Consider the following 72,089-nt stretch of genomic DNA (forward strand, 5'->3'; position numbering starts at 1 on the left):
GTTGTGAGGGTATTTGTTAAAAGAATATGTGAAACAACACTTTCTGCACTCGTGTTCAAATACTTTGTTTTATTTGATATAGTATAACCATCTGTGTTAAGCATCTGAAATAATGCCATAGATTTTGATCAATAATACACCTGAAGGCAAACAAAGGAAGCATGATGTAAAACGCAACCCTGGTATTCCAACTGATAATATGCTACTTAAGACAATGTATTACCACTGTGCCACAAAGTTTATGAAAACAGTGGAGAAATACATGGCTACCTGATAATCAAAACACTGCTATTAAATAAATACATGTTATTGCTGACCAGCAGATATCAATAATGTGCATTGTAAACAGATAATGATGCTTCATGTAATCACTACTTGAAGCGCCGAAGAGGATGGCTGACGTTTTACATGATCCTGACCAACTGTGCTATTTTGTTTGTTTTGTTGCTTTAAAAAAAATGTATTTTGTACCTAACGTTGCTGCTACCGTCTTTTATGACTGAAAATAACTTCTGGACATCAGAACAGTGATTATTTACGATGAACTGGAAGAAGCCTTTTCCTTTAATGAGCGACGAGAAAGATATACTGCTTTCCTGGGAACAGGTCCAAATCCCCATAATGCGTGATGTCTAGTGTTAAAGAAGTCTTGAGGTATTGCTCGCCTGAGGTAGAGTAGCTGTAGACCACACTACCTACCAAGAAATTTCTCATCTATATTATTCGTAGCCGTCTATTTACCACCACAGACCGATGCTGGTACTAAGACAGCACTCAACCAACTCTATAAGGCCATGAGCACACAAGAACTGGCGCTCCTAGTTGCCGGGGACTTTAATGCAGGCAAACTTAAATCAGGTTTACCAATTTTTTACCTGCATGTCACATGTGCAGGAAAACAAATCCGGACCACCTTAGCTCCACACACAGAGATGCATACAAAGCTCTCCCCCGACCTCAATTTGACAAATCTGACCATAATTATGTCCTCCTGATTCCTGCTTACAAGCACAAACAAAAGCAGGAAATAACAGTGACTTGCTCAATACGGTAGTGGTCAAATGATGCGGATGCTACACTACGAGACTGTTTTGCTAGCACAGACTGGAATATGCTCCATATGCATCGAGTTAAAGGCTAGAGCTGCCGCTTTCAAGGAGTGGGACACTAATCCAAACGCTTATAAGTAATCCCGCTATGCCCTCAGACGAACCATCAAACAAGCAAAGCGTCAATTTACGATTAAGTTTGAATTGTACCACTCCGGCTCTGACACTCGTCGAATGCGGCAGGGCTTGAAAACTATTACGGGCTACAAAGGGAAACCAAGACGCGAGCTGCCCAGTGATTCGAGCCTACCAGACAAGCTAAATGCTTTTATGCTCGCTTCGAGGCAAGCAACACTGCAGCATGCACGAGAGCACCAGCTGTTCTGGATGACTGTGTGTGAACGCGCTCGGTAGCCGATGTGAGCAAGAGCTTTAAACAGGTCAACATTCACGAAGCCGCGGTGCCAGACGGATTACCAGGGCGTGTACTCAAAGCATGCGTGGACCAACTGGCAAGTGTCTTCACTGACATTTTCAACCTCTCCCTGACCGAGACTGTAATACCTACATGTTTCAAGCAGACCACCATTGTCCCTATGCGCAAGGAAGCGAAGGTAACCTGCTTAAATGATTACCCACCTGTATCACTCAAGTCGGTAGACATGAAGTGCTTTGAAAGTCATGGCTCACATCAACAGCATCCTCTCGGATACCTTAGTACAACCCCAATTTGCATACCGCCCCAACAGATCCACAGATAAAGCAATCTCAATCGCACTCCACACTGCCCTTTCCCACCTGGACAAAAATAACAACTACTGGGTATGTGAGAATGCTGTTCATTGACCACAGCTCAGCATTCAACACCATTGTTCCCACACAGCTCATCACTAAGCTAAGGACCCTGGGACTAAACACCTCCCTCTGCAACTGGATCCTGGACTTCCTGACAGGCCGCCCCCAGGTGGTAAGAGTAAGCAACAACACATCCGCCACACTGATCCTCAACACTGGGGCCCCTCAGGGGTGCATGCTCAGTCCCCTCCTGTACTCCTTGTTCACTCATCACTGCTCTTCCAAGCACAACCCCAACACCATCATTAAGTTTGCGGATGACACAATAGTGGTAGGCCTGATCACTGACAACGATGAGACATCCTATCGGGATGAGGTCAGAAACCTGACCATGTGGTGCAAGGACAATAACCTCTCCCTCAATGTGATCAAGACAAATGAGATTATTGTGGTCTACAGGAAAAGGAGGACCAAGCACGAGCCCATTCTCATTGACGGGGCTGTAGTGGAGCAGGTTGGGCGTCCATGGTGTCCACATCATCAAAAAACGAACATGGTCCAAGCACACCAAGACAGTTGTGAAGAGGGCACGACTATTCCCCCTCCAGGACCTCTATACTCAGAGGAAGACTCCAGCCACCCTAGTCATAGACTGTTCTCTCTGCTACTGCACGGCAAGCGGTACTGTAGCGCCAAGTCTAGGTCCAAGAGGCTTCTAAACAGCATCGATCCCCCATTCCATAAGACTCAGCTGAACAGCTAATCAAACTGCTTCCCAGACTATTTGCACCCCCCACGCTGCTACTGCTCTCTGTTATTATGCATGTACATAATTATCTCAATTACCATTTGACACCGGTGCCCCCGCACATTGACACATTGTACCGGTACCCCCTGTATATATACCCCCTGCTGTTCTTTAATGATTTATTTTTCTTATTTACATTTTTTTCAGTATTTTCTTAAAACTGCATTGTTGGTTAAGGGCTTGAATGTACGCATTTCCCTGTAGTACCTGTTGTCATTTGGCGCATGTGACAATTTGATTTGAACTGCTCGGCATCTAACTGTAAGGCGCTACAGAGGGTAGTGCGTATGACCCAGTACATCACTGGGGCCAAGCTTTCTGCCAACCAGGACCTATTTAATAGGCGTGTCAGAGGAAAGCCCATAAAACTGTCAAAGACTCCAGTCACCCAAGTCATAGACTATTTACATTGACCCCGCCCCATTTGTTTTGTACACTGCTGCTACTCACTGTTTATTATCTATGCATAGTCACTTCACCTCTACCGACATGTGCAAATTACCTCAACTAACCTGTACCCCCACACACTGACTCGGTACCGGTGCCCCCTGTATATAGGCTCATTATTGTTATGTTATTATGTTACTTTTAAAAAATTCTGTGTTTATTTGCTAAAAAAAATCTTAACTCTTCTTGAACTGCACTGTTGGTTAAGGGCTTGAAAGTAAGCATTTCACGGTAAGGTCTACACTTGTTGTATTTGGCGCATGTGACATGCAAGTTTGATTTTATTTGACCGCCAATATAATTTCCCAGTGTAGCTTGCCCTTCGAGTGAATTGTAAAGCTATCCCACATGACTGTATTTGTTAGTGACAGAGATGTGGTTGATGGAATCGTTCATTTTTAGACCTTTGGACTTCACCGAATGAGTTGCTACTATAGGAAAATATTTTCATTAAAATTAGACTGTTTATGACCATATATTGTAAGGACTTACTTTGAAGGCCAAGTTTCCCCCTAATACAGTGGTGTTTGGAACCTCCTGGTTTACAAGCCACGTCAGGCCTGCAAGTCACATTATGGTGGCTTGCAAAGTCATGTGTCCAATTAGAATTCAGCCAGAGCATCCAACAGTTGGAATTTTAAATCATTAATATACATTCAGAATCACTGTCAGGGCAAGGAGAATTGGTGAAGAAGACATTTTGTTGGAAATGTTTTACTCTCCACAAAGTAAAACTAACATAATAACACGTTGACACTTAATACTGGTTATTAACACCAACACTGGATGTATTTTACACCTCTGAGTGTTAATTTCACTCTTAGAGAGTTCTCATGAATCTACACTAGAAATGTTACACTGACAACTCATCACTAGGTAACACTGGACAATTTGATGTGTTGACAGCTTTCAGGGAAAACAAAAGTTCACATTTAATTTTCTTTACCTCTCTTGAAACTGACCTTGGTCTTTCACAGGAGATATAGAATTCATGTAATATTTAGTTTTTGCTATCTTGTAGAGGTCAAGAAACAGGGCTATTTCTTCTCCATTTGCTCTTTTCACATTTCCTTACACATGCACACACACACATGCGAACACACATGTACACACACGCGCACCCTCCAAACACAGTCATGTCAATATCTTCTGGGTTTATAGGTTCCCTTTCAAATCTTTCCTCTGTGGGTTGGAGCATGTGCACAGCTTCAAATAAATGGACTGCCTGCTCGGAAACAATGAGATTTTCTTCAGCTCTGACAAAGATCAATCTTGGCTGCAAGCAAGGGAGGCATACTCAGCCTGGCAGTAGGGTGCAATGCACTCTGATTCTATCTCAACCGTAGACCTTTAGAGAACCACCTCTTTCGCTCTCGCTCTGTCTGTTTCTCTCCTTTTCTTTCTTCTCATCTTTATCCATCTGTCTCTGATTCTACCACTCACACTCTGCGTAGGGTTTGTATGCATGGACAGTTGAATGAAGGATCCCTATGGAGCACTGGGAGTTGAGGATTATGTAAAACCATTTGGAAGAATTTATTACCAAAGTGATTTTTTTCTAAATGTGCACAATCCCTACGACACTGAAGATAAATACCGTCTTTATTTCAATAGATGAAACAAAATGATACTAGAACAACACAGTGGAAATATTTTAATATGCTCCATACAGGACTACAATATGAACCAAAATCAAAGTTTATTGTCATAAAGCTTACTTATATCCTGCAAGTTGCAAGTTCATCTCTCAACATGGCAACAACAGTAATATTGAAGTAAGTAGAGTTTTCAGTATAATAACATATAATATAAAAAGAAGGCACTGAGAATTTTTTTACAAATACAGGAGGGGGATATGGAGAGCAAAGTGTTTGCATTCAAAACATTTTTGTTTGACCCTTATTTTACCAGGTAAGTTGACTAAGAACACATGATCATTTACAGCAGCATCCTGGGGAATAGTTACAGGGGAGAGGAGTGGGGATGAATGAGCCAATTGTTAGCTGGGGATGATTAGGTGGTCATAATGGTACAGTATGAAGACCAGATTGGGAATTTAGTCTGGACACCGGGGTTAACACTCCTACTCTTACAGTAAGTGCCATGGGATATTTAGTGACCACAGAGAGTTAGGACATCTGTTTAACATCCCATCCAAAAGACAGCACCCTACACAGGGCAATGTCACCAATCACGGCCCTGGGGATATTTTTTTAGACCAGAGGAAAGTGTGCCTCCTACTGGCCCTCCAACACCACTTCCAGCAGCATCTGGTTTCCCATTCAGGGACTGACCAGGACCAACCCTGCTTAGCTTCAGACGCATGCCAACAGTGGGATGCAGGGTGGTATGCTATATGAACCGTACCTTCCAGCTGCTTTACCCAGAGGTGTATTTTCAGGAGGACAGGTGAGCATAGTAGAGCTGTGACAGTCCCTAAATGTGAGATGTCAGTGGTAACCATGAGGAGAATGTCCTCTCTCTGCAGTCCCACCCACAGACCCAGGCACAGCCGCAACCCTTGGGGAAAAAGTGCTGGATGCTCAGATTACAAATTACTGTCAGAGCAAATTGCCATCAGTCGGTGTTATCAAGTCGCCAGCAATTTCTTTTCCTCCTCGTCAGAAAGTATCGAAAGTGACGTCCAGTCAGACGCAAAGTTCACAGGTCCACATTTACCACATCAAACGCCGAAAAGGCTTTTATGAAAACTATATCAAAGAACTCAGTCAGAGGCCTCTAAAGTTTAAACATCAGGGGAGAGATAAAATTGACACCATTTCTCAGTGAAAGTAAAGAAGTCCCAGTTTATTCTGAAAGCCAGGGACGAGCAGCAGCTGCTCTGCTCTTGTTCATCCATTCTATTTTACTAGGTTTTCATGGCGTTTTGAGAATCAAGTCCCTCAGTTCAATATCAATAAATGAATATACTTCTTACAGACTTAATATTTCAGTGTTCCCATGAGACTTCCTTACAGTAGGCTACAGTTTGAACACAGCAGATTACCACAAAAAAACTACTGAAGGATATTTCGTTTAAAAAAAGCTCATGCACAGAAAATTGGTAGAGTTGAAAATGCGATGAAAATTAATTTTATTCGGTACATGGGAATTTACCTGCAAATACTATTAAGTACACTACGTCATCGCACACATCCTTTTATGCGTAACAAGGCAATCTTCTGCCAATTCTGTCAATCACAAATAATACAGTCATGGGTGGAAACTCTACAATTCACTTGAAAAGAAAAGGTATCATGGGAAATATGTCAATTCAGCTTTACATAATTTATTGTTAAAAACAACACCCCAGAATCACTTGCCATAGCAGTGTTTTTGCATAACACTAATAGGAGTTAACTCTATATTAATACTAGTGTTGAATATAAATAACACTGTGAGTGTTAATTAGCCCATAGTGATACATTTTTACACTACAAAGTGTTAAATTAAGACTAAAAATGTAAGCCTATAATCAGAGTACATTTTACACTCTAGAGTGGGATCATATGTTATCTGAGATAGTGTTAAAATTACCTATTTTTAAGTGTTTATTTAACAAGGAAAATTGACTCTGTATACGACTTTGGACGGCAGGTATCCTAGTGCTTAGAGTGTTTGGCCAGTAACCAGAAGGTTGTTAAATCAAATCCCTGAGCTGACAAGGTAAAAGTCTGTTGTTCTGCTCCTGAACAAGGCAGTAAACCCACTGTTCCTATGCTGTCATTGTAAATAATAATTTGTTCTTAACTGACTTGCCTAGTTAAATAAAGTTAAAATAAACAATAAAACACAAGACTTCCCTCAAAGTATCCTAGTTTCCAACCACTGTGCCTCCTGTCTGTGTGGGTGTGGCTGCTATGGCACATGCTTAATTGCATCTCTGCCCATTGGCAGTGTTTAACGACAACGTGTGACGACAGATTGGGCTGGGAGAGCAGAGTGGTGGGCAGAGTGCGTTGCACAGAGAGAGAGAGAGAGATGTGTGCTTGGGTGTGACTGTGATCGCCGGGGCAGTAGAGGAATGAAACATGGAGTTTGCATCCCTAATTACACCCCTTTCCCTTTATAGTGCATTACTTTTGACCAGGGCCCATACAGCTCTGGTCAAAAGTATACTCTACGAAAAATGATGTTCCTCAAGGGTTCTTTGGGAAGGGTGATGGTTCTATATAGAACCCTAATGATGTGAATAACCCTTTGAGTGCATCAATGGTTCTTTACAGTTGACAAAAGGGTTCTTTGCTCTTTTAGTGATGATTCACATGTAGTGGCAGCGGCTCTTTAAATATTTTGGGACGTGGATTGTGCACAGCTTTTTTTGTGCAGCCATGGATGAGAGTGCCATTCCAGTTGATCTAATCTGTTGTTTTATGTTGTAACATGTTATCAATGACTATGGCTAGTAATGGCATCTTGTGAAAGACTAGCATATGGCCTTGTGTCAACTGAGAACTGTTGTTTTAGTCAGTGGTTCTCAATTCTCTCCCTTAGGGACCTCAATTAACGCATTAATAACACCTATGGAATTTTATGGCTAACCAGATTAAAAAACCCTGTGTGGTTCTTCAAAATGATCTACAAAGAATTGTTGAGATTGAGAAAGGTTCTTTATAGAACCATTCTCCATACGGGTTCTATAAAGAACCATAAAAAATAGTTCTATATTTTTTTTTTACGGTTGTTAATAGTTTAATTTATTAGGATCCCCATTGGCTACTGCACATGCAGCAGCTGCCCTTCCTGGGGTCCACATAAAACATACAAATGCATGCCAAAGTACAGAAGAGAAATAGATAAGAGCAACAAGATATTACATTCAACTCTAAATAAAAGATAAAATAAGAGTTATAGGAGATACACAGAGAGACAACCAAAACAAAAATATATTATTATTCATATTCTTATACACAGTAACTTAAATTAGATATTTAGAAAGGGGAGAGGGGCTTTGATAAAAAAAATGCTTTTGTATCTGTTTTTTAAAGCTAAACTTGCTTTTTGCCCGAGTAACCTAAGAAAGGGTTCTTTATAGCACCATACAGGTTCCATTTAGAACTGTATGAGCATGGTTCTTTATAGAACCTTAAAAAAGGTTCTAAATACTGTAGCACCGAAAAGGGATCCTCTATGGTTACAAGCCAAAGAACCCTTACTTGGCACTATGTGGAACCATTTGTTTTAGTGTGTAGTGCACTATATTGGGAATAGGGTGCCATTTGGGGCTCAATCAGTGCCAATGAGATGAGATGGCCCCTACACTTAACGAGCACCAAGGATCCACAACACTACTTTTAAACGTACCAGCTCAGACCGAAGGGCCAAGTTAGCAGTCTTTAACTGCATTCTGTAGTAGTCTGTTAAATGTGGTATAGCTATACTCTATATTGCTCGGTTGGCTAGAGTATGGTGCTGGAAACACCAATGTTGTGAGTTAAGTATTTGTGTTAACAATTGTAAATGAAATGAAAATACATTACCCTGCATGACATCACATTTTTTAACATTACTTGAGGCCTATTGAAAGTGAGGTCTTTCAACTTGCTTTCATCTTTTGACTTGCTGCTGGTACTTGCTGTATTCCTTTTCTAAAAGCAGGAAAGACTTTTGAAATATTCGAAAAAAAGAAGAAACTTGCACAATACTCTTGCTGGTATCACTGCTCTTGATACTAGCAAAAGCAGTTTGCGGGTTTCTTTTTTTCTCTCATCTTATTCAACTGTTACCATGCACCTGCGACAAAGCTCTAAGCTCTAAACACGTCATTTCCGGTCACAACTTGCAGGCTTGTTTTCGAGTTGCTGTGCGTTTTGTTGCCAACCTATTTTGCTACCTGACAACTTTACGGTTTTCACTTTTTAATTACCGTTCATATATTTATTTATTTTTTCCTCAACTTTTTCACTCCGGACGCTTTATCTGGACACGATTCATCAGGACCTCCAACAGTCGAAGCTAAGTAGTAACATTAACATGATGCCTTCTAATTGTAGTCGCTGTACTCGCCTTACGGCGAGGATAGCTGTGCTACAAGCCCAGCTTCAGACGCAATCGTTAGGCAAGGGTAATTTCAGTGTAGGAAAGGATGAAACCGCGTCTGTGCCACCAGTAAGTACAGATAGTAGTATAAATCCCCTGGCACAGTCCCCGCAGCCGGACAACTTTCTCAAGGAAAGGAAATGCTGTAGGAAAGCTCAACCGGTGTCGCTCATTCAGCCGACAGAAACTTTCAACCGGTTTTCCCCATTAAGCAGCGGGTCGGAGTCAGAGGCCGCCGAAGCTTCCCACCATTAACTCTGACAAATTGAAAACTCTAGTCATTGGCGACTCCATTACCCGCAGTATTAGACTTAAAACGAATCATCCAGCGATCATACACTTGTTTACCAGGGGGCAGGGCTACCGACGTTAAGGCTAATCTGAAGATGGTGCTGGCTAAAGCTAAAACTGGCGAGTGTAGAGAGGATAGAGATATTGTTATCCACGTCGGCACCAACGATGTTAGGATGAAACAGTCAGAGATCACCAAGCGCAACATAGCTTCTGTGTGCGTATCAGCTAGAAAGATGTGTCGGCATCGAGTAATTGTCTCTGGCCCCCTCCCAGTTAGGGGGAGTGATGAGCTCTACAGCAGAGTCTCACAACTCAATCGCTGGTTGAAAACTGTTTTCTGCCCCTCCCAAAAGATAGAATTTGTAGATAATTGGCCCTCTTTCTGGGACTCACCCACAAACAGGACCAAGCCTGGCCTGCTGAGGAGTGACGGACTCCATCCTAGCTGGAGGGGTGGTCTCATCTTATCAACCAACATAGACAGGGCTCTAACTCCTCTAGCTCCACAATGAAATAGGGTGCAGGCCAGGCAGCAGGCTGTTAGCCAGCCTGCCAGCATAGTGGAGTCTGCCACTAGCACAGTCAGTGTAGTCAGCTCAGCTATCACCATTGAGACCGTGTCTGTGCCTCGACCTAGGTTGGGCAAAACTAAACATGGCGGTGTTCACCTTAGCAATCTCACTAGGATAAAGACCACCTCCATTCCAGTCATTACTGAAAGAGATCATGATACCTCACATCTCAAAATAGGGCTACTTAATGTTAGATCCCTTACTACTTAATGTTAGATCCCTTATAGTCAATGAACTAATCACTGATCATAATCTTGATGTGATTGGCCTGACTGAAACATGGCTTAAGCCTGATGAATTTACTGTTTTAAAGGAGGCCTCCCCTCCTGGCTACACTAGTGACCATATCCCCCGTGCATCCCGCAAAGGCGGAGGTGTTGCTAACATTTACGATAGCAAATTTGAATTTACAAAAAAAAAAATGACGTTTTCGTCTTTTGAGCTTCTAGTCATGAAATCTATGCAGCCTACTCAATCACTTTTTATAGCTACTATTTACAGGCCTCCTGGGCCATATACAGCGTTTCTCACGGAGTTCCCTGAATTCCTATCGGACCTTGTAGTCATAGCAGATAATATTCTAATCTTTGGTGACTTTAATATTCACATGGAAAAGTCCACAGACCCACTCCAAAAGGCTTTCGGAGCCATCATCGACTCAGTGGGTTTTGTCCAACATGTCTCTGGACCCACTCACTGTCACAGTCATACGCTGGACCTAGTTTTGTCCCATGGAATAAATGTTGTGGATCTTAATGTTTTTCCTCATAATCCTGGACTATCGGACCACCATTTTATTACGTTTGCAATTGCAACAAATAATCTGCTCAGACCCCAACCAAGGACCATCAAAAGTTGTGCTATAAATTCACAGACAACACAAAGATTCCTTGATGCCCTTCCAGACTCCCTCTGCCTACCCAAGGACTCAGCCTTGTCTCAGGATGGTAAGTTGGTGGTTGAAGATATCCCTCTAGTGGTGTGGGGGCTGTGCTTTGGCAAAGTGGGTGGGGTTATATCCTTCCTGTTTGGCCCTGTCCGGGGGTGTCCTCGGATGGGGCCACAGTGTCTCCTGTCCCCTCCTGTCTCAGCCTCCAGTATTTATGCTGCAGTAGTTTGTGTCGGGGGGCTAGGGTCAGTTTGTTATATCTGGAGTACTTCTCCTGTCCTATTCGGTGTCCTGTGTGAATCTAAGTGTGCGTTCTCTAATTCTCTCCTTCTTTCTTTCTCTCTCTCGGAGGACCTGAGCCCTAGGACCATGCCCCAGGACTACCTGACATGATGACTCCTTGCTGTCCCCGGTCCACCTGACTGTGCTGCTGCTCCAGTTTCAACTGTTCTGCCTTACTATTATTCGACCATGCTGGTCATTTATGAACATTTGAATATCTTGGCCATGTTCTGTTATAATCTCCACCCGGCACAGCCAGAAGAGGACTGGCCACCCCACATAGCCTGGTTCCACTCTAGGTTTCTTCCTAGGTTTTGGCCTTTCTAGGGAGTTTTTCCTAGCCACCGTGCTTCTACACCTGCATTGCTTGCTGTTTGGGGTTTTAGGCTGGGTTTCTGTACAGCACTTTGAGATATCAGCTGATGTACGAAGGGCTATATAAATAAATTTGATTAGATTTGATTGGATTAATGTGCAAGTGCCTTTTGACTGATATACATATATACATCTCACAAACTAGAGATTAGATATTTTTGTCCTTCCTGGTCTGAATGGATAGCATCTGAAAAGAAAAGTCGGTCAGTATAAATCTGGAGGGAATATTTATAAAAAATGCAGAGAAATAATAGTCCAGAAATGATAGGGGAGCGGCTACTTGCTCCTTTATGGAGTTGATACGACAGCCATTTCCCACTTTAATTCAAAGTAAATGGACAATGCATTTCATAGATAATTAAAGTTGAGAAAAAATATTCCCTTAACTAATCTAAATTACTTTCTAGAAAAACAGTTGGACATGTTGTATTTGGCCACTATACTACTTCATGAATTATTTATTATTTTCAGCAGTGATGAATATATAGAACTGTGGGCACATTGATAGTGCCTCTATACACTGCCATGACTGGTTAAGTGTAAAAATTACTAGCTGATACTAAGTGCTGTATAATGACAAGGAAATTATCTGTTTATGAACTTGGGCTGTTACTATTACTATGTTACTATTACTATGCTTCCTCTTAGGTACTTTACTTTAAAGGATTGTATAGAAGTGTTGAGTGTAGAAAGAAAGGAGGGAGGGGACTAAGAAGTGATTACCATGCGTCACTTTCAAGTTGAAAGCAGTTCAGGATTTAGCTTCTGACTCATCAAAACAAACCAAACCCATGACTACGGATATAACTCAAAGCCATCTAAATCTCAGAGAATATTCACCTGTTTACTCTCAGTTGCTGCGGTAGTATGAACCCAGTTCAAAGCTATAAGATATTACTGTCAGACAGAACCAACACAATGTTTGACAAAGCTGGAAGAGGATTGCGCCCTGGTGAACCAGGTTTACATCAAACTGGTCTGTGATTATTTTATACTAATACAATTGCTCAGAGAAAGAGATTTTGCTTAATAAAAAAATAATAAAAAAATGAAAAGAAGATTGGGGTCAAAATTATTGGATCCCCTGTTTTCAATACTCCAGTACCCCCCCTGGAGACTGGAGAACACATTGGGAAAGATCTTAAACCAGTGATATTTATCTGGTCGGTTGCGACCCAAATCGCGGAAGGTTTTGAGTGGGTTGCTGGTGTCTGAGTAAAGAAATACTCATGTCTGAAATACTCCAATCTGAACATAATTCTTTAACCAGGTATAAAGTGTGTAGAAATTATAATGAATTTAGTTTAAAAAATAACATAAAAATCTCTGAACAACTTATCTTGAATCACAGTATTTTTTAATATAGAGGTATTAGCAAGGTTATTTTGGTTGATTTTCTGGTATCAAACCAGTGAGTTTATTAACATTTTTCAACAAGAATATGGGCAACATTTTATTATTGACAATAGAAAAGGTGGGAATGTTCTTCCCTTTGTTATATACAAGTTTGGACAAAACTACTCATTCCAGGATTTTCTTTATTTGACTATTTTCTACATTGTAGAATAATAGTGAAGACATCAAAACTATGAAATAACACATATGGAATCATGTCGTAACCAAAGTGTTAAACAAATCAAAACATATTTAATATTTTAGATTCTTCAAAGTAGTCACCATTTGCGGGGCGGCACATAGTCTAGTGGTTAGAGTATTGGGCAAGTAACCAAAAGGATGCTAGATCAAAAGGAAAGGAAGACCCAGAGTTACCTCTGCTGCAGAAGATAAGTTCATTAGAGTTACCAGCCTCAGAAATTGCAGCCCAAGTAAATGCTTCACTCCACATCAACTGTTCAGAAGAGATTGTGTGAATCAGGTCTTCATTGTTGCACATAAACCACTACTAATGGACAATAATAACAAGAGACTAGCTTGGGCTAGTTTGGGCCAAATCTGAGATGTTTAGTTCCAACCGCCGTGTCTTTGTAAGCCGAAGAGTAGGTGAACGGATGATCTCTGCATGTGTGGTTCCTGAAGCATGGAGGAGAAGGTGTGATGGTGTGGGGGTGCTTTGCTGGTTGCACTGTCTGTGATTTATTTTGAATTCCAGGCACACTTAACCAGCATGGCTACCACTGCATTATGCAGCGATATGCCATCCCATCTAGTTTGCGCTTAGTGGGACTATTATTTGTTTTTCAGCAGGACAATGACCCAACACACCTCCAGGCTGTGTAAGGGCTATTTGACCAATAAAGAGAGTGATGGAGTGCTGCAGCATAAACCCTGGCCTGCACAATCACCTGACCTCAACCCAATTCAGTTGGTTTGGGATGAGTTGGACCGCAGAGTGAAGAAAAAGCAACCAACAAGTGCTCGGCATATGTGGGAACTCCCTTAAGATTGTTTGCAAAGCATTCCAGGTGAAGCTAGTTGAGAGAATACCAAAAGTGTGCAAAGCTGTCATCAAGGCAAAGGGTGACTACTTTGAAGAATCTAAACTATATTTAGATTTTCTAAACACTTCTTTGGTTACTACATGATTCCATGTATGTTATGTCATAGTTTTGATCGCTTCACTATTGTTCTACAGTGTAGAAAAAAGTAAAAATTAAGAAAAACCCTTTGAATGAGTAGGTGTGTCCAAACCCTTGACTGGTACTTCATTCCTGCATAGTTTTCCAGATTGTACTTGCGCGATTATTTTTGTGATGGGAATATTGGGTTGCGACTGATCCAATCCGGTTCAATTGGGTTCCGAAGCAAAACCAGTTGACCCACTAACTTAGACCATTCCTCCAAACACACTCTTTCCAGATCCTTGATATTCTCCTACTGTGCTTATGGACTGACCTCTTCAATTCAAATCGCAGGTTTTCAATGAGGTTCAGGTCTGTAGAGTGAGATGGTCAAGTTCTTAATTTCTCAGTGGATTTAGATGTATGCTTGGGGTTATTGTCTTGCTGTAATATCCACTTGTGGCCAAGTTTCAGCCTCATGGCAGAGACTACCATATTTTTGGCTAAAATGTTCTAATACTTGGTTCAAAAACAAACATAGACTGCCCACCCCAACTCACACCCTGACCATACTAAATAATGACAAAACAAAGGAAGTAAAGGTCAGAACGTGACAGTACCTCCCCCCAAGGTGCGGACTCCGGCCGCAAAACCTTAACCTATAGGGGAGGGTCTGGGTGGGCGTCTGTCCGCGGTGGCGGCTCTGGCGCGGGACGCGGACCCCACTTCTCCATTGTCTTAGTCCGCCTTATTGTCCGCCTCCGTGGCTTTCTAACCATGGCCACCCTTCTCAATGACCCCACTGGACAGAGGGGCAGCTCGGGACAGAGGGGCAGCTCGGGACAGAGGGGCAGCTCGGGACAGAGGGGCAGCTCGGGACAGAGGGGCAGCTCGGGACAGAGGGGCGGAAGCTCGGGACAGAGGGGCGGAAGCTCGGGACAGAGGGGCGGAAGCTCTGGACAGAGGGGCAGAAGCTCTGGACAGAGGGGCAGAAGCTCTGGACAGAGGGGCAGAAGCTCTGGACAGAGGGGCAGAAGCTCTGGACAGAGGGGCAGAAGCTCCGGACAGAGGGGCAGCAGCTCCGGACAGAGGGGCAGCAGCTCGGGACAGAGGGGAGGTGGCTCTGGCGCCTCTGGGCTGAGGGGCTCCGGCGCCTCTGGGCTGAGGGGCTCCGGTGCCTCTGCAGCAGCGCCGGACAGGCGGGAGACTCCGGCAGCAGCGCCGGACAGGCGGGAGACTCCGGCAGCACTGGACAGGCGAGGCGCACTGTAGGCCTGATGCGTGGTGCTGGCACTGGTGGTACTGGGCCGAGGACACGCACAGGAAGCCTGGTGCGGGGAGCTGCCACCGGAGGGCTGGTGTGTGGAGGTGGCACTGGATGGACCGGACCGTGAAGCGTACTGGAGATCTTGAGAGCAGGGCTGGCACCAACCGCCCTGGCTGGATCTTCACCCTAGCCTGGCAGATGTGGGAAGCTGGGATGTAGCGCACCGGGCTTAGCACGCGTACTGGGGACACCGTGCGAACCACGGCATAACACCTTGCCTGACCAGCACCACGCCCACCATGGTTAGCACTGCTAGGAGCACTGTAGTGCTGAGATGGCACAGGACGTGCAAGGCTAGGGAGAAGCACAGGAGGCCTGGTGCGTGAGGCTGGCACAGACTTCACCAGACCCTTAGCACGCACGTCAGGATGAGTATGGTGAGCTGACCCAGGTGCCATTAAATCCCTGACACACTCCATCGGGCGAATGTCATGCCTCATGCACCAAACCAGCAACTCCCTCATATCCCTCTCCTCCAATTTCCCCATGAACTCCTTCACAGTCTCTGCTTCGCTCACCTCCAACACCAGCTCTGGTTCTGAGCTCCTCCTTGGCTCCTCACGATAAATTGGGGGAGTTGGCTCAGGTCTGACTCCTGACCCTGCCACGCTCCCCCTGTGCCCTCCCCCAATACATTTTTGGGTCTGACTCTCGGGCTTCCGTCCGCGCCACCGTGCTTGCTTCGCCAACCTCATTCTCCTGTAACCTTCCGCGCACTGCTCCATCGAATCCCAGGCGGGCTCCGGCACTCTCCCTGGGTCGACCGCCCACCTGTCTATTTCCTCCCAAGTAGTATAGTCCATATTCTCCAAGTAGTGCAGCCTCTCGCACTGCTGCTGCTGCTGCTCCTGCTCGTTACCACGCCGCTTGGTCCTGTTGTGGTGGGTGATTCTGTAAGGGTTTTCTTCTGGTGAAAGAGAGGCGGACCAAAATGCAGCGTGGTGGTTATTCATGTTTTTAATAAAGACGACTGACTATACATGAACAGACTAAACAAAACAAGAAAAGTGAAAACCTAAACAGTCCTATCTGGTGCAAACACAGAGACAGGAACAATCACCCACCAACACACAGTGAAACCCAGGCTACCTAAGTATGATTCTCAATCAGAGACAACTAATGACACCTGCCTCTGATTGAGAACCATACTAGGCCGAAACATAGAAATACCCAAATCATAGAAAAACAAACATAGACTGCCCACCCCAACTCACGCCCTGACCATACTAAATGATGACAAAACAAAGGAAATAAAGGTCAGAACGTGACACAGATGGAAATATAACGTTTTGAAAAAACAATACATGTGCAGAAAATAACTCAACCCTACTGTAAAATATAGTGGTGGATGTTTTAAATTATGGGGCTATTTTGCTTCCACTGGTCCTGGGGCTCTTGTTAAGGTCAACGCCATCATGAACTTTACCAAGTAAGAAGAAATTTTATCCAAAAACCTGGTTGCCTCTGCCAGGACGATGAAACTTGTCCACAAGTGAATCTTCAAGCAAGCACGCATCAACATCCATGAAGAAATGGTTAATTGACCACAAAATCAACCTTTTGTAATTGGCCATCTCAGTCTCCGGACTTCAACCCCATTGAAAACATGTGGTTTGAATTCAAGAGGCAGTCCATAAGCACAGTCAAAGGACATCAATGCTCTGGAAAGAGTCCGTATGGGGGAATGGTCTAAGATGCCTCAAAATCTCACAATTTTAGAAAAAGACTTGGTGTCATTATCCTTGCAAGGGGAGCGTGCTGGAGTATTGAAAACAAGGGATCCAATCTTTTTTGAATACTTTTTTATGACTTGTTAAACAATTTCTATTTCTCTGAGAATTTGTATTAGTATTAAATGTATATATTCGTTTACATTTTTTTTGAGCATACAATATAGATCAGTATTTGTATTATTTATTTTATACAGTCTTTTCTGCTCATTTTCATCAAGAGATCTGACACGTTCTGACCTTAGTTCCTTTGTTATGTCTTTGTTTTTAGTTTGGTCAGGGCGTGAGTTGGGGTGGGTAGTCTATGTTCTTTTTTCTATGTTGTGTTTATGTGTTTGGCCTGGTAGGGTTCTCAATCAGAGGCAGGTGTCGTTCGTTGTCTCTGATTGAGAATCATACGTAGGTAGCCTTTCTCCCAACTATATTTTGTGGGTGATTATTTTCTGTTTAGTGTTTTTTGTCACCTCACAGAACTGTTTCGGTTTAGTTTCACTCTCTTTGTTATTTTGTTTAGTGGTCCGAGTTTAAATTTATATGAATATGAACACTTACCACGCTAGTAGTGCATAGGGAACACCGTGCCATTTGGGATGCACTTTTTGTGAATTCTTGCTGTTATGTCAGTCTCTGTCTCGACCTTTTTGCCATCCTCATTTATATGTAATACCTTGACTGCCCTAAATCTACCAGAGTGATGTAAATGTCATGGGTCTGGCTGGCCAACCATAAAATTCCCACAGATAAAATACCAGAACTCTGGGATAGGTATGGTGGGGGCTGGCCTGTATTTTTTCCATTTATTTTTGCCCTATGAAAGTTTAATTAAAAGATATAATCTTTATTCTAAGCCCCCTAACACTACTGCTTCTCTAAGTCAGGAGGTTATCTCTAGTTGGTTCTGCTTCCCACTATAGGAGAACATCGCAGTGAGCATGCATGGGTCCCAGCCCCAGTCAGAACCTATAATGTTTATTATCACATCCGCTACCATGCCCCACTGCCACTGAACCCTATTGAGAAAGTCCCTTTTCAAATGTGTTTGTTTATCACACATCATGTTACAGATATGTTTAAATGATAAAGGAAGCATCCAAGTGTTGTTTTCATGTGGCAGGACATGAGGACGCTTTGAACCAGCATCGTACACACGTCATGCTTGCTTTGAAAATGTGTGTGCCTTAGAAACGTTGGTAAGTTTACCCATTACATTGTTGGGAGCATATATAGAGAGTTTGCAAAGTTCTTTCTTCTTTTTTATGCTGTCATGTACCTTTCCACAGAATCAGCACCATGGACCGCGTCTATCAATGACAGTACAGGACTGACCATACATTAACATCTTATCCTTGTCCTTATTCTGGACAGATCCTCTTGGAAACTGTCCTGAAATTCTAAAGCAAAACTCCTCAGATAACTAACTCCATCTATATCCAAACAGACAACACTTCCTGGAACTCAACTACACATTTGATTTGTTTGTCGTTGCCTTGGTAATTACACCGAATGACCAATCAAATGGCTAAATTGTGTATAATCGATCATAACCCAATCCCTCAGTCTGAGTAAGCTCTGGTCTGCGGACCTCTGTGTGCCTCATTTATGCAGACTCATAATCATATCTCAGACCAGAGGGGTTGTAATGGAGAATAGGGGAGGACAGTCATTTGCATGAGAAACGGTTCGATTGGTGCATGGCACTGTGCCACACTCCCTTGTTCCATCAGAGGCGCAAAGTTAAGGGGAAGGACATGAGGACGTGTGTCCAGTAATTGCTATTAGGATCAATGGCCTGTGATCAACCTGAGCCTCATTGATCACATGTTGATTTATGGCTTTGGAAGTCCATGCCATTTGGGATGCAGCTCAAAGCCTTTTGATCCAATTGTTAAGTTTCTATTTTAAGCATTGGAAATCAATGTATGTACATTTATATACACATAAAACATTTTGATATTGAATCATGTGCATTCGAATAATAGCCAATGACAAAGTTTCTACTGTTTGCATTGCGATGGTTAGGTCTCAGTAATACCTTGAGTGTGTCATTATCGTCAATTGAATTAAAGTCTAGTAGTTTGACATTTAGCTTTAGTCAGCATTTAAAGGTTGTGGCCTGAGGCTAAATATATGATCCTTCTGCGGAGCGTAGACGTTGCTAATCCAATTGTGGATATGTTAACACAACAGGATGCATCCGGCTGCATACGTATTGATGGCAACCTAATCCCTACATAGTGGTGCCATTTGGGGGATGCATCCACTGAGTTGTAGCCTGTGCTTATAACTGCAGTTCTCTGTATTAATGTATTCTATTGTATATAACCGGGATTACTATTTAATCTTCCACTTTTCTTTCTATAAAGACATATCAAAAATCCCTGATATTCTTGACAGTATCAAGTACTTAAATATGCACAGAGCCAGACAGATCACGTACATATAGCTCCAAACGGACACCACAGCTGAGATACAGATGCTGAATGTGAACTCACCATTGCACAAAGACAAGTGTAAAATACAAACACACTAAGCGGGGGTGAGGCCACTCAGAAAGGTCCAGCATGATAGATTTTTATAAAATGCAATGTGAGGCAATACAAAGATTTAACCACCTGGCAACCTGTAGCCCCAGCTACAGCGGCTATGAGATTTGATATCTGTTATATACGCCAGTAGAAACCAGATAATTATGTGCATTAGTGGTGTATTGACAGGAGTGGGACATGATGTATGGAGGCTTGGGCTGAAGGTAATTAACTTTGGATGTTTTTATAAAAAATGCTAATACCACAACCCTGAAGTGATAACTGCAGTGTGTGGGGGCACTAGGAACACCATATTTTATATTTGAATATTTTATATTTGAAGACTTATTATACAAGATGATGCCACACAATAAACCTGTCTGTAGTTTTAGTATTCAGACCTGTAAACTGTAATGCGTTGGTGTAAAGGTTGAGATTATGCTGAAGGCAATAGGTTGCATGATTTAAAGAAAGAACCTATAGCGCATTGTATGTACCTACAACTCAACTATATTGCCTTTATGGAAAAATCACATGATTTCACAAATTAACACGTTTGAAATTACGTTTTTTTTTTACCACTTCACATGTGATGAAAAACAGGGAAGATCAGATAAAGGATATTTTTTATTGAAATCAAATAGGGAGAGCCAAGAAAATGTGTTAACCCTCCACATCTCTCAAGACCATTAGAGCTCTGGGCTCTCATTCTTAACCCTTGTGTAGTCTTAACATTCTGTATATTCACCTTGTCCTAAGGGTAAAAAAAATGACCCTCCTTCACTAAACCCCAAAATTAAAGCAGCTTAATTGAATTTTAAACCCCAATCTATTTTAAACCCCAATCTATTTTTCATGGTGGGGGTGAAGGCAAACTTTGATGGGAAGGCCTCTCTCCCCCTTGTTGCGAGGAGTGCAAGGGGGAGCTCAGGCTTGTTCTTTCTAACTGTGCCAACCATGGTGATCTTCCTCTTCTCTGAAAGCTCCTGGCTGAGTTCATAAATGATGAAGAAATTGTCACACGCGACATTGTGTCCCCTCAGTCCATCTGTCACATCAAGCACAACCCGAATCCCCTGGTTCTTCTCCGGGCCTCCACTGGTCGGCTTCCCTGTTTAGACTTGCATCTTCGTCACATGCCACCCATATTTTGATGCCATACTTTGCTGGCTTGCTGGGAATATACTATCAGAAAGGACAGCAATCTCACAGAAAACAATCACATAAATCAATCATTTTACAGCAATGCATAATACAATTAAATGTGAAAATCACTTACATTACAGATATATATATATATATATTTTTACCTCTGAATGGAACCAGTTGCTCATCCACTGATATTCAGGCCCAGGGCTGTAGAGGTATGGCAGACACTCCACCCACTTCTCCCAGACCTCTCTTATGGCAACCAGTTTGTCTCTTGCAGGTCTTGACTCACTGTTACCAAATCGTAGCATTCTTGAGAAAATGTGAAAGACTTTCAGTGGCATCGTGGCACGGAAAATTGCCCTTCCACTCTCTGCATCCCAGAGACTACATTACAATGGCACCGAAGAGGAAGGCTGAGGTTTTGCATGTCCCCAACCGAATGTGTTTTTGTTCATTTATTTGAGTTGTTCGTAACTTATTTTTAACTTATTTTGAACATAACCGGCCCAGATCCCTGAGATTTGTATGGCAGCAGAGAAAACGGGGCCATTGGGGGCTGCCTTCTGAGAATTCTTAGGGGATCGAATAAACCCCCACTTCCTTCTATTCTGCTGGCAAACGTACAATCTTGGAGAATAAAATTGACTACCTACGCGGAAGATTACACTATCAACATACAGCTGGCTGGTTATACGATGTACCGGCAGGATAGAACAGCGGCGTCTGGTAAGACAAGGGGCGGCGGACTATGTCTTTTTGTAAATAACAGCTGGTGCACAATATCTAAGGAAGTCTCGAGCTATTGCTTGCCTGAGGTAGAGTATTTCATGATTAGCTGTATACCACACTATCTACCTAGAGAGCTTTCATCTGTATTTTTTGTAGCTGTTTTACATACCACCACAGACGGAGGCTGGCACTAAGACAGCATTGAATGAGCTGTATTCCGTCATAAGCAAACAAGAAAACACTCACCCAGAGGCGACGTTCCTACTAGCCGGGGACTTTAATGCAGGGAAACTTAAATCCGTTTTACCAAATTTCTATCAGCATGTTAATAAATGTGCAACCAGAGGGAAAAAACCTCTGGACAACCTTTACTCCACACACAGAGACGCATACAATGCTCTCCCCGGCCCTCCATTTGGGAAAATCTGACCATAATTCTATCCTGCTGATTTCTGCCTAGCTAACAAGCAAAAATTAAAGCAGGAAGCACCCGTGACTAGATAAATAAAAAGTGGTCAGATGAAGCAGATGCTAAGCTACAGAACTGTTTTGCTAGTACAGACTGGAATATGTTCCGGGATTCCTCCAATGGCATTGATGAGTACACCACATCAGTCATTGGCTTCATCAATAAGTGCATCGATGACCTCGTCCCCACAGTGACTGTACGTACATACCCCAACCAGAAGCCACAGGCAACATCCGCACTGAGCTAAAGGCTAGAACTACCGCTTTCAAGGAACGGGACTCTAACCCAGAAGCTTATAAGAATTCCCACAATACCCTCCAACGAACCATCAAACAGGCAAAGCATCAAAGCAGGACTAAGATCGAATCGTACTACGACGCTACTCTGACGCTGGTCAGATGTGGCAGGACTTGCAAACCATTACAGACTAAAGGCAAGCCCAGCCAAGAGCCACCCAGTGTCACAAGCCAACAAGATGAGTTAAACTACTTCTATGCTCGCTGCCCTTTCACTGCCCTTTCCCACCTGGACAAAAGGAAAACCTAAATGAGAATGCTATTCATTGACTACAGCTCGGCATTCAACACCATAGTGCCCTTAAAGCTCATCAATAAGCTAAGGACCCTGGGACTAAACACCTCCCTCAGCAACTGGATCCTGGACTTCCCCCAGGTGGTAAGGGTAAGGTGCGTGCTCAGTCCCCTCCTGTAATCCCTGTTCACTCATGACTGCACTACAAGGCACAACTCCAACACTTTCATTAAGTTTGCCGATGACACAACAATGTTTGGCCTGATCATCGAGTGCCAAAATCAAAATTTTGTAACCATCCAGGGTGGTGATGCTGGTCAGGCAGCGAACGGTTGAAAAGCATGCATTTGGTTTTACTAGCGTTTAAGAGCAGTTGGAGGCCACGGAAGGAGTGTTGTATGGCATTGAAGCTTGTTTGGAGGTTAGATAGCACAGTGTCCAAGGACGGGCCGGAAGTATATAGAATGGTGTCGTCTGCGTAGAGGTGGATCAGGGAATTGCCCGCAGCAAGAGCAACATCATTGATATATACTGAAAAAAAGAGTCGGATTGAAGAGGATTGAACCCTGTGGCACCCCCATAGAGACTTCCAGAGGACCGGACAGCATGCCCTCTGATTTGACACACTGAACTCTGTCTGCAAAGTAATTGGTGAACCAGGCAAGGCAGTCATCCGAAAAACTGAGGCTACTGAATCTGCCGATAAGAATATGGTGATTGACCGAGTCGAAAGCCTTGGCAAGGTCGATGAAGACGGCTGCACAGTACTGTCATTTATCGATGGCGGTTATGATATCGTTTAGTACCTTGAGCGTGGCTGAGGTGCACCCGTGACCGGCTCAGAAACCAGATTGCACAGCGGAGAAGGTACAGTGGGATTCGAGATGGTCAGTGACCTGTTTGTTGACTTGGCTTTCGAAGACCTTAGATAGGCAGGGCAGGATGGATATAGGTCTGTAACAATTTGGGTCCAGGGTGTCTCCCCCTTTGAAGAGGGGGATGACTGCGGCAGCTTTCCAATCCTTGGGGATCTCAGACGATATGAAAGAGAGGTTGAACAGGCTGGTAATCGGGGTTGCGACAATGGCGGCGGATAGTTTCAGAAATAGAGGGTCCAGATTGTCAAGCCCAGCTGATTTGTACGGGTCCAGGTTTTGCAGCTCTTCCAGAACATCTGCTATCTGGATTTGGGTAAAGTAGAACCTGGAGAGGCGTGGGCGAGTAGCTGCGGAGGGGGGGCGGAGCTGTTGGCCGAGGTTGGAGTAGCCAGGCGGAAGGCATGGCCAGCCGTTGAGAAATGCTTGTTGAAGTTTTCGATAATCATGGATTTGTCGGTGGTGACCATGTTACCTAGCCTGAGTGAAGTGGGCAGCTGGGAGGAGGTGCTCTTGTTCTCCATGGACTTCACAGTGTCCCAGAACCTTTTGAAGTTGGAGCTACAGGATGCAAACTTCTGCCTGAAGAAGCTGGCCTTAGCTTTCCTGACTGACTGCGTGTATTGGTTCCTGACTTCCCTGAACAGTTGCATATCGCGGGGACTTTTAAAGAATGACCAGGCATCCTCAACTGAATGAGGATGAGGTCAATGTCCTTCCAGGATACCCGGGCCAGGTCGATTAGAAAGGCCTGCTCACAGAAGTGTTTTAGGGAGCGTTTGACAGTGATGAGGGGTGGTCGTTTGACTGCGGCTCCGTAGCGGATACAGGCAATGAGACAGTGATCGCTGAGATCCTGGTTGAAGACAGCGGAGGTGTATTTGGAGGGCCAGTTGGTCAGGATGACGTCTATGAGGGTGCCCTTGTTTACAGATTTAGGGTTGTACCTGGTGGGTTCCTTGATGATTTGTGTGAGATTGAGGGCATCTAGCTTAGATTGTAGGACTGCCGGGGTGTTAAGCATATCCCAGTTTAGGTCACCTAACAGAACAAACTCTGAAGCTAGATGGGGGGCAATCAATTCACAAATGGTGTCCAGGGCACAGCTGGGTGCTGAGGGGGGTCGGTAGCAGGCGGCAACAGTGAGAGACTTATTTCTGGAGAGAGTAATTTTCAAGATTAGTAGTTCGAACTGTTTGGGTATGGACCTGGAAAGTATGACATTACTTTGCAGGCTATCTCTGCAGTAGACTGCAACTCCTCCCCCTTTGGCAGTTCTATCTTGACGGAAGATGTTATAGTTGGGTATGGAAATCTCTGAATTTTTGGTGGCCTTCCTGAGCCAGGATTCAGACACAGCAAGGACATCAGGGTTAGCAGAGTGTGCTAAAGCAGTGAGTAAAACAAACTTAGGGAGGAGGCTTCTGATGTTGACATGCATGAAACCAAGGCTTTTTCGATCACAGAAGTCAACAACTAAGGGTGCCTGGGGACATGCAGGGCCTGGGTTTACCTCCACATCACCCGTGGAACAGAGGAGGAGTAGTATGAGGGTGCGGCTAAAGGTTATCAAAACTGGTCGCCTAGAGCGTTGGGGACAGAGAATGAAAGGAGCAGATTTCTGGGCATGGTAGAATATATTCAGGGCATAATGCGCAGACAGGGGTATGGTGGGGTGCGGGTACAGCGGAGGTAAGCCCAGGCACTGGGTGATGATAAGAGAGGTTGTATCTCTGGACATGCTGGTTGTAATGGGTGAGGTCACCGCATGTGTGGGAGGTGGGACAAAGGAGGTATCAGGGGTATGAAGAGTGGAATTAGGGGCTCCATTGTAAATTAAAACAATGATAACTAACCTGAACAACAGTATACAAGGCATATTGACATTTGAGAGAGACATACAGTAATCAGATATTGTTGTTTCCGGCGCCGACAGAGATGGCCGCCTCGATTCGCGTTCCTAGGAAACTATGCAGTTTTTTGTTTTTTTTACGTGTTATTTCTTACATTAGTACCCCAGGTCATCTTATTACATACAGTCGAGAAGAACTACTGAATATAAGATCAGCGTCAACTCACCACGCAGTACGGTCCAGTGAGTGTTTGGGACGCGGCGATTCAGACGGTTAGTAGGCCAGGGCTAAACAAGGTAGCAGTTAGCGGACCGGGGCTAAACAAGCTAGCAGTTAGCAGGCCGAATTAGCAAGCAAGGAGATAGCAAGGGCTAGAAAGTTAGCCTTTGGGGGACGTTGCGATGGGGTGAGTCTGTTTATTCCTCTTCATGCGGTGACATCGATAGACCGGTCGTGGGTCCGGATATTGTAGCCCAGGAGTATGCTTCGGTGGTAGCACAGGAGCTCTGGCCGGGCTAGCTTCAAGCTAAGTGGGTGGAAATGCTAGCCAGGAGTAATCATCCGGGGTTGCGGTTAGCTAGATAGCTAGTTGTGAAGAATCCAGCTGAAAATGTTCCGTTTGCGGTGGGAATCCGGGGATAAGAGTCGCGTTGTTCGAACTGGCGAGAGCTTTCCGAGCTAAAGGTTAGCTGATGACCGGTTAGCTGAAGACCGCTAGCAATGGTTTGCTGACTGATAGCTGGTAGCTAGCTGGTAGCTAGCTGGCTAGCTTCAGTTGAGGGGTTCCGGATCCAAAGTAGATATAAATACTTTAGAAAAAAATAGCTACATTGGGTGAAGTGGGTTGCAGGAGAGTATTTAGAAGTTGAGGTTTAACAAAATGTTTTAAAAGATATATGAAGAAAAATATGTTTAAATAAACTATATATACAAGGGACACGACACGACAAGACGTTCGACTGCTACGCCATCTTGGATAACATTAGTAAGCAATGCTTTAAAGAAATGTTTATTTTGTCTGAAATTGTTTTAATTTTGTCTGTGAACTTGAGTCATGTGTGGGGTCATGTGTGGGGTCATGTGTAGGGTCGTGGAGGGGAGATGCTGCACATGCACAAGAAAGTTTTGGTGTTGTTCAATCAGTAGCACACATAATCTAAATTTCTCATTGTGTGTGTGTTTGTGTGTCTGTGTTTTTGTGGTGTGTTAATGATTTTATAGTTGCCGGGTCAAAATTGACACTAAGATCTTTGTACCCTGGTGGTGTACAGCTTTCATGGAAATATGAACAAAAGCGATTCACTTTTTCTAATGTTGGGGTCACTCTAGGAAAAGTCATCCAATTTCAAGATAACCACCTAAATTATATTATTTTTTCTATGCTGTTGAAAGGCTAGGCGTCCTGCTAGCGAAACAACTTCCGGTGAAACTTGAAGGCGCGCAATTCAAATAAATAATCATGAACATGGATATCAAACATTTAGGTACATATACAAGTGTCTTATATTGGTTGAAAGCTGAAATGATTGCTTTAATAAAGAACTGTACATATTCATACGGAAATATGAAATCTGCATGTAAAACATTTACATTTGACATGAGTCATTTAGCAGATGCTCTTATCCAGTGACTTACAGTAATGTATTGATCTTAAGATAGCTTGGTGAGAAATCCATATATCACAGTCAAATACGAACATTTCATTCCAATGGATAGCGTTAAACATTTAAATCTATTAATTTAAAATCTGAGAACAGTAATATTTCACACACACACATTAAGGTGCCGAGAGAGAAAGAGAGAGGGAGCGAGAGAGATGCTTCATCCCTTTCTCTCTCCTCATATTCTTTTTATATGAATCATACTGCTTTGCCAAGTACTGTGAGATGGCTTCCAATTCTTTCTAGGCAATTAACAATACTTGGGCTTTTACAAAGTTGAATAAGATCTCTGAATATCTAGGTCAGATAGAATTATGAAATCTGAGACAACAACCAAGAAAATAACTTTGTGTTCATCACCAAACACAACTCAGTTTAAAACCCTTCCTGCCTCTCAAAGAGATGAAGTGATTGAACCGGTGAGAGAGATCTCTCTGTCAGCAGATCTCACTGTCAGCAGTCTGATTCTCTGCAGAGATATGATAGAGGGTTGTGATTATCCAACCTGCCCTCAGGGGTAGACATAACGTAGTAAAAGAAGATCCGGGACACTCAAATTAGTATGATATGTTTAGTATTTTATGTATTCATTTGTGGTTGTCCATCATCCATTCCATATGATTTCTTACAAATCACAATTCGTATGATATGTTAGGATTTCAAATTTGTTGTGGCTAACATTAGCTAGGTGGCTAACGTGAACTAGGATAGGGGTTAGGATTAGGAGTTAGGTTAGGGTAAGGGTTAGCTAACATGCTAAATAGTTGCAAAGCTGATAATAAGCTAAAATGCTGAAGTTGTCCTTGATGAGTTTCGAACACGCAACTTTTGATTTATAGACATTCACGTTATACACTTACCCATCCACCCTAACTAATCATTTTTTAGTAGAAGTAACCTCCTGTCTTATGTAACCATACCAAACAGAACATATCTTACTAATTGTGTTTACTATGTTACGTCTAGTCTTTGAGACCTGGCTGGATTATTAGGGGCTGGGTTGGGGGGGATTCATTTATGACAGACTCCAAATTGATAACTGTAATCGTGTGCTAGGGAAAATCCTATTTAACCGACCCCAGCCTCCTCCTGGGGAATCTTCCCCAGTTTGTATGTCATCCCTTTGTAATTACTTTCAGAGAGAGAAAGAGATTCCTTCAGAGGCTAACTGGGCTTAGAGTGTTTGGTTACTGCATACTACATACCAAGGACATGATCCTTGTCCTCAATTGCTCCATATCATACCGTCCATCAAAACCAGATATTTTATACGATTTTAGCAGAATATCTGTCTGAAAGCAACCCTTACAAGATGCTCGCTGTGTCATTTGCTCATTGATGGCTACCTTATATCTAATTTTTTATAAGTTTTGCCTTTGAAATACACTACATCACCAAAATGTGATGTATGTGGACACCACTTCAAATTAGTGGATTCGGATATTTCAGCAACACCTGTTGCTGACAGGTGTATACTGTACATCTGAGCACAATGCCATGCAATCTCCATAGACAAACATTGGCAGTAGAATGGCCCGTACTGAAGATCTCAGTGACTTTCAACGTGGCACCGTCAACAAGTCAGTTCATCAAATATTTGCCCTGCTGGAGCTGGTCCCAATCACTGTAAGTTCTGTTATTGTGAAGTGGAAACGTCTAGGAGCAACAAGGGCTTAGCCGCGAAGTGGTAGGCCACACAAGCTCACAGAACGGGACCGCTGAGTGCTGAAGTGTGTAGCGTGTAAAAATCGTCTGTCCTCAGTTTGCACACAATCCTAAAATCAACACAATCCGCACACAATCCTAAGATCAACATGCGCTATGCCAAGCGTCGGTTAGAGTGATGTAAAGCTTGCCGACATTCTCTGGAGTGATGAATCACACTTCACCAACTGTCAGTTCTACGGACGAATCTGGGTTCTGCGGATGCCAGAAGAACACTACCTGCCCCAAGCATGGTTTGGGCTAGGCCCCTTAGTTCCAGTGTAGAGAAATCTACAGTACACAATGACATTCTAGACGATTCTGTGTTCCCACTTTGTGGCAACAGTTTGGGGAAGGCCCTTTAATATTTCAGCATGACAATGTCCCCGTGAACAAAGCGAGGTCCAATGGTTTGTGATGGTGCCAGCTCACTTTAAATGCATTCAAATGTTGTTGTGACATTTCTTCCCCGGTCTACTTATGTAAAGCTTCTTTAAACAAGTTGTGTTAATTAATACAATAGTAATGAAGTCCCTGCTGAAATTGGGGAGAATCACAAAGTGTTAGAAGTTACAGAAGAAACTGTAGTTGTTCGTCCCAATAGGGTGTGCTGTACGTCGTAATCCATTGAATTAGGAAAAACGCCGTAGCCAGCTGTTAGTGAGTCTCAGTGGGGTGTACTGTATGTAGATTGGCTGTGCGTCTACTCTACATACTTCTTTAAATTCAATGAATCTACTCAAATGGAAGTCTCATAAAACAGCATTCTGAATGTGTCATAATTACTGTAATTTGCAATGGATGATGACAACTTGTTTGGGATAAAGTTTCCAATGGAAAAACAAAGATGAAGATTTCTCAGTGGCATCACTTTGGTTTAGATTGACATGAATGTATCAATAATTCATTTTTGCAATACAATGGATTGAGGTCTGTATTCAAGAGTTATGAAGAATAACATTATATTCAAGTTCACCTAATTGAAACTACCCACAGACAGTCTCAGTGGACACAAGCAGAATACAAATTTTGGACACAATCAAACAAACCTGTGTCCCTCAATAGATCTCGATGATGAAAAGATATTGGCATTATTAAAGGCCCAAGGCAGATGTTTTTATCTCAATATCAAATCATTTCTGTGTAACAATTAAGTACCATACTGTGATTGTTTTCAATTAAACTGGTCAGAACGAAACAAAAATTGCTTTGTATCAAAGAACATTTCTCCAGCAAGAATGTTGCTAGGAGTGGTCTGAGAGGTGAGGGGAAAGAGTTCTCTTTCCCCTCACCTCTCAGACCACTCCTAGCAACACTAGCTGTTATTGGCAGAGAGTAATGGAACTCTTTCATATTAATATTGGTTTATTAACTAATTTACCGGTGATGTCTGGCCAAAACTCCAACCTACTCAGGCTGACATTTCAGGTGGTCTTTTCAAACAAACAGCTTTTATACTTAAAGGGCATTGTCATCATTTTCACAATATTATTCCAACCTCATAGTGTAGAACTATACTGTATATAAAACACAGGAAAATCACGTTAACTGCACTGGGGCTTTAATAAAATTGGTTTTGGGGAAAGTTTAATCTTGAGAGAACTAATAGCGTGGTGCTGGTTTGAAGTCTGCTAATTAAGAAGGGAGTTGTTCGGCCATATCCGTCTGCCCAGGCAATTTGAGATTGAAACAGCACTCCACTGATGATTTCTGAGGTGGCAGCTCAGCCTATTGGGAGACCAGTCGCACAGACCCCAGTGGATAACTAAATCAGTTCTCTAGCCCTCTCTGCCAAGGAAAGAATGAAATAGGGTAAATAGACTTCACTTTTCACAGAATGTGTACCCTCCTTTAGGAATCTAAAAGTAACTTGCATGACAAATACCCAGTGAATTGGCTGGCACTTGTCTTGACAAGTGGATGAATTTTACACTAGATGGAATGGGCAATGAAGCCTCCTGTTTGGAGAAGTGAAAAATAAGTCATGTTTATGCTTGCAGTCTGCCTTCTATACTCACGTGTCTAATTCTACCATTTGAATAGAATTTTAAGTGTGTCTCTTCAATGTTTTGTCAGGATCATACACACATTTTATCAGGTCCATCTACGAATGCAAATTGTTTCTGGGAAATTAGATGTTGAAACAATTGAATATGTGTGTTATCTACAATATGTGAATATGTGTTATCATCTACTAAAACCATTCTTGAAGGCACAGTCACAGTATGCAACGCAAGAATGCAAATGTGAAATGGTGATTTTGCATACTTGCATCAAGAATATAATTGCTGGTCTGCACACGTCTGCTTAATTTTGCTAAGCCATTATACAGGATCAGCATTTTGCGTAGCTATTTGTAGTTTTACTGTGTTGCGTCCTGTGTAGGGTATAAATTAAACTTAAATGATAGATGTCTTCTATTTTTGGTTTGTGCAACATGTCCACATCGGTGCTCATCTGTTCTGTTAAGGTAGTGCCACTCGTTCCCAAAATTTAAGATTGGAGCATCGAGTGATTTATCTGTATGGATTTTTAAAACACATTTGAACAGTATTCCTCTCCGTTGGGAAGTTAGGTGTCCTCTCCGTTGCCTGTATCTAATAGTTTAAATGGATGGTCCTGGGAGCAAGGTGGTCGAAACACACCACAAACATAAAATCTCTTAACACGTCACATGATATTCAGAGTTACATATAGTAAATATCGAAATGAACGGTAGCATTCGGGTATTGTCAGTTAGTACTGTATCACTTAGACAAGTTACCTTTCCACTGTTCTTGATAAATAATCTTTAACCGAATAACGAGTTAACCGGGGCAGAGCACCATGCCAACGTTATTTATGGAACGCTGCAAGAATGTAGCCTCAGTTGCATCATTTGTTAAGCAGAAAAACTGGTATTTTATTGAACATGTGCCAGGAGCCTCTCTCTCCAGTTTATTATCTCTCACAGGCTTTGGCTTGGTGGTGACAAAAGGAGCAGCAACCCAGTGCTCGGTCTGTGTGTGTGTTACCACTGACGTTCCTTAAAATCTGTCACTTTGCCAGACTGCCAGCTGAGGAGAGAAGAAATGGCAGTGTCCTGCAGGTTACAATCAGCAAAGGAGTGATTTTTAAAGCTGGAATCCTTAATGGTGAAACTGCCACGTCCTTTTGTGATATTAGAACAACAAAGAAGTTACTGCAAACAACATGTATTTTTCCCTCAGACATCATTGCACGGGCGATAGAACAGTGGAATATGTACTGCACTTTTTTTCCCTACACTGCTTGATACGAACTCACCTCGGTTTAGTCCACAAAACAAAAATAATACCAAAGGTGCTGGGGCAGATAGTGGAGCTGTTTCCCCTAATGCGGATTCCATCTTTAAAGCTCTCTGCAGCTCCTGAAGGACCTCACACTGTGGCCAAAACAACATTTAAAACGCTTAGCCCTATTTGCACGGGACAACAATTACTATAGATTCTAGTGTAAAATGTTAGCTATGTAATTATTACCCCAGCATGTCTGTTTTTACAGTGGATGATTCCGATGGGATTCGTTTTACCAACCTGCCCCCAAGTGAAACAAACTATAAATGTATCTTTCATAATTGACCATTACGACAGAAGCCTGGAGGCTGTTCTAGGCCTGAAGATATTTAAAACTAGTCCAAGGATAGTGTAATATTGGCTTTCAGTACTAAGAAAGCAATAATATCAATAAGAACCATGAACTTTATGCAGACATTCAATTAACCCATAAGAGCTACATGGAATTGTTTTAAGAAGTTCATACCAATGATAATTTTTCTATTTGATTTAGAATTTAAAGACCCCTTGAAGTACTAACAAATATATAAAACAGCAGCATGTACAGTGCATTCGGAAAGTATTCAGACCCCTTGACATTTTTCACATTACAACCTTATTTTAAAATGTATTTTAAAAAATCCTCATCACTCGACACACAATATCCCAAAATGACAATGCAAAAACAGTTTCTTCAGAAATGTTTGCAAATGTTTTACAATTTTAAACAAATACCTTATTTAAATAAGTATTCAGACCCTTTTCTATGAGACTCGAAATTGAGCTCAGGTGCATCCTGTTTCCATTGATCATCCTTGAGATGTTTCTACAACTTGATTGGAGTCCACCTGCGGTAAATTCACTTGATTGGACATGATTTGGAAAGGGACACACTATATAAGGTCCCACAGCTGACATTGCATGTCAGACTAAAAACCAAGCCGTGAGGTTGAAAGAATTGGATTGGATCCAAGACAGGATTGTGTCGAGGCAAAGATCTGGGGAAGGGTACCAACATTTTTATGCAGCATTGAAGGTCCACAAGAACACAGTGGCCTCAATCATTCTTAAATGGAAGAAGTTTGGAACCACCAAGACTCTTCCTAGAGCTGGCCACCCGGCCAAACTGAGCAATTGGGAGAGAAGGGCCTTGGTCAGGGAGGTGACCAAGAACCTGATGGTCACTCTGACAGAGCCCCAGTGTTCCTCTGTGGAGAAGGGAGAACCTTCCTGAAGGACAACCATCTCTGCAGCACTCCCCCAATCAGGCCTTTATGGTAGTGGCCAGACAGAAGCCACTTCTCAGTAAAAGGCACATCACAGCCCGCTTGGAGTTTGCCAGTGACTCACCACCTGGATTCAGTCTTTTGGGGTGGCAGGGTAGCCTAGTGGTTAGAGCATTGGACTAGTAACCGAAAGGTTGAAAGTTCAAATCCCCGAGCTGACAATGTACAAATCTGTCATTCTGCCCCTGAACAGGTAGTTAACCCACTGTTCCTAGGCTGTCATTGAAAATAAGAATTTGTTCTTAACTGACTCGCCTAGTTAAATAAAGGTAAAATATAAAACATCATGCAGTGAAATGGTGTTTCTTACATTGGATAAAAGTAGAGATGAAATGGTATATCATACATTGCATTTGTTTAACAATGGGAAAGTAAATCTGCTTTGAAAGTTGATCAACTTGTCAACTCACTTTTGAGAAAATCGAAAATCAGTGCTGGGAGCTAACCAACCAGGTGCAATGTTAGAGCCTGACGTTAGCGAGCTAACTAGAAAAGCAAACAGCTCTGGGAAACTAATAATAACGTCCGATAGGGAAATTAAACCATTTCCTGTCAAAATTAGAAATGGGTAATATCTGAAAGATGTAGCTAGCTAACACTAGACTATCTTACCTATATACATCATCATGCGTGATGGACGCGTCTCCTTGTCAGGAATTCCATACTACGGTTGCCCTTAGTATGAAGATGTAACCTGGAGACAGGTGTTTTCTCCATCTCTTTCGCTATCATACTCTAATTCCACTGATTTCAAAACTTGATCCTCCAGAAAGTGAAGAGCAACACTTATGCAGATCCACTACACAATACATATTTTAAAAAGCCGTGATCAACAGTATTACCAACACAGACTGACAAGCTCAAATAGACAGACGCCTTCATTATGGCAGACCAATCCGAACTCCTCTATCTGCATGTCTCAGCCAATCATGGATAGTGGGAATGTTGCCATCTTTTTATGTGGCTTAACCAACAAGGCTCGTAATTGAACAATTCTATTTGTATTTATAGCATGTATTTATTATTAAGGCACATGAAACTTCACATGTTCGAGAAGGTATTTTGGCCAAAAAAACACATTTTGATTTAAAAAAAAAGTGTACTTTAAAACGGCTCTCCTGTGAAGTCACGGCTTGCAATATACGGCTAGTTTCCAGAACCGGGCCATGACCTAAAGACTCTCAGACCATGAGAAACAAGATTCTCTGGTCTGATGAAACCAGGATTGAACTCTTTTGCCCGAAAGCCAGGTGTCAAGTTCTGGAGGAAACCATGACTCATGGTCTGACAAACAGCACTCTAGCTCTGTCAATTTTCACCGAAGATGCGGAAGTGTGTAGGTGGATGCGGTGAATTGAGACGCATCCAATGCAAATAAACAGATATCTAGCTTAAAGTGACATATTTCTATGGGGATTTTCATGGGGCGCTGACATTGACCGCAGGGGGTTAACTGACATATTTGGCAATTTATCAATTAATTGGCACAATATATTATAAAAAGACAAATAGAAACTGGAAAAATAAATATGACAAAACAAATAATTAATCTGTAGGCTACGTGCATAGTACTTTGTTTTAGGGAACCATACCAGGCCAATCACCTAGATAACCCACCGTAGTCACACCCCGACCTAACCAGCTCTCTATGGTCAGGGTGTGACAGTAAAAAATTATCAATCTTCACTAAACCCATAAAATGAAGCAGCTTAAATGAATTTTAAAGCAAAAAATCTATTTTGCATGAAGAAACATGTTATTCATCACAAACTTTGTGAATATCTGAGGTTTTCGCTCTTCACAATGCAGAAAGATTGCATTTAATCATTTGACACCACTCGTTTGAATTAAAACACACCTGTCATAACATTTTTATTTAATAAAGTAGAGGTTTTATTATTATTATTGCGAAAGGTACTGTATAGGTGTAAACATTTTTTTTTATGAAGAGATAGTACTTGTATAGCATTAGAAAGTAGCAGAAATGGCAGAAAGTAGATTTGAATGAATTTTATTGAAGGGAAACAGTCGTTTTGAACTTTTTTGGTAACATAGTGATATATTCATATATACTTTTCAATGAGGAATTCATCTACAAAATACAATTTAAAAAAAAAATATTTAAACCACAACAATAAGAGTAAAATAAGATAATAGATACAAAACAAAAATGTGAGGAACATAAATCAATCAACTCTATTTAGCACATGTAGGACAGTATGCAAGTGTGTGTGCATGGACTTTGCAGAGGTATTTCTCAAATGTGCAGCACATAGTATTTGTTTTACAGTCCTTTTTTGGGGGGGCAGAATTGGCATCTCCTCCTCTTGCCTACCAAACCTGCAGCCTCAGGTGGATCAGGACAAGATTCCGCCCCCTGAACAGCTTTCACAAGCACTGCAGAGGCTGGTGTGTGGGGGAGGCGCTCCCTTCTTTGAATATGTGGGGTTAGAAGTGCCTTTCCCAGCTTCTCCAGGAACACCCTCCTCTTGTTCCGCTTATCAGGCATCCAGTTTGGGTTTATCTTGTTCCATATCATGAAGTCATTGTATGAGGACACATCAATGATGTTATTATCCTCCTGCAGCTGTAAGCTCCAATCACCTTGTCCAGGTTGTGGTTGTGGTTGTTGTGGTTGTAGTCCAGGATAATGGCTGGCTTCCTGCCCTCACGATCACTGATCTCAACCATTTTGTGCAGTGTGCTCAGGAGGACCACATTCTTGTTCCTCTTTGGGAGGTAAGAAGCTAGAGTGGTGGTGGGGGTGAAGGCAAACTTTGATGAGAAGGCCTCTCTCCCCCTTGTTGCGTAGAGTGCAGGGGGAGGCTCAGGCTTGTTCTTTCTAACTGTGCCAACCATGGTGATTGTCCTCTTCAGGAGCTGCTGGCTAAGTTCATAAATGGTGAAGAAATTGTCACACGTGACATTGTGCCCCCTCAGTCCATCTGTTACATTAAACACAACCCACATCCTCTGGTTCTTCTCTGGGCCTCCACTGGTCAGCTTCCCTGTGCAGACGTGCATCTTCCAAGCGTAGCTGGATTGTGCATCACAGGCCAACCATATCTTGATTCCATACTTTGCTAGCTTGCTGGGCATATTCTGCCGGAAAGGACAGCAACCTTTTGACAAAAGTGATCAATAACAGTAATTAGTATCAGTGTCACAGAAAATAATCACATAAATCAATGATTTTACAGCAATACATAATACAATTACCAGTGAAAATCACTTACATTACAAATATGAAAATAAAAATGTACCTCTGAATGGAACCAGTTGCTCATCCACTGTTACTTCAGGCCCAGGGTTGTAGAGGTATGGCAGACGCTCCACCCACTTCTCCCAGACCTCTCTTATGGCCGTCAGTTTGTCTCCCACACGTCTTGCAGGTCTTGACTCACGGTTATCAAATCGTAGCATTCGTGAGAAAATGTGAAAGACTTTCAGTGGCATGGAAAATCGCCCTTCCACTCTCTGCATCCCAGAGACTACATGTAGCCTCACCTTGGAACCTATACACACTCGCTAAGATTAGCAGCCCTATGTAGGCACACAGGTCAATCTCATCCATTCTTTCCCAGTCGTCTCCATATTTACTGGAAACCCTCCAAATGTGTCATCTCCAGGATGATTTTTTCGATTTGCTGCTGTGATGAACATGTCGCGGAGATGTCCTAGAAATGGTCAACTGCATGTCTTGTGGGCCCTGGAATCATGACATTTTGTGCTGCTACCCTGCCCTGGTTGTCAAATGGTGACAAGGACCAGGTTATTTTGCTGTTCTTTGACAAAAATGTCTCTTTCAGCTTGGGGGATATCTTCTTCATCTGAAGATGATGCATTGTGCTCTGGTTTGAATTCTTCCCAATCCTCTTTTTCACATACCTCCTTCTCTTCTAAATCATTGTTCTCTTATTCCTCCTCGACATTTGAAAATATTAGATCTACGAGCTGTTGGACACTGAACCATGCACTCATGGCTTCAGAAAAGAGGGGACGCGGGGCGACTGTCATCTGCAGCACCGTTATAGCCTCCGACTGCATTCCCCATGAGCAAACAATGCTTTCAAGAAATGTTTATTTTGTCAGAATTTATTTTTATTTTGTCTGAATTTAAAAAAAATGTTGTCTGTAAACTTGTTTCATGTGTGGGGTCGTGGAGGGGAGATGCTGCACATGCACAATCAATCAGTAGCACACAATCTCAATTTCTTATTGTGCGTGTGTCTTGTGGTTTTTGTGGTGTGTAAATGATTGTGTACTACCGGGTCAAAAAAGGCCTCCAAGACAATCTTTGTATCCTGGTGGTGTACAGCTTTCATGGCAATAGTATCAAATTGAAAAAAATAACATTTAGGGGGTTTTCTCTGCTGTTCAACATAGTGGCGGGTCATTTCTTACCCTTAAGACAACACAAGGGTTAAGCATCAATTTGTTCCAATGTTCTTACACAAACTCTGTATGTTAAGTATTATCAGAGGACCTGGGAGTTTGCCAAGAAACAGTAGGTTTTTAGGGCTGGAATAATAACCTCCCACCAAGTAAGAATTACTGGCATGGCAGATTCCGATGGGACTAAAATGATCGATGTTTTGTGCTTGTGCATATAATTACATTACCCTATCTCCCCCAGTAAAACTAATCCTGTCTGATTCGTACGGGACTAGTATTACTAGAGTTGTTGCTTATGTAATTATTACCCCCCAAAAAATCAGTTATTCCAGAGCAGGAATTGGAGGGAATTTGTTTGTCAAACAACTACCTCTATTTGGTTTTATAAATTGACCATTATGACAGAAGCCTGGAGGTTTTTATTCTAGGCATGAAGATATTTCAACATGTCCAGGTGACAACAGGCCACAGTGATAAAATAAGAAAATAAAATCTTGAGTTATCTACAAAAATTACATTACTATAGCCATGTTCGCATGGGACTACTATTACTAGAGAACGGTGGTTATGTAATTATTATCCCAGAGCCTCCCTTATTCCAGAGATCGATTTGGACAGGATTCAGTTTTTTTTCTTCAAAACTGCCATATAATTATTTTTAAAAATGTGTTATAAATGGACCATTATGTTGGAAGCCCGAACGGTTATATTCTAGCCGTGAAGATATCAACATGTCCAGGCGATAACAGGCTACACTGAAACCTGGATCTTGGCTCCCAAGTTTGTAACCATACCAAACCATCTTTGGTATAGTGTCACTATATTATTTTAATTGATGTATTGTAAATCATAATCATTTTTGCTATCTACAGTGGAAAACATCCTAATTGCCCCCCAGACTGCAGATGTGAGCTAAACAGCACACATGAGATGCCTTTTTAGGCTATGGATGAGAAAGTGAACATTTCCAAAAGTTGATGCTCTGCAATCTATTAACAGCAAGGGTTACATTAAATAGGCACAATTTGTTTTACTGATGTATTTGGTGATGTCCTAATGAGTCAAAATTTATAAACAAAAGCATTCACTGTGGAAGTTGATACATACTGTACATGTAGGCCCTTCATAAAGTTGTAGTTTTCTTGCTCAAACTGCGACCAACACCTGTCAAAGTCCAACATTTCTCTCAAAACACGGGGATTTGCATGGGACGAGTATTAACAGAGGACTTTGGAGTTAGTTAATAAATGGAATTATTATTCTTCTGCTTTGTAAAAAAGACCAACATGCCAGATTCAGACGGGACTTAAATGACTGATGTGGTGATTTGTGCTCCTGCACATAATTACATAACCTTTCTCCCCAGTAAAACAAATCCCTTGCAAATAGGGCTACAGAATTTTCCATGTCAGTAATTTCTACTTGGCAGGAAGGTTAATATTCCAGCCCTAAAAACGTAACATTTTCAGCAGTCTGTGTGTTTTGAGCTTTTGGGTAAGAACATGGGAACAAATTCATGCTTAAAACAAAAAGGTACATAGCCTACAGGTTAATGATCTGTTTTGTCACATATCAACTTTCCTAGTGTCATACTTCTCTTTTAAAAGATTGAAGTGGAGATGTTGTGCAAATGAATTGATAAATTGCCAAATATGCCAGGTAATAACATTTCTACATAGGTTACAGTTCTTATTGATATGCACTATTATTTTGACTTTGACTGAAGGCCATTACATTTACATTTAAGTCATTTAGCAGACGCTCTTATCCAGAGCGACTTACAAATTGGTGCATTCACCTTATGACATCCAGTGGAACAGCCACTTTACAGAACTGTACTTCCTCAGTGGTAGGGAGGTGAGCAGGCCAGAGGTGGATGAACGCAGTGCCCTTGTTTGGGTGTAGGGCCTGATCAGAGCCTGGAGGTACTGAGGTGCCGTTCCCCTCACAGCTCCGTAGGCAAGCACCCTGGTCTTGTAGCGGATGCGAGCTTCAACTGGAAGCCAGTGGAGAGAGCGGAGGAGCGGGGTGACGTGAGAGAACTTGGGAAGGTTGAACACCAGACGGGCTGCGGCATTCTGGATGAGTTGTAGGGGTTTAATGGCACAGGCAGGGAGCCCAGCCAACAGCGAGTTGCAGTAATCCAGACGGGAGATGACAAGTGCCTGGATTAGGACCTGCGCCACTTCCTGTGTGAGGCAGGGTCGTACTCTGCGGATGTTGTAGAGCATGAACCTACAGGAACGGGCCACCGCCTTGATGTTAGTTGAGAACGACAGGGTGTTGTCCAAGATCACGCCAAGGTTCTTAGCGCTCTGGGAGGAGGACACAATGGAGTTGTCAACCGTGATGGCGAGATCATGGAACGGGCAGTCCTTCCCCGGGAGGAAGAGCAGCTCCGTCTTGCCGAGGTTCAGCTTGAGGTGGTGATCCGTCATCCACACTGATATGTCTGCCAGACATGCAGAGATGTGATTCGCCACCTGGTCATCAGAAGGGGGAAAGGAGAAGATTAATTGTGTGTCGTCTGCATAGCAATGATAGGAGAGACCATGTGAGGTTATGACAGAGCCAAGTGACTTGTGTATAGCGAGAATAGGAGAGGGCCTAGAACAGAGCCCTGGGGGACACAAGTGGTGAGAGCGCGTGGTGAGGAGACAGATTCTCACCACGCCACCTGGTAGGCATGAGGTCAATATTAGGGTATCCATACACGTTTGAAAAATCTTCACGTCTGGAAGAGCCTCCAGGCTTCCGTCATAATGGTCCATTTTGAATGAGGAAAAAAAATAATTACAGGGGCAGTTTAGTAAAACTAATCCCGTCCGAATCGTCCACTGGAAAACCTGACATTCTGGGGGAATTTTACACAACCGACATTCTATAGTAATACTAGTCCCGTGTGAATCGAGCTTATGATTACCATAAACCTGGAGTGCTGCCTGGCAGAAATTACTACCTAGTTTGTACAGTTCCATGCATCATATTTAATAATTACAGGATAACAGAGTTCCGGACTAGTGCTAAAGGAATTTGTAAGTTTATATTTTGAATAAATTACAATAATCTGTCATTTGGACCCGTGTTTTGCACACGTACAGACAGACTGACACAGACTGACACACACAACCACAAACTCTTCCAAACACACTTAGCTGGGAAGTCTTATAGTATCACCCATGTCACACCCTGACCTAACCAAAATAATAAAGAAAACAAAGAATACTAAGGTCAGGGCATGACAGTACTCCCCACCCCCCATCAATAGCAGTCAATATTAATCGTCACCTTAATTCAGTCTCAACTGAAAGTTGTAAATGCTTGGTTGTCTTCACAAACACTGGCTAACACCTAACTAATCACACAGAATTACATATACACAGAATGAATTATACCTTGATTACAAGTTACATCATAAAGACCTCACGTACTTGGAACAGGAGGTTACATTTGTCAAGGCTTCATATAGTGGAGCGAGAAGGGTGTGTCTGAAAAGTCTCTTCACAGGGGCGGGCCACTGATTGAGCAGAGCCCTCACCTTATGAAAACCCAAATCTCTCATTTGGAAGCTAAAATTGCATTTAATCTCTTCACCAATAATTTTTCAAACATATTCAAACATGTAAATTAAACAATTCCATGTGAATCCGATACTCTGATGTGCAGACTTCCCACTGTAGAGTTTATGTCATCCTATCATTGATGAGAATGTCTCAGATGACTACCGAACTGACATCATATTCATTAAGTACCTCCACATATGTTCAATTGGTCGGATTACCAGATTATAGCTCATCTCCCCCCACGTTCTTATGTTCCCAGATTCTCTATGTTAACCAAGGGATTTTAAAATGTCACATCAGTAGGGTAGAGAGAGGAAAAAGGGGGGGGAGAGGTATTTATGACTGTCATAAACCTACCCCCAGGCCAACATCAGGACAACTAACTAGGCCACTCAGGAACATTCAGTGTCATCTTGGTAAGCAACTCCAGTGTATATTTGGCCTTGTGTTTGAGGTTATTGTCCTGCTGAAATGTGAATTTGTCTCCCAGTGTCGATTGGAAAGCAGACTGAGCCAGGTTTCCCTCTTGGATTTTTCCTGTTTTAAGATCTATTCCATTTATTTTTATTTTGAAAAAGCTACCTAGCCCTTGCAAATGACAAATACCCATAACATGATCCAGCCAACACCGTGCTTGAAAATATGAAGAGTGATACTCAGAGAATTTGATGGCTGTGAACACACTAACTGTTTTAAAGTCACATTTGGCCTCATGGTGAAATCCACGAGTGGTTTCCTTCCTCTCCGACAACTGAGTTAAGAAGGACACCTGTATCTTTTTTAATGACCGGGTGTATTGATACACCATACAACATATATGATCCAAAGTATGTGTAATAACTTTACAATGTTCAAAGTCATACTCAATGTCTGCTTTTTTATCTACCAGTAGTTTACCTTCTTTGAGAGGCTGGTTGAATCTGTTTGAAATTCACTGCTCGACTGAGGGACCGTACAGATATTTGTATGTGTGGGGTACAGTGGAGGCTCCTCAGAGGAAGAAGGGGAGGACCATCCTCCTAAGTGAATTTCATAAAAATAATGAAACATTAAAATCCATTATTTTTAGATAAACTATACTAAACAAAAATATAAACACAACATTTAATGAATTGGTCCCATGTTTCATGAGCTGAAATAAAAGATCGCAGAATTGTTCCATATCTACAAAAAGCTAATTTCTCAAAATTGTTGTTCACAAATTTGTTTACATCCTTGTTAGTGAGCATTTCTCCTTTGCCAAGATAATCCACCCACCTGACATGTATGGCATATCAAGAAGCGGATTAAACAGCATGATCATTACACAGGTGCAGGGGACAATAAAAGGCCACTCTAAAATGTTCCGGTTTGTCACAGATGTCTAACATTTTGAGGGAGCTTGCATTTGGCATGCTGACTGTAGGAATGTTCACCAGTGCTGTTGCCAGAGAATTTAATGTGAATTTCTCTACCATATGCCGCATCCAATGCTGTTTTATAGAATTTGGCAGTACCTCCAACCGGCCTCATAATCGCAGACCACGTGTTACCACACCAGCCCAGGACCTCCACATCCGGCTTCTTTACCTGCGGGATCGTCTGAGACCAGCCACCCAGACAGCTGATGAAACTGGGTTTGCAGAAGCGAAGAATTTCTGCACAAACTGTCTCGGGAAGCTCATCTCCGTACTCATTGTCCTCACCAGCGTCTTGACCTGACTGCATTTTGGTGTCATAACCGACTTCAATGGGCAAATGCTCCCCTTCGATGGCCACTGGCACACTAGAGAAGTCTGCTCTTCAAGGATTAATCCCGGTTTCAACTGTCGTGGGAAGATGGCAGACAGCTTGTATGACGTTGTGTGGGTGAGCCATTTGCTGCTGTTAACGTTATGTACAGAGTGCCCCATGGTGGGTTCATGGTATGGGCAAGCATAAGCTATGGCCAATGAACACAATTGCATTTTATCAATGGCAATTTGAATGCGCAGAGACACCGTGATGAGATCCTGAGGCCCATTGTCGTGCCACCATCACTTCATGTTTCAGTATAATACTGAACAGTCCCATATTTCAAGGATCTGTACACAATTCCTGCAAGCTGAAAATGTCCTAGTTCTTCCAGGGTCGCATAATCACCAGGCATATCATGAGTTTGTGTTACAGTTCCCACCAATATCAAGACACTTCGTAAAGCCATTGAAGAGGAGTGGGACAACATTCCACAGGCCACAACAGCATGATCAACTCTGTGAAGGAGTTGTGTCGTGCTGCATGAGACATATTGTGGATAGACCAGATACTGACTGGTTTTCTGATCCATACTTTTTTTGAAGGTATCTGTGACCAACATATGCAAGTTTGTATTCCCAGTCATGTGAAATCCACAGATTAGGGCCTAATGAATTATTTTCAATTGACTGATTTCCTTATATGAACTGTAACTCAGTGTAACGTTTGTTGTCAGAAGGAGACCAAGGTGCAGCGTGGTAGGCATACATTCTTTTATTTAAATGTTCCACCAAGAAAAACAATAAACAATACAACGAACGAAAAGCTTCATCGTGCAAACTACATGCACTCAAACAAAGACCAGATCCCACACTGAAGGAGGGGAAAGGGCTGCCTAAGGATGATCCCCAATCAGAGACAATGAAAGACAGCTGCCTCTGATTGGGAACCAAACTAGGCCAAACACAAAAAAATAGAGAACATAGAATGCTCACCCAAAATCACACCTAACCAAAATCTTTGACATTCTTGTATGTTAAGTTTACATTATAGTTGATTTACGTCACCAAATAATAGATGATTAAAACACACTGTTTTGCAATGAAGATCTACAGTAGCCTGAGCAGCACTCTGTAGGGTATCTCCATGGTGTAAAACCTAGGAGTCTCATGGTTCACACACCTTCCATAGACTTACACAGTAATATGACAACTTCCAGAAGACCTCCTCCAACCTATCAGAGATCTTGCAACATTAACTGACATGTTATCCAGCCAATCAAAGGACCAGTGAATTTATCTTGCACTGCAAGCATAAGTTACAGCTAGCTAGCACTGTAGTGCATAACATTTGGTGAGTAGTTGACTCAAAGAGAGAGAAAGATAATAGTTTAACAGTTTTGAACAAATTAAGTCCTTCAAAAATGAATGAGAAGCAAGTGAGAGCGAGAACTAGATATATTTTGTTATATTTTTTCTAATTTTCACTTAGCTAGCGAATGCAGCTAGCTAGATTAGCCTATTCAAATAGAGATAGATGCTATGTTAGCTAGCTGTCTATGGTTATCCAACACTGGAATATTCATAGTCAAGGTAATTTTGTTTGTATATATTTATTGCCACCGGGGCCTGCCGGTGTAACTGCTAAACTGCTTGCTGACGGTAAACTGTACTGAATGATTGTAGCAGGTTTACTAACGCATTAGTTCAAGTAGCTATTTTGACATTAACTAATGTGGTGACAACAATTTAGACTGTGTGTAGCAGTTAGTGATTATGATATGACTTGGAAAGGTTTTTTCGCCTGGTCAAAGACAGCGGATGTGTTGTGCACTGAAGCCCACAAGCAAAGGGAAAATGTGAGAGGAGAGAGCGTGGATGTGAGAAGTAACTATACAACGAGCAAAAGATCATAGTGTTTGCATGTGGCTGTTATGAAAGGGAACTGTGTTTGCATTTGATCAGAGGTGTATTCATTCCGCCAATTCTGTTGAAAATGTGAAATGTAAGCACATGGAATGAAACGGGGATAAACATACCTGAAATGGTCCAATTGAAACTCTCCTTGCAACTGTTGGACTAATAAATATACCCTAGATCAGCTAGATGCAGGCAAGACGGTATTGAATGTGTCAACATCTGTCACCTTTACTACAACATTTTTATCTTGAACAAACGTTGTCAACTTTCATTCATAGGCTAGGTGGTAGCAACTTCATGATGGGTATAGGGAAAATGAGAGTATCACGTTGTAGCCTAAACCTATCAGTGTTACATTGAGCTCGGTGAACGGAATATGAATGACAGTCATCCAATATGCTGTACTAGAAATAAGGCCATGCTCATAAAAACAAAATCATCATCTTAAACGGCACCGACCACCACTGGTTGGGTACAGAGATGAGGTAGTCATTCAAAATCATGTTAATCAAATAACATTTTATTTGTCACGTACACAGATGTTAATTGGAGTGTAGCAAGATGCTTGTGCTTCTAGTTCCGAAAGTGCAGTACTATCTAACACGTAATCTAACAATTCCCCAACAACGACTTAATACACACAAATCTAAAGGGGTGAATGAGAATATGTGCATGTAAGTATATGGTCGAGCGGCATAGGCAAGGTGTGATAGATGGTATAAAATACAGTATATACATGAGTAATGTAAGATGTGTAAAAATTCTTAAAGTGGCATTCTTTAAAGTGGCATTGTATAAAGTAACTCGTGATCCATTTATTAAAGTGGTTAGTGATTGGGTCTCAATGTAGGCAGCAGCCTCTCTGAGTTTAGTGATTGCTGTTTAGCAGTCTGATGGCCTTGAGATAGAAGCTGTTTTTCAGTTTCTCGGTCCCAGCTTTGATGTACATGTACTGACCTCGCCTTCTGGATGGTAGCAGTGTGAACAGGCAGGGACTCTGGTGGTTGATGTCCTTCCTGTGACATCGGTTTCTGTAGGTGTCATGGAGGGCAGGTAGTTTGTCTCCAGTGATGCAGACCGCACCACCCTCTGGAGAGCCTTGCGGTTGAGGGTGGTGCAGTTGCCGTACCAGGCTGTGACACAGCCTGTCAGGATGCTCTTGATTGTGCATCTGTAAAAGTTTGTCTGGGTTTTGGGTGACGAGCCAAATTTCTTCAGCCTCCTGAGGTTGAAGAGGCACTGTCGCGCCTTCATCACACTATCGGTGTGGGTGGACCATGTCGGTTTGTCTGTGATATATATGCCGAGGCCGGTGACACAAAATCTAAATGCAATACATTTTAAATTCAGTCTGTAACACAACAACATGCTGAAAAAGTCAAGGGGTGTAAATACTTTCTGAAGGCACTGTATGTGTGAATGCTGTTCATTGACTACAGTTCAGTGTTCAACACCATACTGCCCTCCAAGCTCATCACTAAGCCAAGGACCCTGGGATTGAAAACCTCCCTCTGCAACTGGATCATGGTCTTCCTGACGGGCCACCCCAGATGGTGAGGATAGGCAACAACACAGCCACCACGCTGACCCTCACGCGGGGGCCCTCAGCAGTGCATGCTCAGTCCCATCTGGTACTCCCTGTCCACCCATGACTGAGTGGCCATGCTCGACTCCAACACCATCATTAAGTTTGCAGACACCACGACGGTGGTAGGCCTGATCACCGACTACAATTGGACAGCCTATAGGGAGGACGGCAGAGACCTGGCAGTGAGGAGCCAGGACAACTGCCTCTTCCTCAACATGGGCAAGACAAAAGGAGCTTATCATGGACGATAGGAAATGGAGGACCAAACACGCCCCATTCACATCACCGGGGCTGTAGTAGAACAGTTTGAGAGCTTCAAGTTCCTCGGTATCCACATCACTAAGAATCTATCATGGTCCAAACACACTAACAAAGTTGTGAAAAGGGCATGACAATGCCTCTTTCCCTAAAGGAGTCTGAACAGATTAGGCATGGGCCCTCAGATCCTCAAAAGGTTATACAGCTGCAACATTGAGCGCATCTTGACTGGCTGCATCACCGCTTGGTATGGAAAATTCTCGGCAACCCGACTGCAAGGCGCTACAGAGGGTTGTGTGTACTGCCCAATACATCACTGGGGCCGAATTCCCTGCCATCCAGGACCTCTATACCAGGCGATGTCAGAGGAATGCCCTAAAAATTGTCAAAGACTCCAGCCACCCAAGTCACTGTTCTCTCTGCTACCGCACAGCAAGCGGTTCTGGAGTCTGTGACTAAAAGGCACCTGATCAGTTTCTACCCCCTTATGGCGTATAAGACTGCTGAACAGTTAATCAATAGCTACCCAGACAATTTAATTGGTCCCCTTTATTATTTATTTATTTTATTGTTTTTCACTGCCTCTACGCACACTCACTAGACTCTACCCACACACATACTACACTGACACTAACATGCGCACACACATACAAAACACACATGCATATTGATGCCACACACACACACACACTTTACAGACGCTGCTGCTGCTCTGTTTATTATATATCCTGATTGCCTAGTCACCTTTACCTCTACCTACATGTACATACTGTATTAGCTGAATTCTCTCAACTCCGTCGTACCCCTGCACATTGAGTCGGTACTGGTACCACTTGTATATAGCCACGTTATTGTTTTTATTGTGTTACTAATTCCTCTTTTTTTTGCAAATATTTTCTTACTTTTTAACTCTGCACTGTTAGGAATAGGCTCATATGCAAGCATTTCACTGTAAAGTCTACTCTTGTTTTATTCGGGGCATGTGACCAATGACAATTTCATTTCAGTGAGAACGACTATGTGGAGTGTGTCGGCTCACTGGCTGGCAGCTTTCTCTCTCTACACGGGTACGCAGAATGGAGAGACAGACTAATATTGTGTCTTTGAAACAAAACAGCAGCAGAACACAAAGCAGCAAGGTGGTCGTTGACTAACTCTTTCCCTTGTTCTTGTCTTGGCCCTGGAGCTCTGCCACTCCTAACAGCTGTTTTGCCCTGCTGTGCTGTTTTCCTGTTTTCTGCCGACCCGTGAAAACTGACAATTCTCTTTGTGTGAAAACAGAATCGATTGATCTAAGATGGAAAGAAAAATAACTCTGTAGAGCAACTTTGGGTCACATGCTTGATGGTGCATGGGCAAGGCTGCAGCGGTTCTCTGGTCCAATATGCTGTCTGATTTCTAACGCTGTTAGAATCCTAAGATTACTCAATGCCATATTCAATATTTTACTCAGGGCCCTCATTTCTATAATGTCTGCCTCCCTCATAACGCACACATATGAGTGTAAAATGACTGATGACTTAATACAAAACACATCATTGAAACCATAATTGTGACCTTTGAGACACACTGTCACAAACCTTGTTTTTTAACTCTGAACTGTGAGCAGCTATTTGGTGTGTGTGTGTGTGTGTGTGTGTGTGTGTGTGTGTGAGAGAGAGTGGGGAGCATACGGCAGGAGGCCGAGTGTTTAGAGCGCTGGGCCTGTAACTGAAAGGTTGCTGGATCGAATCCCCGAGTTGACAAGGTAAAAATCTGTCATTCTGCCCTTGAGCAAGGCAGTTAATCCACTGTTCCCCGGGTGCCGAAGACGTGGATGTCGAATATGGCAGCCCCCCACAACTTTTCTGATTCAGAGGGGTTGGGTTAAACGAGGAAGACATTTCTTCTGAATGCATTCAGTTGTACAACTGACTAGGTATCCCCCTTTCCCTTACATGCTTTTCTGTATCGATTTTATCACTTGTGTAGAAGTGTAATCCTATACTGCCTTCATCAGCATATTGCTGATGTACATTATGCAAATATGCTCATGGTTCTATAAACCATATGTAAATGAGTAATACAAGCATGCCTGGACTAAATTACACTCATAAATCTGATCAAGGCACTCCTAATGTTCGCATTGGGAAGCTAATGTTTCCAGCTTCTCTGTCCTAGCTGCTACTGATGTTAAGTTTAATTGCCGAAGTGTCATGCTTGTCAAGCGAATGCTTGACTTGGCTCGAAGCTTACCGGAGTGGAATACCTGCACCTCAACATTTCAATTACGTGAGCTTCCTCTTATAAAATATTAGTTCAAAAGTATTGTGGAGCTCCTGCACCTATACTGAAAAAATATAAACGTTTTGGTCCCATGTTTCATGAGCTGAAATAAAAGATACCAAAAATGTACAAAAAGCATATTTCTCTCAAATTGTGTGCACACATTTCTTTACATACCTGTTAGTGAGCATTTCTCCTTTGCCAAAATAATCCATTCCACCTGGCAGTTGTGGCATTTAATATATTTTTTTCTCTCACCCATCTACACATCATACCCCATAATGACAAAGTGAAAACAAGTTTTTAGAAATTGTTGCTAATTTATTGAAAGTTAAATACTGAAATGTCTAATTTACATAAGTATTCATACCCCTGAGTCAATACAAGTTAGAATCACCTTTGGCAGCGATTACAGCTGTGAGTATTTCTGGGTAAATTGAATGATTTGCAAACCTGGATTGTTCAATATTTGAATTCTTCAAGCTCTGACAAGTTGGTCGTTGATAATTTCTTAATAGCCATTTTAAGACTTGCATAGCTTTTCAAGCCAATTTAAGTCAAAACCGTAACTAGGCTACTCAGGAACATTCAGTGACATCTTGGTAAGCAACTCCAGTGTATATTTGGCCTTGTGTTTTAGGTTATTGTCCTGCTGAAATGTGAATTTGTCTAGTGTGTCTATTGGAAAGCAGACTGAGCCAGGTTCTTATTGGACTTTTGCCTGTGTTAAGCTCTATTCCATTTATTTTTATTTAATAAAAGCTACCTAGCCCTTGCATATGACAAACATACCCATAACATGATGCAGCCACCACCATGCTTGAAAATATGAAGAGTGGTAATTTTACAATGCTCAAAAGCATATTCAATGTCTGCTTTTTTATTTGTTACCCATCTACCATAGTTGACCTTCTTTGCGAGGTATTAGAAAGCCTCCCTGGTCTTTGTGGTTGAATCTGTGTTTGAAATTCACTGCTCGACTGAGGGACTGTACAGACCAGGACTTCCTCATTCGGCTTCTTCACCTGCGGGATCATCTGAGACTAGCCACCCAGACAGCTGATGAAACTGTGTTGGCACAACCAATGAATTTTTGTACAAATTGTCAGAAACCGTCTCAGGGAAGCTCATCTGTGTGTTCGTCGTCCTAACTAGGGTTTTGACCTGACTGCAGCTTGGTGTCGTAACCTACTTCAGTGGGCAAATGCTCACCTTCGATGGCCACTGGCACTCTTCACGGATGTGCTATTCACGGATGAATCTCGGTTTCAACTGTACCGGGCAGATGACAGACAGCATGTATGGCATCGTGTGGGCAAGCGGTTTGCAGATGTCATTGTTTTGAACAGAGTGTCCCATGGTGGCGGTGGAGTTGTGGTCCGGGCAGGAACACAATTTCATTTTATCGGTGGCAATTTGAATGCACAGAGATTCCGTGACGAGATCCTGAGGCCATTCTTGTTCCCGGGTGAAGCAGCGGTCTTAGGCATTGTATCTCAGTGCAAGAGTCCCTGTTTTGAATCCAGGCTGTATCACACCCAACTGTGATTGGGAGTCCCATAGGGCAGCGTACAATTGGCCCAGCATCGTTCGGGTTTAGCCAGGGTAGGCCATCACTGTAAATAAGAATGTGTTCTTAACTGACTTGCATAGTTAAATTAAGGTTACATTTAAAATAATATATATATATTTTTTTGTCTTTCCATTCATCCTCTGCTGTTACCTCATGTTTCAGCATGATAATGGACCACCCCACGTCGCAAGGATCTGTACACTACTCCTGGAAGCTGAATATGTTCCAGTTCTTCCATGGTCGACATACTCACCGGACATGTCACCCACTGAGCATGTTTGGGATGGTCTGTACGACAGCTTGTTCCAGTTCCTGACAATATCCAGAAACTTCGCACAGCCATTGAAGAGGAGTGGGACAACATTCCACAGGCCACAATCAACAGTCTGATCAACTCTATGCGAAGGAGATGTGTCGCGCTGCATTATGCAATTGGTGGTCACACCAGATACTGACTGTTTTTCTGATCCAGGCACCTACCTTTAAAAAAAAGAGGTCTGTGACCAATAGATGAATGTCTGTATTCCCAGTCATGTGAAATCCATAGATTAGGGACTAATACATTCATTTAAAATGACAGATTTTACTTATATGAACGTTTAACGCAGTAAAATCTTTGAAATGGTTGCATATTACATTTATATTTTTGTTCAGTGTAAATATAAACAGTACCGGCACCCAAAATGAGTAATGGCACCTATTTAATTCTAAGTCAAGCACTGGCTGACCCTGAAACATGATGACTCTCTCACAAACAAACTAACAGACTTTTTCAGGATATCAATGAATTGTATTATTATTAATATTGGTTAAAATATATATATATTCTGTACAGAGACAATGGGGGTAATGTAATTCTGATGCTAATGAAAGATTTTTGCACAAAGACAAAGAAACATATTTTTGTCAGGACATCCTGTAACAGAGAGTTGTACTCTGAATGATAATGATTTCCGGGGCAACACTGTTGCAGCTCTGACACTAAACGTTTTGTAACATACTGCTTCCCCGGTGCAATTAACCTTACAGAGGCCCTTCTCCCCTTCCCTCAGGTGGGCCAGACATAACAAACCTAGCCAGTGACAGTGCAGGGGAAGAGGAAACTGACAACGCAGCAAGCCAGGCATCAGCAGAAAGCCAAGGGCCTCCTGAGAGAACTGCTTGGTGATTCTATGACCTTCTCAACCTAACCACCTGCGTTGAAGTAGAAAGCAGGCAGAACATGAAAACCTGGAAGGACCCAAAGGTGAGTGTAATACAGTCGATAGGTGAGATGAAGAGACACAACATAGATACCTACGGCATATGCATCCTGACTGTTAGACCTTAATGCATGTACTGTGAAGCAAAATTGATTGATAAGATGGTGAAAACATACACAAATACTGCATTTGCCCACCCTGAAAGTACATCCATGCATAGCCACAGTATTACACCATTAGGGTCATGTGTTGCTTGTGACAAATCAAACTGACATAAAAAAAAGCGAGTAGGGTATCTCCTGAAATGTACAAAAACAATATTAAAAATCCTGAGAGCCGTAAAGCAGCAGCACCTAATGCCATGATACTGCAGAGTTGGTGAGGAGACACGATTAAATGCCAGAACATAAGTACATATATGTCTGCTACTTTTCTGTACAATATGCAGCCAAGAGATAGGGCTTGATGTTGTCATATAACAAGGCTATGAATAAAACCGTCAAGCGCTATGAAAGCAAAGACAATTTAATTGAAAGTACAGAGAGTCCTCACACCCCTGTTGCTTTTTATAAGACACATAAGTCAGTGTGACACTAAGAAAGTACATTGAAATATAGCATGCTAATATATTCAGAGCAAATCATGAATAAGTAACTGCTGACAGGAAATACAAATGTTACAGCATCACAAAGTGTGCATCCAAAATGGCACCCGATATAGTCCATTCATTTTGACCCGGGCTCTATTGCTAGTGCACTATATGAGGAGAAGGGCCATTTGGAATGCACACTCTGTCTACATATGCATTCAATGTTGCTGAACCAGATTTTTACCTCAACCCATTTCCCATCATTCCCAAAAGCGCTAATGGCCTGAGGCATAGTCTTAAATTAAACCCCCTATCTAATACCCCATCCTCCCACTCGGCTAAGCTTTGTCATATATGTATGACTCTGCCAGCAACCAGAACATTTAGGACATGTTACAGTGGGGGAGAGGCATTAGCGGGCAAACATGTATTTCTACTTGACCTCTTTATGTTAAGACACAAAGGACTACTTTTGGATGTGGTTTCAGATCAGTTGAACAGTCACATAGGATCATTGTTGTTTCCCTCTGTCGTTTCCTCGATAACAAACACGTGATGCGACATGCCACTTACCGATCGATCATTTCACAGTAATTGAACCGCTTGCTTCCAATCCCTTTGCAATTACAGCCACAAATCACATTTTTAATAGAACACTGGGTTTAATTTAAGATGCATGCTTGGTTAACCCTAGAAGTCATTTATTCATAATGTAAGAGCTACGGTAGGGGCTTGAGGCTTTAGTAGGCCATTGTTTTAATTGACATGGTGAAAAAGGACCCAGACCATAGCTGTTTTATGTTATGCTGCCGTTAGTCTAGGATCTAGGGGTATTTCATGTTTCATACCTAGGTATGTCTCCAAGGTTTAAATACCGTATAGTTGTTGAATTTAAGTTCAAATTTAAATTCAAGTTTTAATTCAAAACAAGTTAACATTCCCTTTATTATATCACATAACAATACATCCGGTGATTGACATAGTTTGGCTTCGATGTACAGTGCCTTGCGAAAGTATTCGGCCCCCTTGAACTTTGCGACCTTTTGCCACATTTCAGGTTTCAAACATAAAGATATAAAACTGTATTTTTTTTGTGAAGAATCAACAACAAGTGGGACACAATCATGAAGTGGAACGACATTTTGTTGGATATTTCAAACTTTTTTAACAAATCAAAAACTGAATAATTGGGCGTGCAAAATTATTCAGCCCCTTTACTTTCAGTGCAGCAAACTCTCTCCAGAAGTTCAGTGAGGATCTCTGAATGATCCAATGTTGACCTAAATGACTAATGATGATAAATACAATCCACCTGTGTATAATCAAGTCTCCGTATAAATGCACCTGCACTGTGATAGTCTCAGAGGTCCGTTAAAAGCGCAGAGAGTATCATGAAGAACAAGGAACACACCAGGCAGGTCCGAGATACTGTTGTGAAGAAGTTTAAAGCCGGATTTGGATACAAAAAGATTTCCCAAGCTTTAAATATCCCAAGGAGCACTGTGCAAGCGATAATATTGAAATGGAAGGAGTATCAGACCACTGCAAATCTACCAAGACCTGGCCGTCCCTCTAAACTTTCAGCTCATACAAGGAGAAGACTGATCAGAGATGCAGCCAAGAGGCCCATGATCCCTCTGGATGAACTGCAGAGATCTACAGCTGAGGTGGGAGACTCTGTCCATAGGACAACAATCAGTCGTATATTGCACAAATCTGGCCTTTATGGAAGAGTGGCAAGAAGAAAGCCATTTCTTAAAGATATCCATAAAAAGTGTTGTTTAAAAGTTTGCCACAAGCCACCTGGGAGACACACCAAACATGTGGAAGAAGGTGCTCTGGTCAAAATTGCAAAACGCAAATCCTAACCCTAACCAAAACGCAACAATGCAAAACGTTATGTTTGGCATAAAAGCAACACAGCGCATCACATCAAGGTCTTGAGGAGTACAATGTACAAGTATTTTAGTGAGGAAAGAAAGTGAAGAAACAATGCATTCTATGTACAGTGACTTTGTGTGCTCTTATTAACTCTCATTATCAACATATGGGATAGGTCACAGCATATTTGTAGTTTAAAATACTTCAAGTCAATAGTAGTTCGCAGAATTCATTATAATGCCCTCATTGTAGTTGTGTATACAGATCTTCGAATTACATTACACAACGTGGTGTTAAGCAAACATGTTCATGCTTTTTCACAGTTCATGTTTACGTCAAATGCAATTTTATTTGTCCATGCTTCGTAAACAACAGGTGTAGACTAACAGTGAAATGCTTACGGGTCCATTTCCAACAATACAGACTTAAAGATTTTTCATCTTTTTTTATATTTTTTAATTTTTTAATTTAACCTTTATTTATAAATACACAGTGAATAATGAATAACAATAACAATAAAATAATTAACATGGCTACTGTATATACAGGGAGTACCAATACTGAGTCGATGTGCAGGGATACGAGGTAATTGAGGTAGCTATGTACATAGAGTAGGCGTAAAGTGACAAGGCAACAGGAAAGGTAATAGACAGAAGCAGCGGCATGTAGTGAGTGTGAAAGTGTATGTGTGTGGCATCAGTATGTGTCCGCGTGTTATGTTTGTGTGGGCGTATGTGTGTGCGTGTGTGTGTTTTAAGGTGTCAGTCCGATGTGTGTGCATAGAGTCAGTGCAGGAGATTTAATGTAAAAAAAAAGTGTATGTGCTGGGGTGTGTATATGTATCTGTTGGGGTGTCCAGTTTGTGTGAATGGTGTCAGTACTAGAGAAGGGTCAATGCAGGCAGTCCAGGTAGTCATTTGATTAGCTATTTAGCAGTCTTGTTTAGCAGTCTTGTTTAGCAGTCTTATGGCAGGCTTGGGGGTAGAAGCTGTTAAGGGTTATGTTGGTTCCAGACTGCACTTATACCGGTAGCAGAGAGACATGTCTATGGCTTGGGTGGCTGGAGTCTTTGACCATTTTTGAGGTGTTATTCTGACACGGCCTGGTATAGAGGTCCTGGATTGAAGGGAGCTTGGCACCAGTGATTTACTGGGCTGTACTCACCACCCTCTGTAGTGCCTTGCAGTTGGTTGTCTTGCAGTCGCCGTACCAAATGGTGATGCAGCCAGTGAAGAAGCTGTCAGTGGTGCAGCAGTAGGATTTTCTGACGGCCCATGCTAAATCTTTTCAGCCTCCTGAGGGGGAAGAAGTGCTACCGTGCCGTCGTCACATCTGTGTGGGTGTGTGTGGACCATGTTTATTGCTTAGTGACGTGGACACGGAGGAACTTGAAGCTCTCGACCCACTCCACTACAGCCCCATCGATGTGGATGGGGGCATACTCGCCCCTCTATTTCCTGTAGTCCACGATCAGTCTTGCTGACGTTGGGAGAGAGGTTGTTGTCGTGGCAGCACACTGCTAGGACTCTGCCCTCCTCCCTATAGGCTGCTTCCTCCTTGTCAGTGATCAGTCATATCACTGTTGTGTCGTCAGCAAACAATGATAGTGTTGGAGGTGTACGCAGCCACGCAGTATAGGAGTGGACTAAACATACACCGTTGAGGGGCCCCCGTGTTGATGGTCAGTGTGATGAATGTGTTGTCAAATACCCTCCCCGCCTGGGGTAGCCCGTCATTAAGTCCAAGACCCATGGCTTCTGGTTGGGGTATGTGAAACCAGTACCCTTGCCGATATCATTCCAAGCTTTGAAAGACAAATACACATTACCAGGCAAATCTCTTTTTTTTTCAACCAGCTATGCTGGCCTATGGAGTCCCATAAAGAAACCCAACTACCGAACCATCCAATGATGGGATTTATAAATACATGATCTGGGATGGGATTTATAAATACATGATCTGGGATGTCTATTATATACTGTATGAAAAACAACTTTTGGAGAGCTCATATTCTGAGCAAGTCATTACAATAGTATGGTCCAGATATCTAATTGAATCTGATCAACAATTAAATGGACCCAAATATGGAAAAATATGACCTTGGCATTCCTTAATCAAAACTGTCAATTTAACACCAAATAAATGTTTTCTGATGAAATTTGCCCCAACTCCCAACTGTTCACCAAGGTTGGTGACTGACGAGCAACCCTAGTTGCTAGCGGGGGTGGGAATGGGTGGACAACCGGGTTTCCGGGAGTGGGTGCTTTGAGTCATGTTGGGGTTGGAAGGTTGGGGGTGGAGGTCCACTTATTTTTTCTTTTCTTTTCCTGATTTTCCTGAATGTATTATTTGTTATTAAACTCTGTATGTATTTTTAATTGTTTTTTTTATTTTATTTTGAATGGCAACCTATGGGTTGGGTACCTATAATTTGACATTTATACCTGAACCCCCCCTAACAAAAAACAACAAAACAAATACAAATTTGGTAAAATATCTAAAAACAAAGTGGTAAGTGCACAGTGATATTCTTGATGCTCCTTTCTATTAAATATCAAGGGTCTTAAAGAGTGATTTACAATTAAAAGCTACTTTTTTGAAAACGGAGTATGTGGCATCGATATGAGTCAGAAACATTTATTCTAGTTTCAAAATGGCCTACAAAGAGTAAATAGGATAATTTTGGTTATAAAGTCTATCTCGTCTGTAACGATGTGCGCTGAGAGTGGGGAGGCAAGTTCAGGGAGTGAGTGTTATAATAAATAAACGGAACATAATACAAAACAAGAAACTCGAACATTACACAGACAAGAAACAGAACTAGAAACAGAAACAATGACACCTGGGGAAGGAACCAAAGGGAGTGGCACATATAGGGCAGGTAATCAAGGAGGTGGAGTCCAGGTGAGTGTCATAATGCACGTACAGGTGGGTGGGCACCTGGTGACCTAGAGGAGCCTATTGGGAGCCTATTGATCCCTCTGAGCCGTGGGAGCCTATTGAGCCAGCTGAAGCATGGGGGCCTGGCGATCCGGTGAAGGCATGAAAGCCTGATGAACCGGCTGAGGCAGGGGAGCCTGGCTATCTGTCTGTGGCATGAGAGCCTGTAGCGGCTTCCGGAAGCGACATCATTCCCACCGAAACAAAAACAAAAAAATTGACAAAAATGTATGGTAACTTATTGGCATTGGGCGAACTATATGCACAATCGCAAATACCACTCAAATGGACGGAAGTTCATCAAAATCATATTGCAACTGGAACATTGCAAATGCCAAATGTCATGAACTAAAAATCCTATAGGGGGTGAGCGCGTGGTCACAAAGTCAGGTCCCAAGTGTGAAAAGTATTTTCAACATTTAAAAACAAATATTTTTTAATTTCTTTGTCAATTATACAGTGGGGCAAAAAAGTATTTAGTCAGCCACCAATTGTGCGAGTACTCCCAATTTAAAAGATGAGAGAGGCCTGTAATTTTCATCATAGGTACACTTCAACTATGACAGACAAAATGAGAAAGGAAAATCCAGAAAATCACATTGTAGGATTTTTTAATGAATTTATTTGCAAATTATGGTGGAAAATAAGTCACCTACAAACAAGCAAGATTTCTGGCTCTCACAGACCTGTAACTTCTTATTTAAGAGGCTCCTCTGTCCTCCACTCGTTACCTGTATTAATGGCACCTGTTTGAACTTGTTATCAGTATAAAAGACACCTGTCCACAACCTCAAACAGTCACACTCCAAACTCCACTATGCCCAAGACCAAAGAGCTGTCACAGGACACCAGAAACAAAATTGTAGACCTGCACCAGGCTGAGAAGACTGAATCTGCAATAGGTAAGCAGCTTGGTTTGAAGAAATCAACTGTGGGAGCAATTGTTAGGAAATGGAAGACATACAAGAACAATGATAATCTCCCTCGATCTGGGGCTCCATGCAAGATCTCACCCCGTGGGGTCAAAATGATCACAACGGTGAGCAAAGATCCCAGAACCACACGGGGGGACCTAGTGAATGACCTGCAGAGAGCTGGGACCAAAGTAACAAAGCCTACCATTAGTAACACACTACGCCTCCAGGGACTCAAATCCTGCAGTGCCAGACGTGTCCCCCTGCTTAAGCCAGTACATGTCCAGGCCCGTCTGAAGTTTTCTAGAGAGCATTTGGATGATCCAGAAGAAGATTGGGAGAATGTCATATGGTCAGATGAAACCAAAAAATAACTTTTTGGTAAAAACTCAACTCATCGTGTTTGGAGGACAAAGATTGCTGAGTTGCATCCAAAGAACACCATACCTACTGTGAAGCATGGAGTTGGAAACATCGTGCTTTGGGGCTGTTTTTCTGGAAAGGGACCAGGACGACTGATCCGTTTAAAGGAAAGAATGAATGGGGCCATGTATTGTGAGATTTTGAGTGAAAACCTCCTTCCATCAGCAAGGGCATTGAAGATGAAACATGGCTGGGTGTTTCAGCTTGACAATGATCCCAAACACACCGCCCGGGCAACGAAGGAGTGGCTTCATAAGAAGCATTTCAAGGTCCTGGAGTGGCCTAGCCAGTCTCCAGATCTCAACCCCATAGAAAATCTTTGGAGGGAGTTGAAAGTCCGTGTTGCCCAGCAACAGCCCCAAAACATCACTGCTCTTGAGGAGATCTGCATGGAGGAATGGGCCAAAATACCAGCAATAGTGTATGAAACCATTGTGAAGACTTACAGAAAACGTTTGACCTCTGTCATTGCCAACAAAGTATTGAGATGAACTTTTGTTATTGACCAAATACTAATTTTCCACCATAATTTGCAAATAAATTCATAAAAAATCCTACAATGTGATTTTCTGGATATTTTTTTCTCATTTTGTCTGTCATCGTTGAAGTGTACCTATGATGAAAATTACAGGCCTCTCTCATCTTTTTAAGTGGGAAAACTTGCACAATTGGTGGCTGACTAAATACTTTTTTGCCCCACTGTACATTCATAGTAACCGTATTGTGGAAGACAGCAGGTCAGCCACCAGGAGACTCGTCAACGAAGTATACATCACCAGGCGATGGCTCCCTCTGCTTGACGTGCCAGGCCTTGACGTGTTCTCCGGCCAGGACTAATTGGGGTTGGTGAGTAATCAAGGGCTGATTGCTCACCAGCCGTACGTGTCCCATAAAGCTGCCAGAAGAGCAGCACACAGGGGAGGAAAGGACACCCGTATAGTTGGGGATGGGAACAGGAACAAAAGGGATTTCAGTTTTTGAGCCCCACAGGATACAGCAAGACCCGGAGCCCAGAGGTGAGGGCCCTCAGAGTGTGGTGTCAGGAAAATAACCTCACACTCAACGTCAACAAAACTAAGGAGATGATTGTGGACTTCAGGAAACAGCAGAGGGAACACCCCCCTATCCACATTGATGGAACAGTAGTGGAGAGGGTAGTAAGTTTTAAGTTCCTCGGCGTACACATCAGACAAACTGAATTGGTCCACCCACACAGACCGCATCGTGAAGAAGGCGCAGCAGCGCCTCTTCAACCTCAGGAGGCTGAAGAAATTCGGTTTGTCACCAAAAGCACTCACAAACTTCTACAGATGCACAATCGAGAGCATCCTGTCGGGCTGTATCACTGCCTGGTACGGCAACTGCTCCGCCCACAACCGTAAGGCTCTCCAGAGGGTAGTGAGGTCTGCACAATGCATCACCGGGGGCAAACTACCTGCCCTCCAGGACACTTACACCACCCGATGTCACATGAAGGCCATAAAGATCATCAAGGACAACAACCACCCGAGCCACTGCCTGTTCCACCCGGTATCATCCAGAAGGTGAGGTCAGTACAGGTGCATCAAAGCTGGGACCGAGAGACTGAAAAACAGCTTCTATCTCAAGGCCATCAGACTGTTAAACAGCCACCACTAACATTGAGTGGCTGCCGCCAACACACTGAATCGACTCCAGCCACTTTAATAATGGAAATTGATGGGAAATTATGTCAAATATATCACTAGCCACTTTATACAATGCTACCTAATATAATGTTTACATAACCTACATTATTCATCTCATATGTATACGTATATACTGTACTCTATCATCTACTGCATCCTTATGTAATACATGTATCACTAGCCACTTTAACTATGCCACTTTGTTTACATACTCATCTCATATGTATATACTGCACTCAATATCATCTACTGTATCTTGCCTATGCCGCTCTGTACCATCACTCATTCATATATCTTTATGTACATATTCTTTATCCCCTTACACTTGTGTCTATAAGGTAGTAGTTTTGGAATTGTTAGCTAGATTACTTGTTGGTTATTACTGCATTGTCGGAACTAAAAGCACAAGCATTTCGCTACACTCGCATTAACATCTGCTAAACATGTGTATGTGACAAATAAAATTTGATTTGATTTGAGAAGACGGTATCCCGGAGAGGGTCTCTTGGTGGAGACCTATTATTTTCTTTCGAACTATTATTTTAATAAACAGCTTTGAAACTGAGCTAATCCTACTCGGTCCTTGTCTGATTTGTGTAAACGTTTTGACCCAACCCCCTGGTCTGCCACAGTATAGACATACATTTATCTAATGTGTTTTGTCCATTTGCCATATATGATCATAGGAAGTCGCCTTCTGAACCAAAAACTCAGTCTACCATGTCCAAATTGCATTAGAAGCGTCCAAATGGCAAATATATAAGCAGTGAAAGTATCAAATCAGGCTGTTATGTCCATTTGCCATATATAAGCATAGGAAGTTGGCTTCCGAACCCAAAAGTCAGTGAACCATGTCCAAGGGGCATAAGAAATGTCCAAATGGCATATATACTGACCAAATGATATGTAAAACTATGTTAAGCCCTGAATCAACCTAGAATTTCTATTTGTCATGTTTTATCATAGGAAGTACACATTTCTTGTTGATGTTGATTCAGCATGTCCATTTCGTAATGGGAAGTCCTTATGAATATACAATGGCAATGGACACTCAACTTACAGAAGAGCATGCTCACACTAACAATATAGCATATGTGTGATGGACACTGTCCAATCGCACGTTGGTGTTGATTTCAGCCTGTCCATTTGGTGATGGAAAATCCCTCATTGAACACATTGGAAATGTACAATTGCACACCATCCATTTGCAATGTCTGACAAATGGCATTTACCATTCTGAATTGGACATGCTCTAATATACTGCAGAAATGCCCAATTGACTGACTCGTTGAATTCGGGATGGCCGAGAAGTGATTGTGGTTCCTCTCCATTGTTCGTTGGTATTGATTTCAGCCTGTCCATTTGGTGATGGAAAGTCCCTCATTAATGATTTCATGTGTGAGTTCCAAATATCTCTAACGGTCACCCCAGCGTGAGTTTTTTTATGCACGTGATGTTAGATGCACGTGATGTTCTCTCCATTCCAGAATGTGATTGTTACGCAACAGTACATTTAATCCACGCTGCCCTCAAACCAAGGCTGTTTTTATTTATAGGCTGTTCTAAATTTGTCAATTTCAAATTATTTTCAAATTCTTTTTGTAATTTGAATAATAGTGACTTGGTCCCACCTCTTCGCAAAGTAGTGGAGCATGTCTTTTGAAAGACACGTCCTCCCTGTACACCTCTCCCTGTTTCAATTACATACCTTTTCCCCAAGTCAGGAAATCGGGCACATTGTCGGGCTCTATAAGTCTATACTTCGGAGGAAGGTAAAACCTTGTTTTATTGCTAAATACTGACTTTCTTACAGTTGAACTAGTTATTTTTTTGTGGTAGCCTATCAAACAAATTCTACACCAGCTACTGTCCTGAACATACAAAGTAGTATTGTTTTCCCTTAGTATTGTCATTGTAGTCTTCCACAGTAGGGTGTTAACTCATCACTTCTAATCCTGCTTCAAGTGCAACTGCCCCCTATTCCAGCACCAGCACCACTCCCCTGAGACAGAGTTGTGTTAGCTACATACAATTGTGTTGTGTAGAGATGATATCAACCTCCAGGCCCTAATAATGATTTGTGAAGCATGACCCAGTGCTGAGTGGGCCTTTCAGCAGCCTCGCACAGTCTCGTGCCCGCTCTCTGTAACCCCAGATGGGAGAGTGAACGTCAGGGACAGGCAGACAGACAGACGGCCTGTCTGGTGCCTCTGGTTATTACCCTCATTGATTGAGACAGATGCATGGGGTGAACTGAGGGACAGCTTTACAAATGGAAGCTGAGACGAGACCAACGCGACCGCAGAGGAATCGCACACTCGGCTCATTCTCGATTGATTGTCAGTTTGGGCTTTTATGTTCTCACCCATAGCACTGGATTGGAGACAGTGTTGGCTGGATTGAATGTCCATTGAGCACAGTCTCTCTTTAAAGATGGATAAACTCAGAGTCATTATTTAGGTCATTTTTTAACCCTGGAATGACAGATAAAATGGCACTGTTATTAGGACATTCTGAGAATTTTAGGAAATTCTAAGAATGCTTCAGTCATAAAATTACGGCTATACAGTGATCCTCTGAATGAAATATATGATCTTTGTGGCTACAGTAGTTTAGAAAAATCTAAATGTTCTACAGTTGGCCATTGTTAACTAGTGTTGATTTTTCTAGAGTTGATTCAGGTGTTAAAATTATTACATAATAATATATGCCATTTAGCTGACGCTTTTATCCAAAGCGACTTACAGTCATGTGTGCATACATTCTACGTATGGGTGGTCCCGGGAATCGAACCCACTACCCTGGCGTTACAAGCGCCATGCTCTACCAACTGAGCCACAGAAGGACCACCCGACACATATTGGTGTAAAATAAACCCAGTGTTGGTATTCATAACCAGTGTTCACCAAAAACCATGCTATCATTATCATATTTCCCAGCATGCTCTATTGCAGGTACATTTTTGTTGTTGTTGTTGTTGAGTTCAATATCTATGTTTTTGCATTTACAGTACATTAATTGATTAATTAATATTATGCTACTCCAATATAAAGAAAATACATTTTCCTAAACTAATCAAATCTGTTACTTGGATTTATTGCACCCGTTACTGAAATGGTTGTTCCAGTTTAGATGGTTGTGATACGTTAATATTCCTAATGCTGCAGCCATTCTGAATACGATTTTGTCAGCGAGTAAAATTTCAAGTTGCTGACTTCCCATTCTGGTTGGATTCCAACAGGAATTACACACTGTTATACAAGCTGTCATAATGTGATTTTCAGGCCTGAAAACTGTGAGTTTAAGGCCACTGTAAAGGGTAAAATAAGGTCTTATTGAAGATGTGATATGCAGATATACTCAATTTCCTAGTAAACACAATTCTAGTAGTTTGACTATTTTCAGTTTATGTGACAAAGCAAGTATAGTGTAGATAATCATTCTCCATCTAAATCGTGGTGAAATATATTTTCCATAAATCTAAATTTTGTATTTCAGCTGTTTAAAAAGACCTAAAAACTAAACTTAAGAACAGGAAGCATAGAAGGAGGGCACATAAAACAGATCTACCTCTTCTTAGATTTGCTTTCAATGAGAATGACAAATCTATTTTTTTATTTCACCTTTATCATTGGGATAGGGGGCAGCATTTTCACTTTTGGATAAATAGCGTTCCCAATTTCAACTTCCTGCTACTCATGCGAAAAATATAAGATATGCATATTATTAGTAGATTTGGATAGAAAACACTCGGAAGTTTCTAAAACTGTTTGAATCATGTCTGTGAGTATAACAGAACTTATGTAGCAGGCAAAACCGCGAGGACTAACGATTCTAAATTTATTTTTTTTGAGGTCACTGTCTATTCAATGTGTTTTCATTGGGAAATGAGATTTCTAAGGCACTTGTTTGCAGATCCTACCGCTTCCACTGGATGTCACCAGTCTTTGGAAATTGGTTGAGGTTATTCCTTTATGGAATGAAGAAGTACGGCCATCTTGGATCAGGGTAACGTTATGTGTACTGTTTGAGAGTTGCGCAAGATCCTCCTGTATTGAAAACAGATAGACCCGTCTTCAATTTGATCGATTATTAACGTTTAAAAATACCTAAAGTTAAATTACAAAAGTAGTTTGAAATGTTTTGGCAAAATGTACAGGTAACTTTTGAGATATTTTGTAGTGACGTTGCGCAAAATGGAAGCTGTTTTTTTTCTGGATCAAACGCGCCAAATAAATGGACATTTTGGATATATTAATTAATTAATTAATCGAACAAAAGGACCATTTGTGATGTTTATGGGACTTATTGGAGTGCCAACAAAAGAAGCTCGTCAAAGGTAAGGCATGATTTATATTTTATTTCTGCGTTTTGTGTGGTGCCTGCAGGTTTGAAATATGCTCTCTCTTTGTTTACTGTTGTGCTATCATCAGATAATAGCTTCTTATGCTTTCGCCGAAAAGCCTTTTTGAAATCTGACATGTTGGCTGGATTAGTAGCTTTAACTTGGTAACTTGCATGTGTGATTTAATGAAAGTGTGAATTTTATAGTATTTTATTTGAATTTGGCGCTCTGCATTTTCCCTGGCAATTGACCAGGTGGGACATTTGCATCACGCCTATCCTAGAGAGGTTTACTTAACCAGGTAGGCAAGTTGAGAACAAGTTGTCATTTACAATTGCGACCTGGCCAAGATAAAGCATAGCAGTTCGACACATACAACAACATAGAGTTACACATGGAGTATAACAAACATACAGTCAATAATACAGTAGAAAAATAAGTCTATATACAATGTGAGGAAATGAGGTGAGATAAGGGAGGTAAAGGCAACAAAAAAAAGGTCATGGTGATGAAGTAAATACAATATAGCAAGTAAAACACTGGAATGGTAGATTTGCAGTGGAAGAATGTGCAAAGTAGAGATATAATGGGGTACAAAATAAATAAATAAATAAATACAGTCAAGGGAGAGGTAGTTGTTTGGCTAAATTATAGATGGGCTATGTACAGGTGCAGTAATCTGTGAGCTGCTCGGACAGCTGGTACTTAATTATATGTAAAACATGTATCTTTCGTCAAAGTTTATGATGAGTATTTCTGTTATCTGACGTAGCTCTCGGTAATTACTCTGGATATTTTGGAGGCATTTCTGAACATGGCGCCAATGTAAACCGAGATTTGTGGATATAAATATGCATATTATTGAACAAAACATAAATGTATTGTGTAACATGATGTCATATGAGTGTCATCTGATGAAATTCTGCTTTTGTGACTATCTTTGGCTGGGAAAAATGACTGTTTTTTTGGATTTGGTGGTGATCTAACATAAATATATGTTGTGTTTTCGCTGTAAAACATTTTAAAATCGGACACGATGGGTAGATTAACAAGATTTTTCTTTCATTTGCTGTATTGGACTTGTTAATGTGTGAATTTCCCACGCTGCCTTTTCAGCGGAATGTTGGGGGCGGGGTTCCGTTAGCGGAACCTGTGTCCAAGACAGGTTATTAACCAAGGGTTTTGCAAATCTAACCTCAGTAGGGAAGAGAGGAAAAAGGGGGGAAGAGGTAATAAACCTACCCCCCCCACCCAGGCCAACGTCATGACACCACGGAGGGAGAGTTGTATGGCATTGAAGCTCATCTGAATTTGGTTGGATCGCCCAAAACGTTACGTATTGCAGCTTTAAATACATAATTATGTTTTAATGATAATATATCAGCTTAGGATCTCACTTGCTGATAGAGAATTTGATGTGTATGTACATATCAACTGCTCCCTATCGAGCCGTATGCAGCCAGGTATTATGCTTGACCCTCCTCTACCTTCCCATGAGCTCATGCTCATCCACAACTCCACATTTTCAGGCCAGCCAAGCCGCTCACTGACTTCATTCCACTGCACAGCAAATAATCTAGTGTTAAATGTCCCGGACAGTCATTCTGGTTTCCATGTAAAATAGCCTTTTGTGGTACCAGAATATGTTTGGGGGATAGAATTGCAAAACAATGTATGGCTAACTACCAGGAAGTTTGAAAAGACAGGCTGAGTGGAGCTTATATTCATGAGTTCACCAGTCAAAGACTGATAGCTCCTTGAAACACCTATGTTAAGAAACTTGGATGAGATGAGCAGTGTTGCAGTCAGATCATCTCAAGCTAATTTGGTGATACACAAAGTAACTCAAACAACATTGAGTTACATCTCCCATTTGGCATGTCTCTAGTGATGCAATTCATAGCAGCACTGACAGATGTGTTGACATGACTGCGTCAGAAGTTTGTAGACCCTCCCCTTTTGTTCCATGCTAGCTGAAGACTTAGCTGGGCAACATCAGACACAGTTGAAAGGGGAAACATGTAAGTATATTTGCCATATGTGAATAGGGTAAACTTTAAATTATATTTGCTGACACCCTACAGTAGAATTTTGGCATCAGTAGAGTAGCTATCTACAGTAGCTCTATAAACCGCACCTATCTGCAAATATACCTTTTCCGATGTTGGTTACAAGGCGGTATTATTTAAATTAGTTAAGAGAATATCATGTACTATTGGTGTATTAAAATGAGTGTAAGGCGTCCCATTAATAATGAATCCAATTGTTTGGCATGGGGTAGGGGTAATTTTATGATGAAACTTTACCACTGTAGAAGCAACAGTCATTTTTCATCTTTTATCATTCGATTTCATGAAAAACATGATTTTGTATTACCTTTAACACTAGGAAGTGTATACAGTTTGCACCAATGGTGTTATTATCACATGCTCTTATGTAAGCGTTTATAAAAGACATCAGCATTAGCAACAGACATGCTCATACTTGAACTAAAATAACCATAGACCACTTAAACTGGTACAATACTTCCACTAATGGGAGGCCAAAAATAGGCCTGCAAGTCACATTATGCTGGCTTGTAAATTGATGTGTAACTCCTATTGGAATCCAGACAGAATTGGAACAAACAGTTGGAATTTTTATCGACCCACAACCTGCTTTCAGAATGACTTTTTGGGTTAAGGGCGTTGATAAAGGAGACTAGCTAAACCATTTAAACTGAAACAGTCATTTCAGTAACGGGTTCAATAAATCTAACTAACTGATTTAATTAGTTTAGAAAAATGTATGTTATTTATCTTTGAGTTGCATAAGATGAATCAGTAAATTAAAAACACAGATAATTAAAACAATCCCCCCCCCAAAAAAATCTAGCTGAAATAGAGCATGGTTGGGAAATATGATAATGTTGGGCGTGGTAATGATGGAATCGTTTTACTCAGCACAGAGTAAAACAAACACAATCACACTCAACACTAACACTTTGGTTCTTTTACACCACTGAGTATTAATTTAAATCCTGAATCAACTCACTCTCTGCTCCATTTTCCCCGCTCAATCCAGGTAGCGACCCATGCTCAATTAAAATGTTTCACCCTCACGGGGAGGAGGCACATACTGTGTCTTCTTATGGGCAATGGCATGCCTTTAATAGTGACATTTTACATCTTGACGCCTCTCATATATTCTTCATTGAGAAGTGGCTTTTAAAAATACATCAGTGAGCCAGTGTTAAACCCCAAGCCTGACACAATCTAAATGAATCATTTTGGACACAAAGGTCAGATAATAAAATGTTAATGGCTTTGTCACATCTTCGTAGCTGTCCGTTAGATAACACTATTGTGAGTTAGACGGTTGGCTAACTCACAATAGTGTTAGAATAGTATTAGAAGAGTGATCCAGCGTTGTGGTGAGAGAAAGGAAATATCCCTGATAGCACTGTGCCTGTGATATCTGAACTTCATAATACAGAATGAGGTTGGATTGTTTAAATTATGCTTTTCCATCGTGGTCAATTCCCCCTCCCTCTGTATCAAATGTAATGTATATTAGGAACAATGGCAGTGGGTCATATGGGCCCTGGTCAAAAGTAGTGCACTACATAGGGAATAGGGTACCATTTGGGACTCATTGACAGTAATGAACATACTGTGTAGTGCAGTGGTTCCCAACCTTTTTTGGTTTCTGTACCACCAACTGAATTCTGCTCTGCCCAAGGTATCCCTGAAGTACCCCCACATGTGCATTTTACCAGTAAGTCTATGGTCTCATGAGTCTTCTCAAGTACCCCCTGTGGATAGGCCAAGTACCGCCAGTGTACTGGTGCACTGGATCGAACAGCTCAAACTGTTCATGTTATTATTTTTGTTCCAATCGGAAAAGCAGTGGCAGTGTTGGGACTGATAGAGATATGATGGTGTTAGACATCACTCATGCTGTAACTTCTAAGGTTGTATTTATTGCATTTTAATCCCTAACAGAAAGAGTTGACAAATGGTTGTGATGCCAGAAGATACCCTCCTGCTGAGACCATAGCTTTACCATGGATATGTCTAGTTCAGGAAGTGTGATCGTTTTTTTATGGTTTTGAAGTGGAATGTACTTCTTCACAGATCCAGATTAGGTTATTTGCAGGTGGTTAGTTATATTATATGCATCAATAATATAATGTAAAGCGATTCCTGCATTCTTCACTTTTTTAGCTTAGGACCAAGAGGAATGGAGAGGCAGCCTTTAATTATTATTCCCCCCAGCCTCTGCAATAGCCTTCCAAAGATCCTAAAGGGGGCCGAACCTATGGACACAGTTAAAAGAGATCTTAAAACATATAGCTTTTTTGCTTGGCTCTTCCTTAGGGTGCATTTTAGTTGTTCAGTTTGTGTCATTCTTTTCTTTTTAATCTAATGTGTGTTGTGTGGTAAATATTTCAGCTTGTATTTTTCAATGCCTTTTATTTGTTTTTCCTGTAAAGCACATTGCGTTGCATTCCATGTCTGAAATGTGCTGTGCAAATAAAGTTTGATTTGATGATTATTGTGCTAACGCTTCAACCAGTTGACCTGTGTCAGAACATTGCAGGAAGATTGCGTAACAGTACGGACCCCACACAGTTTTATACGTTACTGTGGATCTACATGGGGTCAGAAGTACAATGTTCTGTGGATTCATCCTGTAAAAGCTAAGCGCATTTTTTGTCCATTAAAATAACATACAGTTGAATAGAAATACAGTGTAGACATTGTTAATGTTGTAAATAACTATTGCAGCTGGAAACTGCTGATATTTTATGGAATATCTAAATAGGCATACAGAGTCCCATTATCAGCAACCATCACTCCTGTCTTCCAATGACAATTTGTGTTAGCTAATAATTTAAAAAGCCTAATTGATAATGAGAAAACCCTTTTGCAATTATGTTCGCACAGCTGAAAACTGTTGTGCTGACTAAAGAAGCAATACAACTGGCCTCTTTAGACTAGTTGAATATCTGGAGCATCAGCATTTGAGGGTTCGATATATATATATATCTACAGTTAAAGACAGGAGTTTACATACACGTTAGCAAAATACATTTAAACTCAGTTTTTCACAATTCCTGACATTTAATCCGAGTAAATATTCCCTGTTTTAGGTCAGTTAGGATCACCACTTTATTTTAAGAATGTGAAATGTCAGAATAAATGTAGAGAGAATGATTTATTTCAGATTTTATTTCTTTCATCAGAAGTTTACATACACTCAATTTGTATTTGGTAACATTGCCTTTAAATTGTTTAACTTGGGTCAAACGTTTCGGGGAGCCTTCATCAAGCTTCCCAAAAAATGTATTTCCTCATGATGCCATCTAGTTTGTGAAGTGGACCAGTCCCTCCTGCCGCAAAGCACCCCCACAACATGATGCTGCCACCCACTTGCTTCATGGTTGGGATGGTGTTCTTTGGCTGGCAAGCTTCCCCCCTTTTTCCTCCGAACATAACGATGGTCATTATGGCCAAACAGTTATATTTTTGTTTCATCAGACCAGAGGACATACTCCAAAAAGTATTTGTCCCCATGTGCAGTTGCAAACCATAGTCTTAGCCGGTATTGGAGCAGTAGCTTCTTCCTTGCTGAGCGGCCTTTCAGTTATGTCGATAGAGGACTTGTTTTACTGTGGATGTAGATACTTTTGTACCTGTTTCCTCCAGCATCTTCACAAGGTCCTTTGCTGTTTTTTGGGATTGATTTGCACTTTTCGCACCAAAGTACGTTCATCTCTAGGAGACAGAATGCATCTTCTTCCTGAGCGGTATGATGGCTGTGTGGTCCCATGGTGTTTATACTTGCGTACTATTGTTTGTACAGATGAATATGGTACCTTCTGGCATTTGGATATTGCTCCCAAGGATGAACCAGACTTGTGCAGGTCTACAATTTTTTTTCTAAGGTCTTTTTTTCCCCCCACCTTTATTTAACCTGGTAGGCAACAAGTTCACATTTACAACTGCGACCTGGCCAAGATAAAGCAAAGCAGTTCGACACATACAACAACAGAGTTATACATGGCATAAACAAACATAAAGTCAATAATACAGTAGAAAAAAAGTATGTATATATACAGTGTGTGCAAATGAGGTAAGATAAGGGAGGGTAAGGCAATAAAATAGGCCATAGTGGCGAGGTAATCGCGATGTAGCAATTAAACACTGGAGTGATAGATGTGCAGAATATGAATGTGCAAGTAGAGATACTGGGGTGCAAAATAGCAAAATAAATACAGTATGGGTATGAGGTAGTTGGATGGGGTATTTACAGATGGGCTATGTACAGGTGTAATGATCTGTGAGCTGCTCTGACAGCTGGTGCTTGAATTTAGTGAGGGAGATAAGAGTCTCCAGCTTCAGCGATTTTTGCAGTATGTTCCAGTCATTGGCAGCAGAGAACTGGAAGGAAAGGCGGCCAAAGTAGGAATTGGCTTTGGGGGTGACCAGTGAAATGTACCTGCTGGAGCGAGTGCTGCGGGTGGGTGCTGCTATGGTGACCAGTGAGCTGAGATAAGGCAGGGCTTTACCGAGCAAAGTCTTGTAGATGACCTGGAGCCAGTGGGTTTGGCGAAGAGTATGAAGTGAGAGCCAGCCAACGAGAGCATACAGGTCGCAGTGGTGGATAGTATATGGGGCTTTGGTGACAAAATGGATGGCACTGTGATAGACTGCATCCAATTTGTTGAGTAGAGTGCTGGAGGCTATTTTGTAAATGACATCGCCGAAGTCGAGGATCGGTAGCATATTCAGTTTTACAAGGGTATGTTTGGCAGCATGAGTGAAGGATTCTTTCTTGTGAAATCGGAAGCCGATTCTAGATTTAATTTTGGATTGAAGATGCTTAATGTGAGTCTGGAAGGAGAGTTTACAGTCACCTAGGTATTTGTAGTTGTTCACATATTCTAAGGCAGAACCATCCAGAGTAGTGATGCTGGATGGGCGGGAAGGTGAACTCTATCAGAGAAGAAGTTGGTGAACCAGGCGAGGCAGTCATTTGAGAAACCAAGGCTGTTGAGTGTGCCGATAAGAATGTGGTGATTGACAGAGTCGAAAGCCTTTGCCAGGTCGATAAATGTGGCTGCACTGTATTGTCTCTTATCGATGGCAGTTATGATATCGTTTAGGACCTTGAGTGTGGCTGAGGTGCACCCATGACTAGCTCGGAAGCCAGGATCCATCGTGGAGAAGGTACGGTGGTATTCGAAATGGTCGGTGATCTGTTTGTTAAACTTGTTTGGGAGTTGGTTCCGCTGTCGGGATCAAATCAGCGGAAATTTCAAGAGCGCCACGTATAGTTTTTGATAAAAATCTAACTTTCATTAATACACACATGCAAGGTACTGAATTAAAGCTACACTCGTTGTGAATCTAGCCACCGAGTCAGATTTGTAAAATGCTTTTCGGCGAAAGCATGAGAAGCTATTATCTGATAGCATGCACCCCCAAAGTACTGGAACGACATCTAAAACGACAGATTTTGTGGTAGCCTGCGCTACCCAAAACGCAGAAATAAAATATAAAACATTCATTACCTTTGACGAGCTTCTTTCTTGGCACTCCTATATATCCCATAAACATCACAATTGGGTCTTTTTCCCGATTAAATCCGTCATTGTCTGATCCA

The sequence above is a fragment of the Oncorhynchus keta genome, chromosome 29 (assembly GCF_023373465.1).
Source record: "Oncorhynchus keta strain PuntledgeMale-10-30-2019 chromosome 29, Oket_V2, whole genome shotgun sequence".
NCBI classification, from domain to species: Eukaryota; Metazoa; Chordata; class Actinopteri; order Salmoniformes; family Salmonidae; genus Oncorhynchus; species Oncorhynchus keta.